Source organism: Mytilus trossulus, chromosome 10 (assembly GCF_036588685.1).
Source record: "Mytilus trossulus isolate FHL-02 chromosome 10, PNRI_Mtr1.1.1.hap1, whole genome shotgun sequence".
Taxonomy (NCBI): Eukaryota; Metazoa; Mollusca; class Bivalvia; order Mytilida; family Mytilidae; genus Mytilus; species Mytilus trossulus.
Window position 1 is genome coordinate 49,400,486 of NC_086382.1, and position 72,089 is coordinate 49,472,574.

General features: G+C 31.8%; 3 protein-coding genes and 1 long non-coding RNA gene across 6 annotated transcripts; 2 read left to right on the forward strand and 2 right to left on the reverse strand.

Annotated features, from left to right (window-relative positions):
• Positions 1 to 1,920: 1,920 nt before the first annotated feature.
• LOC134687977 (cell death protein 3-like) lies at positions 1,921 to 10,625 on the forward strand. The gene is made up of 7 exons (XM_063548443.1): positions 1,921 to 2,576; positions 2,948 to 3,039; positions 3,682 to 3,741; positions 4,572 to 4,646; positions 7,958 to 8,257; positions 8,931 to 9,117; positions 10,041 to 10,625. The coding sequence occupies exons 1-7, from the start codon at positions 1,921 to 1,923 to the stop codon at positions 10,174 to 10,176; spliced, it is 1,506 nt and encodes a 501-aa protein (XP_063404513.1). The 3' UTR covers positions 10,177 to 10,625.
• Positions 10,626 to 29,335: 18,710 nt separating this feature from the next.
• LOC134687553 (uncharacterized) lies at positions 29,336 to 35,219 on the forward strand. 3 transcript variants are annotated; one of them, XM_063547937.1, is made up of 2 exons: positions 29,336 to 29,550; positions 33,657 to 35,219. In XM_063547937.1, the coding sequence occupies exon 2, from the start codon at positions 33,660 to 33,662 to the stop codon at positions 35,184 to 35,186; it is 1,527 nt and encodes a 508-aa protein (XP_063404007.1). In that variant the 5' UTR covers positions 29,336 to 29,550; positions 33,657 to 33,659; the 3' UTR covers positions 35,187 to 35,219. The 3 variants fall into 3 exon arrangements, with proteins under 3 accessions (XP_063404007.1, XP_063404008.1, XP_063404006.1); XM_063547938.1 differs by lacking the exon at positions 29,336 to 29,550 and adding an exon at positions 29,566 to 30,143; XM_063547936.1 differs by lacking the exon at positions 29,336 to 29,550 and adding an exon at positions 29,566 to 30,086.
• A 3,747-nt stretch (positions 35,220 to 38,966) lies between these two features.
• On the reverse strand, positions 38,967 to 57,677 carry LOC134687554 (G2/M phase-specific E3 ubiquitin-protein ligase-like). Its single transcript, XM_063547939.1, has 11 exons — positions 57,287 to 57,677; positions 55,848 to 55,946; positions 53,144 to 53,206; positions 52,454 to 52,534; positions 51,571 to 51,674; positions 49,694 to 49,777; positions 48,088 to 48,392; positions 46,777 to 46,952; positions 45,579 to 45,751; positions 43,956 to 44,176; positions 38,967 to 39,916 (listed from the first exon to the last, which is right to left on the reverse strand). Exons 1-11 carry the CDS (start codon positions 57,611 to 57,613, stop codon positions 39,675 to 39,677), a joined length of 1,875 nt encoding a protein of 624 aa, XP_063404009.1. The 5' UTR covers positions 57,614 to 57,677; the 3' UTR covers positions 38,967 to 39,674.
• Positions 57,678 to 57,726: 49 nt separating this feature from the next.
• Positions 57,727 to 62,325, reverse strand: LOC134687555 (uncharacterized). The gene is made up of 3 exons (XR_010101775.1): positions 61,973 to 62,325; positions 58,404 to 58,656; positions 57,727 to 57,772 (listed from the first exon to the last, which is right to left on the reverse strand). It is a non-coding gene; the product is annotated as an uncharacterized LOC134687555 (long non-coding RNA).
• Positions 62,326 to 72,089: the final 9,764 nt, after the last annotated feature.

The following is a 72,089-nucleotide window of genomic DNA, read 5'->3' on the forward strand; positions in this document are numbered from 1 at the left end:
AAAATCAATTTGGAAAGTCCATAATCACATGGCAAAATCAAAAAACAAAACGCATCAAAAACGAATGGACAAGAATTGTCATATTCCTGACTTGGTACAGGCATTTTCAAATGTAGAAAATGGTGGATTAAACCTGGTTCTATAGCGCTAACCCTCTCACTTTAATAACAGTCTCATCAAATTCCGTTACATTTACATGATGCGTTGAATAAACAGTCACAATCAATAAAATAGTCAAAATATGGGAACATCAGTCATCATCGTATAACAATTTAACAGGACACAACAACATCTACTATCTACGAACACATGGATTGATTTGAGTGTCTGACGTCAGAAAAATTATATACGTCACATAAATTTGTCGTTCAATGTGCATACAATAGTTATCCAAAGTACCTTGATTATAAACAATTTTAAATTTTACATAGGCAATGAGCGCAGACAGGGTTAAAATAAAATAAAAATAAGTTGACTAATTCTATACACAAGCTTTTCATGCTTTTAGCATGGTGAGTTGCATAACAAAACAAAGAGGTTCTGAAAAGTTTTATTTAAAAAACAGACTAAAGTTAATATACAGTTATTCATTAATGTGCAAAATGCACATCTAGGAAGCAAACAATTAAGGGATATAAAAAAAGGTGTCTATAGCTAATAAATTCTGTCATAACTCATGTTCACTAACATAGCATATGACGGTAAACATATAAAACAATATTCATTTTCATATCCTTTGCATATAAAGTACTAGCTGTTTTACAAGTTTGTACTACATGTATATCTAATATTTTTTAAAACAGAAAATGTAAAATGCAGAATCCTATCATATATAGAACAATTTTTACAATCACGTGACATGAAATCTAATTGTGTTTGTTGTTAGTACAGGTCATCTTTATATTCAACTATACGAAGTCACATGGTACAAATAAACAAACTTTAAAAGCACATGTATGTTGTTTTTGTTTTGGTTGGAAGGCCATTACACTACTTATACTTACTCCATCAGGTAATCACCACTTCAAAAAATAAAATTAACATAGAGACCTAATGGGAAACTTTTTTATTTATTGACCAAAAATTATGAAATTAATAGTCAGAGTTCGTATATATCATATATTAACAAACATCAAGAAAAAAGTTTTAAATTTTTAAAAATGAATTTTTAAGAATTTTTTTCTGCAAATATATAGAAGTCAAATGGACAATAGTTGGTGTAATGAGTTTGTGTAATATTTATTTTAGGAAAGGGGTAAATGATAATTCTAATTCAAATAAATTCAGGCAATATTAGTTAACCGTTGTTCAAATCTACGAAATCTCACAAACAACTACCAAAGGAGCTAGACTGGGGTGTCTACAGGGTACATTAAACTATGAATTACCAGTCGACAAAGAGTATGATATACTTTAAGTAAACAATATAAATAGGGATAGCTTACATATAAAGTGACTATGCAATCCCTAGTGAAAGATGATATAAGTAAAAGTAAGCCAAACCAATCTTAAAGGTTGTCAAATTCAAATTCACTGATATGATTAATAACATATAAAATAAACAACTTACGATGCAAGTGCTCGCTAACATGTATCCGCATTTTGTGGGTATTTTAGTCTAGACGCCATCTAATTAAACATCGAGGTTCTACTACGAAAACTGCCGTCGGTCACATAGCCTGATATAAACATAAATATAGATATGCATGGATAGCGACTTGTTAACTTGGCCAAAATTGAGGATCGACTACTTATAGGTTATTGTCCTTTTTTGATGATTTTCCTCACTTTTTGGGAAAATATAGAAGATAAAAAAAAATTATAAACAGTAATGTCTCATTAGCAATCTTATCATATTTTCCTGTTTTAATATAAAGCAAAAAATTACTTTAAATTGAGAGGTTTGTTTTAGGTTATATCATGTTCAATGATGTGACCCAACTTACTGCCAAAGCAATGGATTTGAATGATGAACAACATGAATATAAAATTGTTAAAACCAAAGCGAAAGTCAGATGCCGTAAAACTCACAGTTTGCATCATCTTATGCGTATCAAGAAGTCAGAAAATCACATTGTTGAAAGTAAGAATTCTCAAGAAGCATATACAGAAACATCTTCAGACTGTACTGCTACTGATTCAGGTATCCATGTTAATGCATATGAAACATCTAGCAGAAATTCTTCAGTCACTGCATTTTACAACTGTAACGTGACCATCGAATCCACTGTAGAAAACATACCTGGGAATCACTGTAATTTTACATTATCAAAAGCAGAATCCTTTAAAAATGAAGAAAGTGGAAATTGTAATTTAGTGTTGTGTGCCAAAATTCCGGAGGAAGAACATATACTGTCTGTCGAAAGTGATTACGGACTAATGCTGAAATACGAGTTTATACGTTTAATCACATTCAAAGTAGTAAAAACTCCGGTTAGTGCTTTAAAACTTGCAAAAAATGGGTTTTTCTATACGCTAAATGTGACGAGGTGCTTTAGTTGCGGTGTGACCTACGAAGGATGGGAACTCTGTGATAATGTTTCTGATGTTCACAGTATGATATCACCTGGATGCAAGTAAGTAGAAATAGAAAACAATATTTTAATGTCATTGTGTAATACACCTCCTATTTCGTTTTCGATCCCTATTATTTCCTTAGTAAATCAAGAACTTTGTTACAAAGGGGAGGGGTCAATGTGTATTCTATGCTCGGGTCACATGTATTTATAGATGTGTTTTGGCTCTCAATCCTTTAATGTGTTAGTTTTCTAATTTGTTTTTGTTTCAAGTAATTCTCATAGAAACACGTTCCGGGCGCATTAAATAATCTGGCATCATACCCTTACTAGAAAATAAAGTTTAAAAAGCGTAAATACATGAACATTTGAAAAGAACAGCTTAAACATATTACTGACTTTACATATATGTTTTTGAATTTTATTTATAGAATGGTATTAGGCACAGAAATTATTAATAAAAGCGTAAATGTCAAAACTACAAAAGAGATGTTTAGAGAGTTGGAAATAAGTTCAGGATTAAGTAAGTATACTCAATTAAGTACACCAAAATGACAAACGATAGAAAGATTGTTCTATCAACTGATCATTTATGACTAACTAAATTTCCTTAATTATAATACTTGTTTAAAAGATTGCTTTGCAATTTTATTAAGATCGTAGCGTAAGGAAACAATACAAATCGTCCATTTGCGTATACCCAATATCTTACTAAGGAAAATATTTTATGATGTCTTATAGATGTATATGACAAACATAATACTATTCTATTCTTGCATATGAGAAATGTACTATTATAACAACAAAGTACTAGTTAATAAAAATCTTTGATAGAAAAGGACTGAATAAGCAAGGAATTAAACTTATATCTGGTTGAAAATCAAGTGACAAGTGATGTAATAGTGTTTGTATATTAGCTTTTTTTGTTGGTGTGTTGTATGTTTTTTTTTATATGCATGTGCGAATTACATTTTACAGCTTACGATTATAATAATTGCAATATTAGTATCACATCAAACGTCTGTTCGTCAAACAAATATTTTTTCAGGAACAAATAGGCATAATGACTTAATTTTTAGCCAGCGGATTTTAACACTATAGCTATCATTTCCAAACATCTTAAAGCTTTGTTGCAATATAAGTACTGTTCACCATGTATTTTTAGAAAACAATGTCATCCATGAAAGTCCAATGGCAAAATACAAAATGACTGCACAGCCGAGAGGTAATTTTTTTAGTATTTACATCTAAAAGCTAGCGCTGTTTATATATTTCCAAGTTAAGATAATAATAATATGCAATAAAGAATAAAGCCATTCTGTATGAGTCATATGAGAAAGTTATGTATATTGAATATTGATGAAATATCCTGTTATTATTGCGTTAGGTGATTGTATATTACATATTGTCAGCGGGTGTTGGTATTTGTGTAGTCCAAACACAATTTTCAGGTTTTAATACATTCTTAAGTCTGAAGATCAGTTTGCTGCAGCTCAACCATTCTCGAGCAATTATTCGATTCAACCTCATTGTACCTCAGATAGCTGTTTCTTGATGACAACTTCAAAATTAAATGCACGACACAAAACAACAGCAATAACTATAGCAATAAAAGGTCAAATATTGTTATTTTGATAGCGTATGCAATGTATTTACTAAATGTTACAAATTACTGGATCCACATTTTCTTTGAAATACAGCATTCCCAAATATATCGATCGTATCTTGCCACTTTATAACTCTTAATTAATAATTTAAAGTTGCCAATGTATCTTGAATTTTTATATACCATTACTTATGAAACAAAAAAGTTGACTTACCTAAAGTTGATTCACAACACTCCTTTTTATATATTTATTGTATTATGTTAGACAATGTTTGGACTAATGTGTTGCCTGTACGTTCGAGCACTTTCTACGTCCTTAAATGTTAAGATGGCAAGTGACTTGTTGGTAATCAGAGGCACATCTTCTTACTTTTGACTTAAAAAAAAATAGAAATGTGTTACCCAAAACGAAAGTCACCCTGTGAACAGTTTTTATTCAACTATAATAGGTATTGCAGTCATTATTAACAATGAGTTGTTTGATGGACAATTAGAAGATCGAGAGGGAACAAACAAAGACTCAGGTATGTTTATATAGTTTTAATTCAATAGATATACGGATAATTGAAACAACTGTAGTATAGGTACAAGCAACTAACCAACACGAAACTTAATTATTACTGATTTGAGGTTAATGAAAAAATGAATCAATTAACATTTACAATAGACATACTTTGAATTTAGAGATCCTCTTTGAAATGCAGACACACACTTTCAAATGTATTACAATACGGTTACTTGTATACAGATAATATATTCATCTGTGAACAAATTCAACACAACGAAATGTCCAAGCATTTTATTAAAGCGCTCTTACTCTGATGTATTTTGCTAATATTCATGTAGCATTAGCTTAGTCTGACACATATTAAATCGTTTATATAATGGAAGGTAGTAGCCAAGAAAATTGATAACTTCAAATTTGAACTGAAGTCAATCCTCTTAAACTTATACCTTTTATGTTATAGATAATGCATATTTTAAGGTTTTTCTTGTCGTAGAATACACCGAGGGGTTTCAGGGTTGATAAAATGAAAGACCGACCGTATATGATTTTTAAGTAAATGATAGATTGCATTTCAATCAATTAGAATAATGACCTTACACAGGTCATTATTTTATGCTTTGGTGTATATTTTATTGAAACAAACATGGTATCGTTCGGGTTAATTCTGAGAAAGAATGACCTATGGTTCTGAAATTGAATAACTCCATATAGGTATATAAGTTATTATAAACATAAAAGATCTATCTTTAAATTTAAAAGTCTACGACTTTTCTGGTAAAAGTGTCTACCCTCATTTAATCGTATCTATTATCATAACTTGAAAGTCATTTTATTAATCAGATAGTGGTTTATTCAAGCTTGCAAGTTTTAGCCGGATCCTGGACGAATTTACTTATTGTTTTCTTCGGGACTCAGTTTGCAGTAGCATCAGTGATGTAAAATAAGCCCATTTAAATACACCAATACTAAGTAAAGTTGATGTAACTGTTATTTTTTTATGAAATTTTTCTAAAAATTCATCAGCGATCTACTTGGGAGAAAATTGATATACAGGGTATATAATCATTATATATTGTAGAAATCTTTTGTATACAGAGTATTTTTTTTTCGATTTGTGTAAATTACTGACGATCCGATACCTTTTAAGCTTACTGGTTGGTTGTATTCTGAAGACACAAACTTGTATTTATAAACCAGACGACATTTAAAAATGTATATGGACATACAAACAGTTCAGTATTGAATTTAGTTTGTCCTATGAGGTATGAGACTAGTGCTTAAAATTCAAAATGACCTTTAAACAGAGTACAATGGAATCAACGGATTGTAAGTGTTTTAATTTTTTTTGAAAAAACTCTATTTGAATGTTCCTTAGGGAATATAATTTGAAAAAAATGTGTCAAGGAAGATGATCTTTCAATAACTATGTCTGTTTCTTAAATGAGGACATGAATGGTAAACTGCAAAGTTGGCTTATATCTAAAAAACGAAACATAAGGATCTGCAAATAAGCCATCACAGTCGTAAACAAAAATTGACCATAGCTGATGATATTTACCCCTTTTTGCATTATTTTGCAGAACCTGCAATCGTTAGAAAGAAAAAGATTGCTCTGCAGATTCTTTTATTTTCGTTGGTTTTTAATTTTCGTGGATTAAGAAAAACAACTTGTTTTCTTTCGTGTATTTTTTAAGTCTACAAATATGTACAAATGACCGCAATCATCTATACATCCCTTGTTTGAATAATTGCCTTCGTAAAAAAGTATTTTTACATTTGATTGTTGTTTTTTTGCAGTAATTATTTTCCATAAAGACATACTATAAGTATTAAGCATATTCAACTGACAAAGTTCTACAAATAAGTTAAAATGGAAGAAAATATCAATTGATCCCTTAAAGGAGTCAAATGCCCTTTGTACATTATATCAAAGCTATAATAAAAAGTTACAAAATATAAACAGGAAAATATAGACAGATAAGATAATCAGGTTCTAATGAGCCTCCTGTTGGTTTTACCAAAAATGTGTCTTTCAGTATGATATTACAACTTCTGCTTATTTTGATATGTCTTTTATTTGTATTGAGTACAGCCCCACTCAGTCACATTTATTAAAAAATAAAGATAAAATTTCAGCGAAAGTTATTCATACCTTTTTATGTTAGTTAATATGTTCTGTTCCATTTTTCTTTAATATTTGAATAGCTATGAACGCTATGTGTGACAGTGGATTTAAGGTTCATCTTAGGAAATGGACAAAAATTGCTGTGCAAAAAAAACCCAGAAAATTTATAAGGCCTGTTGTTTTCGCATTGTATATAGTTTTGTACTATATAATTTGCATTATCGTTTTAGTAATAGTTTAACTTCATCAGAAACACCATTTTCAATAAATTTTAGTAACTGCATTTTTTGTTTCAGAAAGATAAGTCTCTTTTGGATTTTGCTATTCCTTATTTTCTCGTTTGTGCAGAAGGTGTAAAAATAAACTAAGTTGGGATACAATTTTGCGATTCTCCCACTCAGGTGAAAAATAAAAATAAAATTATATATTGTATTGTATTGATTGTCCTTGATTGACATGGACAATAGACAGGGAATATATATCTACAAAACTATTGGCATGATTGGTGAGTTATAGGTAGTAAGCAACTCAGCTAGGTGTTTGTTTATATTTACAACTTCTGCAGGAACCAAAAAAGAAATGCCCATCAAAATAAAATAATAAAAATCTTTTCGAAACGCAAAATGCATTCCACTTTCATATATTTAGTGAATGCCAGGCCTTAGAACTTTTCTAACTGCACAGGTGAGTCGGTACTCAACGTAGTTTATACAAACATTTTTGTCAATTTTGTATGATGGACCTTCAAGATAAATAATTCTGAAGCATTATTTTGAATGATGATCATTGAGTTCAGCATTAAATTTCCATTTTCAATTGTGAATGAGGTCAACAAGTGTCTACACTAGAAAGGATCTGCGCATAACTAATTTCAAACTGAAAATTCTGTGTGTTATATACTCTAAATAAATGCACTCGATTAAAATCCATCGATTCGTTTCAACAAGTTTCAACAAGTTTCCTTTTTTTCATGTCTTTATGCTGAAATGATTTGCTGGCATGAACTATTTGATGTGTTCCTGAATCAATGTGTATTATATAATTCTGTCGTTTTGGTGAAGACATTACTAGGTTGTTATTTTGACCAATAAAAAATGTTTAAACTAACTAGTCTTAAACCTTCGTTTGATATACTGACTTGAAGGAAAAACAACTCTGATTGATGTTCAATATATTATATTCAGTATAATTTTTTTTTTAAGAACAACTAGCCAAACTGTTGACAGATCTGAAATTTAAAGTTGATAGTCATCATAACCTTACTGCTGAGCAGATGATAAATATAGCTCGTGCTTCTGCACAACTAAATCACACAGATTATGACTGTTTTGTTTTTTGTGTACTAACGCATGGAGCGAACGGAGTACTGTATGGAAAAGACGAGATTAGTGTGGAAATTCAACAAATTATTGATTTTTACCAGAGTAGCCGATGTCCGTCTTTGGCCGGAAAGCCAAAAATGTTCTTCATACAAGCTTGTCAAGGAATTAGTTCTCAAGCAGGTATTTGTAAAGCGACTACAAACACAAACGATAGCAAACGATACTTACCAATACTGGAACAATGAATTAGCGAATAGTTGTTTACCGCAAAAACAGCAACAGCACAATTTAAATCTTTTTCATGAAACGTATATCATGGTAATGTAATATGACTGTTGTTTCCATTCGTTTTTATCGGTTTCAGTTTTTGATTTTGCCATTTGATAAGGAATTTTCCAATTTGAATTTTACTTTGAATTCGGCATTTTTGTTATTGTACTTTTTAAACCAAAAATATAGATTGATTATTTGTAAAAATGCTGTCTTGATCAATTAATATACCGTGTAATGTTTCAAAGAAATAGTTTACCACAAATATATACAACCGATATCATTTGTTTTCTTTTCGAAATTCTAAGATATGTATTTTTCAATCATTTTAATAAGGAAAATGAAATAAAAATATGTACTTTTAAATGACCGAAGCAAAGAAAGAGAAGTAAAGCACAAAACGATTTTTTATCAACAATTACTTTATAATTTTCATATAAACCTAAAACTCAGGTTAAGAAAAAAGTTTAAATCTAGCAAGTTTTGGCTCTTCAGTAGTGTACATCCTTCAACAGATGTATCAGATTCATGTGGATTGGTACATATATGTAATAAGTTCTCATTGTTGGTGTTTTTATTTCAGGACAAACATTACCGACAGATACTATCAATATAGATCAAGACACTAGCCGGAAAGAGACCATTCCAAATGAAGCTGATATACTTGTCAACTTTTCAACCGTTACTGGTTGTGTTTCATTTCGTTGTCCTCAAAATGGAACCTGGTTTATTAATAGTTTGGTTGAGAATCTCAGGAAATATTCCAAATAGTAAGTATTAACTTAAATGTACATAGTTTAAACATTCAGAAAACGGTAGATTAACGACGTCCGAATGTCAAATAGTAATTAAAGCTACCAAGATTATAATGTTATACGCCAGACGTGCGTATCGTCTACATAAGACTCATCACTTACGCTCAGATCAAAATAATCTTAGAGCCAAACAAGTACACAGTTGAAGAGCATTGAAGACCAAAAAATATCCGAAAAGGTGTGCCAAATTTGGCTTATGTAATCTTTGCCTGAGATAAGAAAATCCTTAGCTTTCGAAAAATTCAGAGTTTTGTGAACAGGAATTTTTTAAAATGACCATATAACTAATATTCAGATCAACACTGAAGTGCTGACTACTGTGCTGGTGATACTCTTTGGAACGAAACGTCAACCAGCAGTACCATCGACCCATTGCAATACCAAATGTAGAAACGTGTGTATTGGTACTTACTATATATATCACAAAGTATAGTTGAAAGTATCATTGCTATTAACGTGATAACACCTTTTGGGAATAGAGATCTATTACAAAGGACTACTGATATTTGAAAAAAGGTATCATTTTAGATTTTAAAGTAAATACATCAGTATTATGATGGCCATTTGTAACATTTATTCACATTATCAAATTAATTAATACTTAGATGATTAAATGTATAGATTAAGAAACAAGTTTGAATCATAGGTTCCAACACCCTCAACTAATGCTGACCTGAGTCGATTTTAGATATTTTCAAATGTTCGGGTTTTAGGGTTTCTGATGAACGGAAATCCAGAAACGTGTTTCAGACGCACTAAATCTAGAAACAGTTTCTTTTATTCAATGCTATTTAATATGCTAATGGATACATTGTATAAAGGGTTTATAATTTTTGAATTACATGCACATTAACTGATATCTTATATTTTTTCTTCAGCCGTGATGTTATAACCATAATAACCAAAGTAAACGAAGATGTTGGGAGGAAATCATTACAAGAAGGCAGCAAAACTCACAAACAGATTCCCATATTCAAGTCCACATTATGTAAACATGTATTTCTGAATAGTTGATAATAAGAACTAAAAGTAGTTCGATTAAATTACCTCATTATTTTATCAATATTTATCAGAATGTATTAGAATTGCACAACAACAAATATGATAAAGTTCATTGATATGAATTCATATATATATCAAACTTTTTATAATAAGTCACAAATTGTTAGAGATCCTGTAGGTCCTAGTCGTTATGTGATTTTTTAATACTAACATTGTGTCACGCACTGGTCCATCAAATCATTAACCAAGTTTCTTAAAACTGATTGAAACCGTTTGTTTTCAAATATTTATAGTATTGTTTTTAATCGGTTAATTGCAACAAAAACCAGTAAAACAACAACAAACAGACAGAGGGTTTAATAGCACATTTATTTTTATTAAATCCTAGCATTCATTACAAAGTACATTGTATTTTTGTTATTGATATTCGTTCATTTTTTTAGTTATTAGCAGATTTTACAATATGCTTTCTTTGCACATATTGTACTTGGTTTGTTGCTGCTGAATTATCAGAATGTTTTCCATTATGTAAATCGGTAATTTATTGATAAATAAATGAACACAAACTATAAGGATGACAATGGTCAACAATTACTAATAATTGTATAGTTTACCGATGTTATGTGTTTTCACACCAAAGACGATAGTATAAGTATTATATTTTTATAATGGTTTTATTATGGTCCGGGCGTCACTGATGAGTCTTTTGTAGACGAAAAAAGCCTGTGAGGAAATACAAAATTTCAATCCTGCTATCTATGATGTGTTCATTACACAAGGAAGTTTGTAAACATTTTGTGTGTTGACCAAAGTGAACAAAATGTAAATCAAAGTCAACATTTAGTTTTAATTCACCTTACATTTTGTTTTATAATTTGGCAGCAAATATTGTCGCTAAGATATTGCCAAAAATTATCTGAATTAAAAATATTTTTTTTTTAAGGAAATCCACCTTTATATAATGTGTAACCCAGAATGTGTTCGTTAAATTCATTTTATGTGCCATGGTCTTTCAATTAATTTATTTATTCTTAGCGCAAAAAAGTTTTATGATATTTTTTAATTTGTCAATACTAACTAATCTGCTGTAGATCATCATTATATGCATTGTCTATAATAAAGGATTTAATTCTTATTCTGTTGTTGTTTTTTATTAGTAAATAAACATTTTCCTTTATAAAAAAAAATCAAATTTGAACAATTCTTTAAATCACAAAAAAAAGAATACATATGGTCAGGGATACCTAATATGAGCATAGGCTGATTTCCATACAACCTGAACTGAAACAAATTATATGTAATAAGGAACACAGACTCAGCTCCGTGATTCATACATATATATAAATTACAAGCACGTATCAATTTCTTTAAAAATACAAATATAAATTTTCTAGCAAGTTTTCGGCATTCCTATTGCCTTAGAACTTATTGTGTATTGTGTATTGTGTGTATTGCCTTATTGACTTTTTTTAAAAATATGAGTCGAAATTCCTTTAGACACTTGTAAGAGAGAAGATGACAAAATAAGCTTACTCATTTAATTACACATGCAGGCACATTAATAAATATCTCTCCATGAACCATCCAAGCCTTTTTGACTGGGTCCCATTAATATTTCCTCCTGAACAAAAATTCAAGAAACCACAAACGAAACTTCTTTCGTCTAATGTTTATTCATGTATCTCAAATTGGACTCCTGTGATCATGTCAGTACCAGAGTTTATGGGAGAATTTTAATTATTACATTATAAATGTTCCTCAATACAGCAGGTTATACGATAAATTCACTTATGCTAGGTCGAACATTCAATACATGGACATATTTAGTTTTTTTCTGTGCTAGACATATTGAACAATTCAATATGAGTTATTTCACATCTTGAAAATTTAAACTCTGAGCAGTATTGAATTGGAAACTTGTCATTAACTATTTGAAGGTGCTCCTATTCAATTGGTATTCCTCATGATTGGTAGCATCATGTTCTTTGCATGTAGTTTTCAGAATCGCACTAACCATTACAACCAATATTTCAATCTTCATTTTCAATGAAATTTCCTTTATACTTTCAAAGTGTGCTAAATTTAAATCCACTTTTTCTATAAATAGGTACCTTTTAGCGGATAAAACCAATGAACTTCTGTTGCTCTAACTCGTGTTTATTTGATCAATGATTTAGGCTTACTGAGCAACATGGGAAACCAAGTTTTAAAAAGCTTGTTTGTTTCGAAACAAGAAAGAATGGTGTCATTATTTTTTAATAGAACCAGAGATAACAGATACTACAGATACAGATAAGTCTGCTTCATATCTTGACTTACATCTAGATATTGACAATGAGAGTCGGTTAAAAACAAAACTTTACGACAAAAAAGATGATTTCAGCTTCCCAATTGTGAACTGTCCATTTCTATGTAGCAACATTCCATCAGCACCTGAATACGGAGTACATATCTCCCAATTGATACGATATTTCCTTGCTTGCATTTCTTATCATGATTTCCTTGATTGAGGATTGCTGCTCACAAGGATGCTATTAAACCAAGAGTTCCAAAAGGTATTTTTTTCAGACGCCATCACGAGTTCTTTGACCGTTATGGGGAAAATGTTTCACAGATGATATAGGATATATTTCTTATGTCTTAACTGCATACCATTCCTTTATTACGAATGTGACCTACTGAATTAGACTATTTACCTGATTTGTAAAAGCATAAGCAACACGACGGGTGCTACATGTGGATCATAATCTGTTTACCCTCCGGAGCACCTGAGATCACGGTGCGTTGTCAGTTTATTATCAATCTAAGAGTTTCATTGTCTCTCTGGTATCTATCGTCCCCCTTGGTTAAGCATCCCCTATTTAAACATAACAGGACACAAACCACAATTTAAGTCAACGTACGGTCGTTTTTATGTACAAGAACTCTTTTTAGAGATCACTTGATGTTTTCGGTTATATCATATATTTTTCAAAACATGTATTGCTGAAAATCCGGTTTGATATTAGTTTTCTATTCTGGTTTTCAAGATATTTGAAATAACTTGAATTGTATCGTTGTGTTTAATTTTATCCAAAATTTCATATTGGGTAGTCACGAACAAAAAATACATTTATAAAAATACCTATGTCCAAGGAAAATTTAGTTCGTAAAGTCACTTATCAAATGGCAAGATCAAAAGCTTATACACATCAAATGAATTGAAAAACAACTGTCGTTAAATCTTGACTTGGTACATTTATTTTTAACACAGTTGTTTTGGATATTGGTATTTTTTTGTCTTTTATGTTTTCTTGTCTTTTGCTTTCACGTTTTTCAGAGTTTAATTGCGCTTCATCTTGATCCTATATTGTGCATGTCCACGATAAGGAACCTCATCAGTGGTGGTCGTTTGTTATTTTCATTGTTAATAATTTATTGGTGATGGAAAATCCATGATAGCTAATGTTAGATTTATTGACAATTGTTTTATTTTCGGGTGATTAAGAGCATGTTGCAAAGCAAACAAAATCCAATTATAATAATTTTAGGAAAATGCTAAATTTGTTGAACAGACGAAACTGTTAAATCAATGTTATTTAAAAAATGATTTGTTTCCAATAAATAAATCCCCAATGCGTTCCAAATAATGAAATTGAAATCAACTTTTCGTAAATTTTACGGACGTCATAACGAGTTGGTTGACCGTTATGGATTGTCCATTTCACAGATGATAGCGGATATGTTCCTTATTCCGTAACTATAACCCCCTTCCCTTTCATGAATGTGTCCTACCGAATTATAATATTTAGCGGATTTGTTATAACATGAGCAACACGACGGGTGTATTACATTAATGTACCCCACCGAATAAGACTTATCACCGAGTTTGTACTAACAGGAGCAACACGGTGGGTGCTAACGTGGAGCAGGCCATCGTTTCACAAAGAATCGTACGACAATCTTAGATCGTACGTCGGTCGGACGTCCAATCGTAAGTTTTTGACCGTTTCATAAACAATCGTATCGTGTGAATGCACCTTAAGTCGAATTTTATCGCAAGTTTAATCGTAAACTTACGATTGCTTACAGGCAGTCGTAAGTCAAATCGTAGTGATTAAACCTGTCGACAATTTGTTAAAATCAACAACATTACATTTTATTAAAGAAAAATAAGTTTCATTGGATGGTAAGAATAGACATATTTATGTTATTTTGTCCCAATCATAAGTAATTGAAACTTTAAATTCCTGAAATAATCGTATTTCTCAGTACATTTCACTTATTAATAATTTTCCTTCAACTAAAAGCAGCATCTTACTTCCTAGAGTCTAAATATTTGACCTTAAAAACAAGTGATTGACTAGCACAGCACTGTTATATAGCGAGGGGGTCCGTACGTCGATCGTGCCACGGTGCATGAACCCATAGATGTAATACCATCTATGATGCACCTAACTGTGTACTACATACTCAGCATTTTTTTTTTTATAAAAGTTTATTTAATAGTTCTACAGCATTTATCACTCATGTTTCACACGGACTTTATCATGAAGATAACAATAAATACATATATGGGCGTTTTTCAATAAAAGCGTTCCTTTCAGACCTAAAAAAATCGAAAATCAACTTGTCTAAAATTTAATTTCAAGAGTTATTTTGAATACCTCTATGATAGACCTGTTTGTAAACAAAAAGTGCAATCTTAAATACCCTTTAAAATGATATTATTTTCATAATTTGTTTACTGTTTCGTAGGGGACTTTTGATCACCTTTGTCTCCTACGAAACTTCTTCTAAACACACAAAATTTTGCAATTTCAAATGTTTCCAATAGACATTCCAGTTTGTTTACTTTATATACTAGAACATTTTGATGCGTTTCGTGGGTGACAAAACAGTTTCGTAGTGGACCAAAAGTTTCGTAGTTGACATCAACCCTATTATATGTTAATAAAACCATAATAAAAATTACATGAAACTAACCCTTGTTACTTGTTTTGCACGAATATTATTGAAAACAGATTAAAAAAAGACTGCATGGTAGTGGAAGTGTCCACTACGCAACGTTTTTCTCCCATACTTGTTTCGTAGGGGACCGTTTCGTAAGGGACGTATTCGCATGTTTTATTTTTTTTCCCCACAATGCCTATATTGCAATAGTTACAAGACTGATTGTATTCATCAAATCATTTTTCAAGCTGTACACTGATATTTTTTTCATAATTTTAAACCGGATACTGAAGGAGATTTGACCCGTTTCGTAGTTGACATTTACAAAAATACGGTATCACTCAGGTTCATTTAATGTGCTCAATTTTTCTTATCAACAATTTAATTGCCGTTATCAAAGCATCACTTCTTTTGTAATACCCTAATGTTTATATTTCCTGCAAACAAAAATTACACTGATTTTATAAAACTGTTTATAAGCAAATTATAATGACTTCGTTTCGTAGTGGACATTATGTTAGGGACACACCTTCTGAAACTAAAATCTCATGTTAAAAGCTGTTTATTAAAATATATTGGCTCTAAACATACTTTTGAATAATTAAAGAACTTAAATTAAATAAAAATAATATTTATTTCTACACTTTTTAACGATATTTTTGAGTGTGAATGTTGAACAGGCGGTCTAAGGACATGCCGTTTTTGTTGTTTTGGACCATTCAGGAATCAATATCTTATCAATCTCTCTAAAAAATAAACTGTTTCTTTGCTGAAAAATGTTAAATCTAATTCAATGTACTGACTGCACAAAAAATTACTTGCAAAGATCAAACACATTTTTTTTAAAGTGGCTAGGACAAGAAAGTACGTTTTTTATTGAAAAACGCCCATATGTCAAGTTTTTAAATTACAATCCTAATTAAGACCCCCTTCCTTCTTTCCCATCTAATGCATGTCCTACGGTTATACACCACAGCGGAGGACGATGTTCATCATTAATATACATTCTTTGTATATACAATACGATTATTTTAAAACAAAGAACAGTTCAAAAATTGAGAAAACAATAATTTATATAAGTACATGAGTGTAATGGTATGAATCCATAGTTTCAATGTAATTAACTAATATAATTAAACCAATTGCCATGCGCTCTAGCAGGTTCGCGTTTTTGTTAGGTATAAAATTTATGCTTCAAACCCGTACTCAATACCTGCTCGGATCTTTCTAATAATTCTAGGTTCATTGAAAACTTTGATAATAATTCACTTTGCCCTTGTGGGATTGTTTATCATATGCTTATTAATATACTTATCAAATTCCATTTTCAAATTAAGAATATTGTAGGCATAAAAATCCTAAATTTTCCAATCCCAAGTACGATTTATTAATTTTCATTTGTTTTCAGGGGACGAGATTCTTAATTTCAAACAGTCAAGTGGATGGAAGGAAACATTAGAAATACTTTTTTTATTTCTTTATTTCAAGTTCCAACCTTGATGAGACAAAATAAAATCAACTCTCTTTCAAATACAAAAGAAAATACAAAAATATTATTATCATATGGTCTCATTGACATTTATGTTACCTTCACTCCATTTCAGCTTCAGATTAATATACTCTTCTCGAAGTCAAGATCTGGTTGACAGTTAGAATTTGGAAACAGAAGAAATGAACCAGAGCGAAAATATTTTCTCTGTGTCAAAATATTACAATTTTTTATTATATAGGCAGCGCACAGTAGGTTGTCTATCGATTATGCATCACCACGTCAAAAATAGTGTGTTATTGTATACAGAATTGCTAAATATTTTGAAAACATTACCCCCTTTTCCCCACCTTTGAAGTATTAAAAAGAAGTTTGATATTCCTCCCTTAAACTCTCAAAATTTTACATGGCTCAGTTTCTTCCAATCACTATTCGGTTACAGATCACGGGTGTCATTCGGTTTATCGAGAGAAAATATCGTGAAGGAATATTTAATGGTGGTCAAGAATTGCGATTGGATCGTGAAAGATCTGGTACTGAATTGTGAATGTTATTAATTGAAATTTTACTTTAAAATCTGTTTTTTTTTTTATCTAAAAGCGGAATTAATCAGAGAAAAAAATTATGTCTGTCAAAATGATTCAACTCAATGACACTGTGCTATTAGATAAATAAAATCAGCAGTACTTTAGGAGAAGACACAAAAGGCGTAACCCAAGTCTATGGGATTTATTAAAAAATGAAGACATCTTGAACCTATAACGAGTACATTCCAGTATATAATTATAAATTTGAAATTGAATCTTTGGTGTGACCAATTAAACAATATAATAAAGTTTTTTTCCCCGTTGAAACCGTTCATTTTGTTTTTAAAAAAACTGAATTTTATCATCTGGTCTCCTTGATAGCCCATCTGCATTGGTGTGTAATTTCCCGGCTCTATGTTGTATGACCATGTCATATTGAGACAATTTCTCTAACCATCTGGTTAGTTGTCCTTCGATCATTTTAAACGTTAGAAGCCATGTCAAACTGTTATGATCTGTCCTTATGATGAATTGTTGGCCTAATAAATAATTCCTGAATTGTCTGGTAAATACTACAATCGCTAGCAGTTCTTTTCGAGTGGTACAACATTTCCTTTGGGCTGGTGCCAATACCCTACTTGCATAACATATTACATACTCTTTTCCACCAATTACTTGTAATAATTCTGCTCCAACGGTGGTGTGGGAGGCATTAGTATCTAAAATGGACTTTTCCTTTGGATCTGGATATGCTAATGTAACTGAGTTGACAAGTGCCTGTTGTAATGATTCAAAAGCTATCTGGTGTTGCTCTTCCCATTGAAAAATTACTTTCTTCTTTGTCAGAGCATACAAAGGCTCAGCAAGGGTGACAAATCTTTTAATATGCTCCCTATGATAGTTGGTAAACCCAAGGAAAGATTAAACAGTTTTCTTCGTCAGAGGAACTGGCCAATTCAATATAACTTCTCTACTAGAGGGATTAACAGCTTTTCTTTTCTCATTTACCAGTTTACCTGTTTACTTCGTTTTGGAAAAATTTGCATTTTTGTCGTTTTAGTTTTAAATTATTTTCCCTGAATCTTTCTAGTACAGTTCTTAAATTTACAAGGTGATCTTCAAAATCTACCCAGAACAATAACATGATCAATGTATGCTAGGCATATTTTCCATGTCAAACCTGTTAAAATTAACTCTAGCATCCGCTGAAAGAATGCAGGACTATTACATAATCCAAAACTGAGTCTTATGTGTTCGAACAGTCCATATTTAGTTATGAATGCTGTCTTGTGCATATCGTCCTCATGTACATGTATCTCAGTCTTATGATATCCTGATGCCATGTCTAATCAGGACATACATTTACTACCTCTCAAACTTTCGATACAGGTCTCTATTCTTGGAATCGGAAATGCGTCTTTTCGAGTAATAGAGTTCAATTTTCTGTAATCAATACAGTACCTTATCTTCCCATCTTTCTTACGAACTAGTACTGGGGCTGCACTTCATTCTGATTATGATGTCTGTATGCCTACTCTATTTAATAAATCTTTGAGTTGTTTTTCTTATTCTTCCTCTAACCTAAGTGGTGTTCGTCGAATTCTTTCTCTTACAGGTGCTGAGTTTCCAGTGTCGATCCTATGCTTAACCTTGGTATAATATCCAATGTCGAGATCATGTTTTGAAAAGGTATCTTTAAAGTCCAGCAATAGTGACGCCAATCTCAGATTTTCGCTTAAATCCAAATTTTCCTTTGACGAATCTAGTAAAGTTTTTAATTGTACAGGAAAATTGGAATCCATTTTATCCCATTCATTTTTTTAAGTCTCTTAGTTCCCTCTCCACTGTGTAAACGGACCTTTCTGATGCTCTGTCCTCATAATCATCTATCGCTTCACATATTTCCATTGCTGTACCAACGAAGCGATTTTTTTTTCAGACTTATGGTCTTATCTGTCAAATTGTTAAGGACAATATGTACTCTTGAATCAGCTTTGGTCAAAATATTTGGCATAATCAGCCCATTCAAAGATTTACTTGGTTGAATAGCCACTGCATTTTCAAATTCTTCTGCCAATTTAACTGGTAGTCTGACAGTTGAATTAGGTGGAACAATAAGTGTCTTCCAACGTTATGCGGCAAATTTTGAAACTACTCTTTTCTGATTTAACTCCATTAATAAATTGGTTTTCACCTCTAATTGTTATTGATAAGTCAGTCAAATCTATCACGGCATCAAGATGTTTAAGAAAATCTAACCCTAGTATAACTTGATCATTGATTTTAGCTACTATAATTTTCACTTGGTATCAGTCTTTCCTACCTTAACTGTAACACATTATGTGTACCTTGCTGTAATGCTATTGTCTTTTTCAGCACCTTTCAACATTAACGAGCCTTTAAATAGTACCGGAGGCTTAAGTTTCTTTGCAAATTCTTCACTCATAAGTGTGACCTGGGCAGCTGTATCAATTACCGCATTTGCAATTACATCATTAATTGAAATACCTAACACAAGAGTATTGGATTCTTGATTTCGATAACTTGGATACAGTTGAACCTTACGTAATTGAGGATTATCAATACCATTCTTTTTATCTTCCTTTTAGCCACTATCGAAGTCTGTCAAGTTACAACGAACAGCACTGCTGTCACTAATTGTAACCTGTTTTTTTCCGAATACCTCTGGTTTCAATTCTCTAAGGGGAGATAATTGACCTATTTGAGATTTTTGGACTAATGCAGTTAATTTCCTGCCATATTCTGCATCCCTTTGCTTCATCTGCTTATATTGCTCCTTACTCCTTTCTCTTTCTTTATCCATCTTTTGAGCATGTTCCATGATTTTACCCCTTAATGTTTGACGTTCCCGTTGCATGCTCTCCATTCATCCTGAAAAATCACCTTCCTTTTCTGCCATTGTGCTCTCATTCTGATGTTGCAGCTCACTCATTTTCTGTTTAATTTGTGTATTTTCAAAACTCAATTCTTTTTGCCTTTTTTTCCTTTCCAGCTGATCCTTCTCCACTTCTTTTTGAAAACTATCTTTTGTTTGTTGGAGTACAGCAAGGTATTCCTCTATCTCTGCTTACTTACACCTCAGTTGCTTCTCAATATGGACTTTCCGAATTGATTTACCTCTAAGTTCAGTATTTTTGTGATTTTACTTTTTGCTTCTCAAATGTTACTCTTAAATCTTCAACTTCTTTCATATATTCCCTTTTTGAATGAACTTTGTCTTGTTCTGCAATTAACAACTTTGTCTTATACTGTTCTAATATTGTAGAAGTGTCGTCTTGTGCTGTTGGTTGCTTTTCCTGAGTTTCTTCCTCTGGACTACCTTCAACTGTGCCTTTCCTTATCAATGGGTCCCAAATCGTGTTTGGTACACCTTCTATCATCTTTAGATCTTCTAATGTCAAGGTAACTTTAATTTTTCTTGCTTTCATAATTAAATTGGCTCTGACCTCCCCTATGTCTCTAGTTCCCATTACCTATTCTTTTGTCGCAGTATTGATGTAAATTGTCGACATCTTCACTTGTATTTAATACACAATAATTACTTCTATATCAAATAAATTTTAAGACAATTTTTAATACAATTATAACCAATTTGTATATTTACTGCAACTGTTTTCCAATTCAACAACTCTTCACTACACTAGTACTCCCTAGTGGTAAAAAAATACAAATTATGAAACACTGCTAATCGAGGAAATTTATAAAAAAAAAAGAAATAAACAGAGCAAATAACATGAGTAAACTTTATTTTCGCCAAAACAAACCCAACAAATTTGTAGATACATAGTACTCTCCTGAAAATTAAAGGAATAACTTGCAATCCAAAGAAAAATGATACATAACATGTTCAAATCATACATGATTATTTAAGGTGATCTCATTCTTTACGGGGAGTTTCAAGGGAATCTTGTTGCCAAAAAAACGCAAGATTTTATAATAAGTCCAACATTCTAGATGACAAACTTTTTAATTTTACTATATCTAATGTAATTTTATCTCAATAAAGTGCACAGTATATCTGTTTAGCATTTCAAATTTGAAAAAGCATACCACTCAAAAGAGTTAACACTTTTATATATCCAATGATTTTGTTTTAAAGCATTATTAGTTCCATAGAATTTGTTCAGACAAGTTTAGAAATTTTCTGTATTTCATTTAACTCATTTGCTGTAACTGGAAATACATGTTCATTATGGCAATTTCTTATAGATCAGGATTTATAAATAAGCACTAGAATCGTATATATATTTATGTGCTCTACTCGTAGTTATTTATAGACGCGTAGTCCCTATTGTAAGAACCGGTTTGGATTTCGCGGGAAGTATATATTAAGTAAAGGAGCACGTTTTCAGTTATCAGGTTTAGGCGGTGACCACTACGTTGATTACTACTACAGTGTAGACATATTTACAGGAGTGAAGAATTGTTATGTAGTTCAGAGATCATTTGGATGATTGTGTACTAATTATGATGTTTGTTTATTTTTTACATATTCTGTAAGGCCAGTGTACCATGATTTTTTTTATTTACTGGACGTTACGTATTTGCATTTAGTGAATCCAATGTTTTGGTAGAAAATGCAAATTAATGATAATTTAGTTTGTACAAATACATGTTTAATAAAATGGACATGGTCACCGTGCTGGACAAACTCAGAAATGTGTTTCTTTATTTTATTACAAAATGATATAGTATACAGTTTGGGTTTGAAGAAGGTTTTATAAATTAAGAAGCGATGTGCACGTCATAAATACTTTATGTTCGTTTGAACAAGTGAATTAGAACATACATATATACTTTCCTGTGTTTTTGTAATAAATCAAATGACCCACAATGTTAAGGATACCTAGATGAACTTCTGATTTAAACACTAGATATACATTGTAATTTGAAAATGTTAATTGTTTTACAGTGTAGTCATTATAGATTAGTGCTTTTAACCCAGAGTATCATAGATGTAACATGGTCTATCAGAAAAATTGCAAGTAAGAGAACCTCCTTATTTCAGTTTGTTTTTAGCAAGCTGTACATTCACGTTACTACATTATCATATATTATTTTACATGTTTTACTGTCATTTCATAATATAAAATGTTTATATCAGAAATTATACATTTCAAACTGTTGTGTATGTGACAGAGAATAATATGAAGACCTCTACTGCATAAAATATAAAGCGCCCTTTAGATGCTCTTATTTCTGTTAGGTTCAAAAACGGATATTTCTTAATTAATGAATTTCAATATTGGCAAATGTTTCTAATTTGGGCTTTCAACCTTGATAATCTATAATTTTAATATAATGTAAAAACAGTACATTTGTAGCTCAACGATTGATACAAATGTTTAAGTTTTTAGTTTATGTAAACTGATATAAAAAAAAGATGATGTGATATTTTTTACTGCATCATATTACAACAAGATATGCAGGTATTTCCGTTATCGAAGTTCTATTGATATAACAATTCATGCTATAAAGACACCTTGCATTTATGCCAAATATGTTTTATATGTTCCTTCAATAGAAACCCTGCACATTGGACATTTCCTCATTGCAGGAGCACAGTCGATACAGCACGCAAGATGACCACATGGTAAGAAAGCAATAGATACATTCTTATCCATACATATTTTACACATAACTTGCTCCTTCAGTTGTGTGTTCTCCTCTTGTAAAGACCTTATTTCTACAAAAGAAAAAGAAATAATTAAAAATCAGCATTTTATAAGTTAATATTAATTCAAATACCAAATGACATGGTTGACCCACTGTAATACAGTTTTGTTTCAACATGGCAATACAAACTGAAGAAAAAAACGGCTGAATAAATAAAACTCAATCAAACATGTTTCTAGTGTTTAGAGGTGGTTTCTTTTGCATTTGGGAAAACACTGTGGGTCGACCAGTGTTCGTAGAATATTAATTTTAAATGTAAATCACAAGCCTAAAACATGTTCTGCCTTAAAAATGAGCAAACGGATTCATAATAAGAGTGTGCACACTGTACTGTCTAGCCTGATTGAATAACAATAATGAGGATGGCAAGGTCCAATGAACCCTGCAAGAAAGACATTTTAGTCTTGTTGTCACCAAGAACACAAAATCTTGTTGACCTACTACCTAAAATATCTGACAAAACAATGATATTAAAAATAAATATTGACCAAAGATCCATAAAAATGAAGTCAGGGTCAGATGAACCCTTTCAAGCATACTTTAACAACTTACAACCATTCCAAAACTAGTTGACCAATACATATTGTATCTGATAAACTGACACAGCCTAAACATTCGATATTCATTGAAGTACCATGAAAGATAAGGATACGGTTATATAAACTGCCAGACATGAGACCGTACGATAAATAAATAACCCAAATCTAGTGACATTACTGCTTATAGGTTTTGAGAAGTAAATAAAACCGCAAACACTTTACATTGTTCAATTAGCTATTGAATAAAGGCCAAGGTCTGATGAAACTGTCAGTCGGACATGCACACCTTACAATTACTCCATACACTTAAAATAGTTGTCATATTCCTTACAATATATGAGATACAGAATAGGCAACTTAATTTTCATCTATATCACTGATCCATGAAATGAGGTCGAGGTATTTAAAAGTAAAATGGGCATCTTACTGATGCAAGACACTCGTATATCCAACATCTTAATACAAGATTGCATACACTGAAGTAACCTTTTTAATTATCTTGAAAGTCAGTTATATGAAGGTTTTACTGCATGTATGAAATAAACGTAACATTAATCAATGTTCTTTTATAAAGAGGTAACATTCTAACGAACCATACAAGACAAGATATTTGTATTTACAATAATTCAATAAATAAAAAAAACAAATGAAATAACATAAAACTGAACTCCGTGGAAAATTTGTAATGGAAGGTCCCAAATAATGGTAAAATCAAAAGCTCGAAAACATCAAACGAATGGACAAAACGGTCATAATTCTGACTTTACAAATGTTGAGCAGTATTTGCTTACCCTTCTAGAGTACTTGAGATCACCCCAAGGTTTTGGTAGGGTTCGTGTTACTTAGTCTTTAGTTTTATATATTGTATCGTGTGTACATTTTTTTAGGCATTGTCAGCTTGTTTTCGATCAATGCGTTTGACTATCCCACTGGTATATGTTGTCCCTCTTTTGATACAGGCATTTTCTTATGTAAAACAAGGTGGATTAAACCTGATTGTATAGCTAGCGAGACCTCTCACTTGCATGACAGTCGTATAAAATTCCATTATATTGACAAAGATGTTAAAAAAAGCAAGCGTACAGTATAAGTATAATGTTAAAAATATGGATACAGCAGTCAACATTGTGGCATTATCTTAGTCGGATTAAAAAACCACAATGACAGGATGCAGAAGTACATAGCCACGTCAAATGCACAAAAGAAACACAAAAAGGCACAAAGAAAGGAATACAGAACTTAACATGAAACTCCTCTTACATATTAACGTGATTTAAAAGTACAAAGCTACGTCATTAAGCGGTACAATCGATGACAGTAAATGAGAAAAAGAACAAATAAAAAATAGAAATAAAAATTGCCAAGACATAAGCTACGCACATACAAGATAAGTTTTCAAATTAATCGTTGTAAACATAACAAAAAATATAGAACTGAAATTGTAAAATGAGATTTAAATAATTGAACCATGACAAACAGAAACAGAAACTTCAATACGAAAGCCATATATGATCAAAGTATGAAACATCCAGGTCTTCTACCTTCTGTAATATTAAACTATTAAGCAATTATTTAACGCCACGGAAGACAGCGTATGGTCTTTGCTCAAACTTTAATCGATATAAAAAAAAATAGAAACGAGAAACACTTATAAACCACATTAAAAAACGACGACAACTGAGCATAACGTGTTTGACTTAGAACAGATGCTAACAAATCGGCGGATTTACCCGTTCAAATAAGCAACAACCATCATCCTTATCTGAAATAATAGTGTAACGTCACAACATATAAAGCCACACTATAAGATATCAATTTAATTTTGGAGAAAATCTTGTCCATAAATTAAAGCATTAATAAATCCAGAAAGGAAAAAAATGTCACTTTCAAACTTGAAAATGATATTTTACATTTTGAAAGTAATATAAATCATTCTTCAAATGATGAGGTTAAAAAACATTTTTTTTTAAGAAAACCGTAACATAACTGATAGATGATAAAGGTCAGCATATTTAAGAGCAATCAAAAATTCTGATGGAACAACAAAATTTTTACAAAAATTTGTACTCAAGCAAAAACTATATTGCAATGATACATCATTTTTTAATCATAACATTAAGCTTACAGAAGAACAAAATGATCTTTGTGAAGGATTTAGCTTTTAAAGTATGTGCTGAATCTTTAAAATTTATGACAAATGGTAAAAGACCTGGTTCTGATGGGTATTCTATAGATTTTTATAAATGTTTTGGGAAAGATATTGGGCCTTTTGTCTTTCGATCTCTTCACTTTGGATATGCAGGGGGTAAATTTTCTGATTTTCAGTATCAAAGTAAAATAACTTGCATTCCTAAGAAGGGAAACGACAGACAGTGTATAAGTAACTGGCGTCCTATTAGTCTTTCGAATACTAATATGAGGGGAATTACTATCAATGATAAAGAATAACTTTTAAGCATTGTACGCATACTTTTGGGAATTGAATTTTCTTAAGATTAAAGCTGTATCACAGAAATTAATTTTGCTAAGAAAATTAAAGAGGTCGCTGCAATTCTAAAGAGCTGGCAACATCGAAAACTCACATTATTGGGAAAAAATACAGTAATTTAATCACTTGCTCTTTCAAAGTTGGTCCATTTATTGACAGCATTACCAAACCTATCACACTGCAGGTTAACAGAGCTCACTTCATTATTTTATGATTTAATATGGAGTTAAGCGAAACACACTTATTGTTGACAAGGTGGACTTAATATGGTACATCTTCATTTCTATATTATTTTTTTGAAAATAAGTTGGATAAAAAGACTGCTGGCAAACCCTAGCAGTAGCTGGTAGCAGTTGTTACAGGCAGACCTTTTGAAGTATAGGGTGAAAGGGTTTTACATCTTTAGAAAGAAAAACTGATTGAGATTTCTAAAAGATTTAAAAATTCTATTTGAAAGGATGTTTTACTTTGCTTTTCCGCTGTAAAACCTATTACTGAGATTTTTGTCAGTGACATTTTATTCTAAGTTATTTTGAACCGTTCTCCTTTGAATGATTTCCCATATTACATTCAATGGGGAAATGTGGTAGTGAGTTAGTGATCTTATTAATCGTGAGTAATTTCTAGAACAAGTACAAACCAACAATTTTATTTAATATTATGGTCTGATATCAAAAATCCCGGACACTAGGAAAAAATATTCTAAAGAGAACTATCAAAATCAAGATTTAGATAGGACTAACACTGGTGATACTTTCTTAACCATTATCAGGTGTAATGTGAAAGCCAAATTCGTATATAAAACTTAGTAGATAAAGTTATATAAATTACAAAAATCCAACTAATACCGAATTAAAAGATACCAAGTTATGTACACTTGGTAAACTTGGAGAAGAAACCATTGAATACCTGTTATTTGAATGTCCAAATTTTGTTCAATTGTGGCAGTCTTTTTCCAATATTGTGAAACTTTTTTTTTGTAAACTTTGATCTCAACAAAGAGAATGTGTTTCTTAGTTGCAAACATGAATGTTTATTATTGAATCTGCTAATCATAATTACATAGAACTATTTTTTTATAAATGTAAATTAAATGAAACAAAACCGAATATGGTTGAGTTAAAGAATAAAACAAAAACCAACCAATTTCTTGAAAATCATATTGCAAGGAAAAATTATAAAGTCCAAGTTTGTGATTAAATTTGTTCTCCTTTACATGTAATATATAACTAAGTTTTGTTTTCATATTATCTATGTTTAGATAAGAAAAAAGAAATGATTTATAAACTAAATGAGAAAATTTATTTCTTTTAATAAATTGTATTAAAAAGTAAGTCATGATACATATTTTAGCAACACAGATGAGTGAAAGTATTAGTTTTGTATGTGAGTAAGTCAGAGAGAGGAAGAAGAGATAAATCAAATACAATTTATATGTAACCTAAAATATTCTTATTGTTAAAAATTAATTAGACAGAGATTCATTTTGTATACTTCTTTTTTCTTCTTTTTTCTTTGCCCCTTGATACCATTGTCAGGTGGTAGTGTAATGGGGTCTGTTAAATGATAACTATTTACAAATAAATACAAGATGAAAAAAAAAAGTTGCGAAGGAAATCTCAAAGCATTTTTTTTATGTAGTTAATTCAAAAGGCCTTGCGATTTAAGTTAAACAGGATGTTGCGATTTTGAATGAAGTTTATTTAGAATTTAATACTCTTTGACCAGGTATGATCTTTTTAATGAGTTTGCCCGAAGCAGGAGGTATTACTTTATACTTCACCACTAATCAGAAGAACAACTTTATTATTTGTATCTTTTTTTTTATCCCTTAAGATATATTTTAATATATCCCAAATTATTATAATTTCTGATGTAATGTTAAACAATTTCAGTAATTTTGTTGTGGCGGTTGTTATCCCAATAAAAAGATAAATATATCATTATCGTATGTTACTATGATACCTATGATATCTATGTAGATTTTAGTTACAAATTTAGCAAAATTTAAAAAAACCCATGCCAAACAAGAAGCACCTTAGTAAGATTTAATTACCCTCAGTATATGTGCAGTTTTAAGATAAAAGAACATCTCTTTTAACAATAGTCTAAAACTTGTATTATATGCATTGGCTGCTTTTCTGCAGGAACGAACAGAACAACCATCGCTTTACGAGTACTTGAGGTTTATTTTGTATACTAGAAGTTAGCATTCATAAAGGCTATAATTAATTTCAGACTTGATCATGAATGAGACTTACGAACATCAATAGTATCTTTTAAACTTTTATTCAAGTCCTTTGTAGAACTTTTTATTATACTTTTCACGTTTACACCAATTTTGACAGTTAGCAGACGAAACGTCTTTATTAACCTAATGACACTGTTTCCAATCTTTCATAGATGGAGAATGATATTTAGGTCCAATCTTTATAATTTCTTTACCTCACGGTCTTCGACGATGTTGAGGTTTCTTGTAATGACACCACCATATGGAACATATCATAAACTAGATGTTCCACAGTATCGAAGGAATGGAACATGGCTTTTTATGTTGACGTCTGATTCAACTGTCGTATATTTAAAGATAATTCTTCGAAATTATTTTTTCTTTGTACTTGTTTGACTTTATAAATCTTTTGATATGAGCGTCACTGATGAGTCTTATGTAGACGAAACGCGCGTTTGATCATGCTTATTATGTTATACTATTGATTTTTTTTAGGTATTCGGAAGTAGTAAAGGTGCACTTGATTTCCTTTATAATTTTCTCGTCCCGTCTGTCCACATATTGAATACCACATTTACATTTGTAGGCTGGGTTCAAGTTACCACATATATAAGGTTTGGGTCTTTTTTTTCCAGGTAATGTCACAGGAACAGAAGACTGAAAAAGCTCTACCATATATTGTTGATTTTTTTAAAAAGTTAATCTAAACAAGAACGTCATATTGTGGTAGTGTACAGAATTGGTATATATTGACAATCTTTACAAAAACGATTGTTTCAACACGCAGATATTCTTAAAGTTGGGTTGTTATTCAATTAATTTCATCTATGTTCTCCTTTTTATAAACTATAAGTTATATTAAAGCAAGAATGCATTTATACATTCATGTATGGCATGGTATTGGTTGCAAAAATTTGATATTTTTCATTCAAATGCAATATTTTTCATTTAATTGGTATATTTTTTCATTTATATGCAATATTTTTTCATTTATATGCAATATTTTTTCATTTGTATGGTATATTTTTTCATTTATATGCAATATTTTTTCATTTATATGCAATATTTTTTCATTTATATGCAATATTTTTCATTTGTATGGTATATTTTTTCATTTAAATGGTATAATTTTTCATTTATATGCAATATTTTTTATTTTAATGGTATAATTTTTCATTCAAATGGTATAATTTGTCATTCAAATGCAATATTTTTTATTCAATTTGTATAACTTGTCATTGTAATGCAATATTTTTCATTCAATTGGTATAATTGTCGTTTTTTTATTTATATGCAATAATTTTTATTTATATGCAATAATTGCATTATGGGAAATTGTTTGACGTCACAAGGTCAAATTTGCAACAACGTTTGTGATTGGTCGATATAGTCGGGCAGCCCCTGCTTGACTCACATGTTGAAGTTGGCACGTTCTCTATGAACTCCCCTGGTTTGATTAGCTGTTGATATCTATATATGAGAAGGTAACGTTTTGTATAACTGTTTGCATTCCCCCTTTCTTTCTCAACACGAATGCATGACCAAGAATTAAAAAAACGCGTCGCCCCACTAACTAAATCTTGCGTTCATGCGAGTCCGGCATTGCAGGCTGATACTGTTAGTGTTACTGTTAGGATTATGTACCCTTGTGTTGATTCAATACTAAACATATGGAAAGTTTATAGAAAATCCATAGTCCAAATAATTATGACGTCTGGCAAGGCTATTTTGATTTTTTTTCTTGGACGCCTTCCTGCGACCAAAATAGCCTTGCCAGACGTCATAATTATTTAGACTAGAACATGGATCCACAGCCTTTTCTTTTTAATCTTGTTCCCTCAAATAAGGCAATTTAATAACTGATAGATATCGGAGTATTGCTCGAAATTTCCTCAAAACAAGTTTATTACTGTAGTTATAATAATGGTTAAAACAAATAAAAAATGAGCTCAAATTAAGTACACCTTTTAGGGTGCACTTGACTGGCTCAGCACCACTCCAGATGTTTGGGAATTTACAGGTTGCTTATATTTTTTTGTAAACAATTAATAAACACAAGCAAATTTTCGAAAAGCAAGTGAGTAATCTATGTTTGAAATTTTATAACAAAAATCTCTGTATTGAAGGCTGTGGATTTTCTATAAAATCTTGGTTTATTTGCCACAAAGTACTCGCTTTGTTTATAAAAAATCCGTAAACCAGAACTGGAAGTTGACAGCAGGTTCATCAGATGGAAACACTTGTTGGAAACAGTTGGGGTACATCTAATAACCAATGTAAAAAAGTGCCGAAATATGCACCACAATGGCCGTTTATGGAAAAATTGGAATGTGTTCTAGTTCCCATCTCTGAATCCCCGAATTAGATTTTTTTTCAACGTCCCACTGTAGTTAATAATTACTATATGTCTTTGCATATTTCAAAACATATTTTTCTTCAGGAATTGTTAGCTCTCTAGAACTTTTATTTGTCAGCATATTTTGTTCATATTTATACACATAATGCAAGCTATATATATTCATAGCCTCTCATACACCTTGTATCATCTTACAGCGAATATAGGTACTATCCAAGCAGGCGTGAGCGATTTTGATCTTACACGGTAACGACAAATCTTTCTTTTGTTCACATAATATCAATGTGACTACTTCAATCTAAACATAATTGCTGTTTTAAGAAATGATTTGATCGTAGCTTGACTAATTAGAGATGTCTCATTATTTTCCCAAAACAAGAGGGATTACTAAAAGCATGTGCAAATACTTGTAAAAGAAGTTGGCCCTCGTCTCATCCGATAGAATGTCAATGTGTGTGTATAATAAGTATAGCTGTTTCAATAATTGGCACTGAAATCTTTTCGATATTTTATCCCTGAAGAAGCCTTGTGTATGGTGTTTGGCTGACCACATACATCCTTATGTACGGTGCATAGTTAAGTTGTTGTACACCGTACACAAAAACTTTATTTTCATACTCGTTTATTACCCAAACAGTTTCAAAGAATGAGTAATCACAGGTAGCTTTATGATTGGTAACCATTACTGTTACCCTGTAATAGGTTTCTTTCAGATAAAACATGTAAATGTCTCAACAACTGTATCGAAATTGAAAGTGGGTGTTGACTTTCACAACTATTTGCGCATGTTATTTGTTCTTATTTGAATATCAAAGTTTTTTTATGAATAGGAAAAAATCGATGCAAAAATTATTTGGGAGCAGGAATTTCAAATGTTGAGAAATGTACATTGAATAATGAAAAAGCAAAACAAAGATTTCCGTTACCTTGTAAGGTCAAAATTGATCATGCCCGCTTGGTTAGTACCTATTTCCAGTGTACTGATGATACACGGTGTCATAGGACAATTTCGAATTTCGGCCAGATTCACTTTTATTTCAAGGAGAAATTGCCCTTTAATTATATGAATGGAAATTTGTTGTTTCCAACTTGTTAGCACTGACTAGAATAATGCTAAGTAACATAAAACTAAGATTAAGTTCAAATTCAGGTGGTGTCACTTTGACTGTTTCTGAGTTATGTCTTTTCCAATTTGCACTTGTTCACCACCTATTTAAGCATGACAATCAATCCATTTTGCCAGTGGAGGATCCATGTCATCAGACACAATCTTGTTTTATTATGCGACCACAAAAATATATTTAGGATCATAATAATGGTATGATGAAGTAATTGTTGTCCATGTTGTCTGCGTCGTTGTCCTTAGACACATTACGTTTCTAGACAATAACCATGATAACTTTAGTTTAAGTGTGGATCTAGATATGATTTTTTTTTAGAAGGTTCAATACCACAAGGTTGGGATTAATTTTGGATGATGGTCCCAACGGTTTTGGAATTCAGACTCAAAGGGGGCCAAAATAAGCATTTTTCTTTAAGTTATTACCATGAACTTAGAAAAATGCATAATATATATAAGATAAACACATAACAAATCAAAAACAAACAAACTGTGCGCATCAATGAATACATTTTATGATTTATAATCACCAGAGCATGAAATGAAGTACTATGCAAGCTTCCAAGTCATGCAAGTAATTCCAAAGTGTCCCATGTAAAAAGCATTATCGCTATTTTAGGAAATTTTCCTTTGATCTTGCTGACTGGTGATTTCCTTTCTCAGCAGGAGTCAAGACAAGTGATATGAACAATGATGGCAAGAAACTAAATTAAATGAGGCACATGGATCCTAATGAAACTGACAATGTCGTCATAGTTACAAATAGCGATCAACAAATTATCATTGCAATTGGTCATCTCAACTGGATTGCTTTTCTCATTTTAGCCATATCATCTCAGGCGAGAAAATCAATCTTGTTGAGATGATCAATGATAATCTGTAAGAACATGTATCTAAATTATATGCCTTTTAAAGCTAACTAAAGCCTTTTCCTATTGATTTAGTATGGTTCATCAAAAATGATTTACTTTAATTAGAAAATGAGTTATTCAGTCCATGTATTCAGTTTCTGCGCAAAGTTTCAAAAATTCTCAAGTGCCTAATTAATATAAAAAGTAAAATATTAAATATTTGGTCAACAAATAACAAACATGTGTTACTAAACTATTAGGAATAAAAAGAGAGGAGACAACTCGCGAAAGCATGTGTAATCACACTGTGTGAGAAATTAACTAAGTTTCCACATCCCATGTCAGAATCTTTCATAATAAAGGTTGCAGTCTTGAAATTGACTGCTCCATAGGCTAACATGCAAAACAGCTGATCTTTGAAAACAAAAAAATAAAAAAATAAAAAATGCTAGCCTAATTTTGCTATATATAAAAAAAAATTCATGTTCATATCATGTATGTACTAATGTGAAATTGTGATTTAATCGAAAAAAAGGGGGTTCTTGCCACGAAGAATAAAAAGTGACGCAATCCTGAAGTCAAAACATTTTTTTCCTACTTTCTGTTTGCTATTTTTACTAGGCCGCACCACTTCCAGTAAACATGATATCCTTCCACTTTCATGGATTGATATCCCCAAAAGATGCAAGTCTATATATATGTTTCAATTCAGCATAAACCTACATGTATAATCAAACAGAAAAAATTGAGTTCAGAAAAAAATTCAGAAAAAAATGCACTATTTTGTTCCCCTCCATGTTTTGACATGCACCCGAAACTGGAGTTGTAATACAAGACTGCTACCTAAAGGTTAATACAGTCAAAAATTAAATACAATACTGACTGCCAATCCTGCCTAAAGTTTTTAAAATCTGACAAAGTCAAAGATGAAGCTTAGTAAGTTACAAAAATTACATCCTTGGTCCCTTGCTATTACACATTGGTGGGTTTTCATATAGCGCTCAAAAGTGACTAAAGCCCTCAAAATCCTAGCTTAGATCCAGATTCACACATGCATGTTTATTTCTCTGAAATGAAAATATTTAAGTTATACCCTTGACTGTTCAGAGTGTAAAATATCACTGATTTATACATAGAAATCTGATAAATTGCAGAATACTATACATGCTGTAGCTACAAATGCAACACCATGGATATTAGCTGTGAAATATTGGCTCATGTGATAGGTTTGATGGCTTAATGACATTCTTCTTTTTTTTGCAGAAGATGGCAACATACCCAGATCATGAACATGATGAAGAGCAAGAAGAGTCTATTTTTGAAATTTTTTTCCAAGACTTGGACGAAACGTTATCATATTGTGAAAATATCCCAGATAACCCTCCAAATTGTGACATAGAATACTTTCGCAACAGATTGAAAAGTGCAGTGGATGGCTTAAATTGTTTAGAATTTAATTTAGTTATAAATAGAGCTGATCAGAGCTTAATTGAGAAAATTCAAACCCTATTATCTTGTCTTCAGCCCCTGAGAGAACATTGGAGCACGATAGATTTTTCTATGCCATCTAGTTTCTTGAGCATTGTTGATGGAGCAGGATGTATTTCAGCGACTGATAGGCTGGGAAGGCCTCCTGCTTTTATATGCACCGACCAAGTGGAATATTTGTTTAAAATTGGTTTTAAGATATGTGAAATAGCCAGAATGTTCTTAGTGCACAGAACAACACTATGGAGACGACTTAAATATGAGGAGAAGAATCTGGTTAGACATACTATGATAAATGATTCAGAATTGATGTCAGTGATGCGAGAAATCGTTAACAGTCAACCACATACTGGTGTGAGTATGATGATTGGCCACTTAAAAGCAAAAGGTATAAGTGTGCAACAGTCACGTGTAAGGAGAACTCTGCGTGATATTGATCCAGGAAGCACCTTGATACGATGGGGCTTAACTGCAGTTCGCAGGAAATACTCAGTTGCAGGGCCTAATGACCTATGGCATATTGATGGACACCATGCGCTGATCCGCTGGAAATTAGTAACACATGGAGGTATTGATGGTTTTTCGCGATTAATAGTGTTCTTAAAATGCTCGAACAACAACTTGGCGGTCACTGTTTTGAACTCGTTTTTGAAAGCAGTTGAATCGTACTCATTACCATCTCGAGTCAGAGGTGATCAAGGAAGTGAAAATGTTTTAGTTGCTAGATATATGGAAGAAAGGCGAGGCTCTGATCGTGGTAGTTTTATAGCAGGAAAATCTGTGCACAATAGCAGAATTGAAAGGCTTTGGAGAGATGTTTATTATGCTGTAATTCAAACATTCTATTCATTGTTTTACTATCTAGAAGGAAATGATCTGCTAGATGTTGATAATCAAAAGGATCTGCTGTGTTTACATTATGTGTTTATACCTCGTATCAACGAAGCACTCTCTCAATTCGTAGTGGCATATAATAGTCATGGGTTAAGAACAGAACGTTGTTGGTCACCACAAAAGATCTGGGTGAACAGCATGATTCAAAAAAACATTCATTCAGCTGAACTGAATAGTGAAAATATTTTAATTGATGGAATTGAGCAGTATGGAATAGACCCTCAAGTTAATGATGTTCAAACACATGGTGAAGATATTGGCTCATTGGACATGCTGAATATGCAACCAGATCATGTAATTGTAGATGTGGATAACTTGTTGAGTCAGGTTGACCCTCTTATTCCAAGTAATGAACATGGAGTTGATGTTTATCTTGCTGCAAGAGAGATTGTACGACATGATGATGTGTAGAATTAGATAAAAATAAAACTCTGTTTTTTTTTATTTTCACTGGTACATGTAGATTATTGTACACTGACCCTGTACTTGCCCATGTTAAGATGATGTTATTCATGTTAAATTATATTTGTGAAGTCAAAATTACTTTAAATGTATAACATACATGTACATTTGAATACATTGTATGAGACAACAAACCTTTACAAAATGTGAAATAAAAAGATAAATACAAAACATAAAATGTACAACAAGAGAGTACACACTGAAACGTCTCACCTGCTTTACTTTTCACTGATATTATGTTGAAAGTCCTAAATATAAAGCTTAACTATAACTATCACACATGATCCAAGAAAATGAGGTCATATAAACCAATCAAGAAATACAGCTGAAGGATGTCTCCGGCTGTGGGAATTTCTCTCTACATTGAAGACCTGTTGGTGACCTGCTGTTGTTTTTTCTATGGTCGGGTTGTTGTCTCTTTGACACATTCCCCATTTCCATTCTCATTTTTAGCTCACCTTTCCTGAAAGGAAATGTGAGCTTTTGCCATTACTTGGCGTCCGTCGTCGTTGTCCGTCGTCGTCCGTTGTCCGTTGTCCGTCATCGTCGTAAACTATTTCAAAGATCTTCTTCTCTGAAACTACTGAACCAATTCCAACCGATCCTTAGGGTATCTAGAATAAAATTTGTGTTTTATTTTCCATTTCTTCAAAAAACATGGCCGCTATGGCTAAAAATAGAACATAGGGGTAAAATGCAGTTTTTGGCTTATATCTCAAAAACTAAAGCATTTAGAGCAAATCTGACATGGGGTAAAATTGTTCATCAGGTCAAGATTTATCAGCCCTGAAATTTTCAGAGGAATCAAAAAACCCATTGTTGGGTTGCTGCCACTTAATTGGTAATTTTAAGGAAATTTTGCAGTTTTTGGTCATTATCTTGAATATTATTATAGATAAAGAGAAACTGTAAACAGTAAAAATGTTCAGCAAAGTAAGATCTACAAATAAGTCAATTTGACCAAAATTGTCAATTGACCCCTTAAGGAGTTATTGTCCTTTAAAGAAAATTTTACACAATTTGTTCATCATATTTGCTAACTTTAAAAAATCTTCTCCTCTGAAACTACTGAACCAATTTCAACCAAACTTAAGGTAAATGATCATTAGGGTGTCTAGAATAAAGTTTGTGTTTTATTTTCTGTTTCCTCAAAAAAGATGGCCGTCATGGCTAAAAATAGAACATAGGGTAAAATGCAGTTTTTGGCTTATATCTCAAAAACTAAAGCATAAAGAGCAAATCTGACATTGGGTGAATTTGTTCATTAGGTCAAGATCTATCAGCCCTGAAATGTTCAGAGGAATCAAACAACCTATTGTTGGGTTGATGCCACTTAATAGGTAATTTTAAGGAAATTTTGCAGTTTTTGCTCATTATCTTGAATATTATTATAGATAAAGAGAAACTGTAAACAGCAAAACTGTTAAGCAAAGTAAGATCTACAAATAAGTCAATATGACCAAAATTGTCAATTGACCTTTAAAGGACTTATTGCCCTTTAAAGACATTTTACTTAATTTGTTTTACTTGTTAGCTTACTTTAAAAAATCTTCTCCTTTGAAACTGCTGAATCAATTTCACCAAACTTAGGCTGAATGAGTTTCAGAGTATCAAGTATAAATTTTATATTTTATTTCCTTGTACGTCAAGAAAGCCTGTATGGCTAAAATAGAACATAGGGGTAAAATGCATTTTTTTGCTTTTGAAGAAGATATGACCAGATTCAAGAATATTTATATAAATTGAAAAGCCAAAATAATCATTGATGAAAGATTTAAGCAAATAATTTAAGGTGAGCGATTCAGGCTCTTGAGAGCCTCTTGTTATGTCGTGTACATGTTACAATCATTCTATACACTAAATATAGTAAGTTGACCTATTGCTTATAAATAGCTTCAAAGAAACAGACTGAACTATGGAAACTAAACAATGAACGATGAAAATGAGGTCAAGGTCACATGAACGATACTTGGCAGACAATTACAGCCTACTATACTTCCATACAACAGACATATTTGACCTATTGCTTATAGTTTTACACCAAAACACCTAGCAATGAACAGTGAAAATGAGGTAAAGGTCAAATAAAACCTGTGAGACCGACACATAGATCATAAAATATTTCTATGCATCAAATATAGTTGACCTATTGCATATACAATTAAATATTACAAAAAGACTAAAACTAAAAAATAATAATTTTTTTTATCTCTGAGCCATGAAAATGAGGTAAAAGTCAGATGACACCTTACAATCATTCCATATAGTAAAAGAAAAAAGACAACAAAAAAATAACAACTGAACCATGAAAATAAGGTCAAGATCAGATTGTCAGTTTTCCTATCGAAGGTCGGTGGTTTTCTCCAGGCACTCCGGCTTCCTCCACCAATAAAAACTGACCGCCACGAAATAGTCCAAAAGGGGTGCTTAAAAAAGGCGTAAAAACACCCAAAAAAAATTAAAAAAAAAAGGACAGATGACACTTGCCAGTTGTACATTTTCACCTTTACAGTACTTCCGTACCAGAGAAAAACGAAGACCATTTGTTCAGGACATGTCATAGATCATGACTCTTAAGTTTCAAGATTTTTGAAAATCGGAGGCTCACAATGACCCTGCATGTGTAGCCCTTTTGGCAATCCTTTTTTGGTCTATCTTAAGAGCTTTATAATATTCAAATATATGTATGGTTTAATTTGTTCATATATCAGCTACTTTGTACTTGAGAAATTGGAAAAATATGATTTCCCGTAGGGTTTCTATGTAAACTTTGAACCCTGGCTGTGGCCATTTTTCGTCAGACCAGAACAAAATAAGGATTTATGTAAAGTTTCAAACCATTTTGTCTAGTAGTTTCAGAGACAATCTTTGAAAATTGGCCAAACAGAATCTAAGATTTGCTCTAGCGGACATGTTTTTCATTGGACTAGAACAAAGTAGGGTCATTTGTTAAGGACCTTGCACTGACCATTCATGCGATTTTTACTTAAAATCTGTCAAGAGGTTTCAGAGAATGAAAATGTGAAAACTTTATGACAAATGATGGTCATAACTTGATGGCAATTGGACTTTTACTTAGCTAGGTGAGCTAAAAAGTGTTTATAAAAAATCTTCAAAATTTATTATAAATTTCCAAAAACATACATGTAAGAATGTGGGTTTTTGCACTTGGACCTATATATACACATAACACATACTTTAATAAAACATTTTAATGAAAATAAACCTGACAGTTATGTTCTCCATAAATTGCAAAACAAAAGTTCATAGTATTATGATAACATTAGATCTAAATATTTTATTTTCAACAACTCATCAGTTTCCCTAACTGTTATACATGTTTTACAAAATAATCAAACTCAGATGTCTGTGCAGTTTGAGTCAAACAACAATTTAACATATAAAGCACCCAAGTTTCTTTTTGGAACTTGTTCAAAACTATAACATAATAAAATGTTTGGCAGGGCACAGCTTGACACGACCGCAGAAGTGGAACCCTGAAAATGGGGAGCAAATATGGACACAACATTCGAGTTTCATACAGCTCTGAATTTGGATTGTGATTAAAAAGTTGACACTGCATAGGTTTCTGACACAGAATGAATGGGGTCTAAAAGCTGAAAAGTTTTAAATTGGACATTCACTTTTTATGGTCCATTTTCCAAAATTTAAATACATGGTTAGATTCAGCGTATCAAAGAACCACAAGAACTCAATTTTTGATGACCATAATGTGGACCAATTTGATAATGGGGACCAAATATCAAAAATCTAAATACATGGTTAGATTGAGCATGTCAAAGAACGAACCCCTTATATTCAATTTTGGTTGAAATCAAACAAAAGTTTAATTTGAACCCCTATTTGGACCAACTTGAAAACTGGGCCCATAATAAAAATTCATACATTTTCAGATTCAGCATATCAAACAACCCCAAGAATTATTTTTTTGTTAAAATCAACTAAGTTTAATTTTGGACCCTTTGGATCTTAATGTAGACCAATTTGAAAACAGGACCAAAAATTAAGAATCCAAATACACGATTAGAATAGACATATCAAAGAACCCAAATAATTCAATTTTTGATGAAATCAATAAAAAAAAAAAAAAAGAGTTAACATTTTACCCTTTTGGCCTCTTCCTCCTAAACTGTTAGGACCAAACTCCAAATATCAATCCCAACCTTCCTTTTGTGGTAAAAAAAACATGTGTTTAAATTTCATAGACTTTTATTTACTTATACTTAAGTTATTGTGTGAAAACCAAATGTCTATGGACAACGACAACATGATACCATTTGTATAAGAATTTATATAATCAATATATTTATACAGAAATATTCAAATTTGTATTTGTAACAACCTTTGTACCAGGCAAGACAAAAAATGAAGATGAAGTATGGAAGAGTATTAAAATTAAAGACTCCCATGAATGGTTTATGCCAGTCCAAAGCCTGGTGAGTTTGCAATTCCAAAAGTCATGTTTTTTTTGAATGTATTAAAATCTTCTGAAACTGGAAGCTTCAACTCCATTGAGCATGTGTTTGCTTTTGGAAACAATCCTGAGTCATGAAGAAAAGTAATAGATGGTGATGGATCAAATCCTAATGGAGGTACACAGTCTGCTCCAGTTGCAAATGATAAAACATCACCTAAGGTAATTTCACCATCCTCATCTTCTGAAATAAGACAAATATTAAAACTTTATACAAAATGTTGACTTCAGTTGAGGTTTACTCATGTTTATACAAACCAGGTAAGTAATTGATCGACCAAAACCAACAGCCAAGCTGGTAGTAGATTGATCACAGGGAATGTCCATATAGTCATAATTATACAAAAATCAAAGAGGATAACTGATTCATTAAATGTTATGTAACAAAGTTGAACTTTAGTTGGCTATAAAAGCTAAACAACCTCACTCAATAAACTTTCATATTACTACATGAACAATATTTTTTATGCTTCACATCTCAATGAGGTCCCAATATGAAATCAAAGCCTTAAAGGCTGTAAAAGCAATTGCTGTATACTAGTAGTAGTTAACATTTTTTTAAACATCTTATTGACAGTTTCCTTGTTTTAGCAGTGGCGGATCCAGAATTTTTCATAAAGGGGGGAGCTCCAGTCATGCTTCAGTGATTCCCTATATAATCAACCAAATGTTTCCCACGAAAGGGGGGCCGGACCCCCAGGGTCCCTCCCTGGATCCGCCTATGTTTAGCTAATTGTTTACGTCCACGTACGACTTCGGACCGTGCGTCAAAGTTACTGTGACAGAGTTTTGAACGTGCCCCGATCGCAACTTCTCCTTTCTCGTGAAGAAATTGCAATGTTCTTTTATGCATAGAAAAAAAACACATTAAGCTCCAACTGTCTGTGTCAACTACATTTCACATTCCGTTGTCGGCTAAGTTTTGCAAAGGCATAATTGAGGGTTTGGATGGGGTTAAATGATTATAGAATAATGCCCTTAAAAAATGAAGATTAGAGAATAACGGGCAAAAAAATGAAGATTAGAGAAATTTGTGGTCTAAAAATATAATGAATATTGAATAATTAATAAAAGAAAACGCTAAAAGTTAAGTGTTTACAGAATTTTCCCTTCTTAAAATTTAAAGAAATTTGTAAAAATATAAAAGTGAAAACAAACTCTGTAAACTTTTTTTGGTTTCGTGATAACAGACTATAGGATTCAGTCAATGTGAACTGGTTTCCGATACTTCTATCAAAGAAAACTGGGGAAAAAATTAGAGAATAATGCGTAAAAAAATCACTTTTGAAGAATAGACTAATTTTTTGAAGATTAGAGAAAAAAAGGGTAAAAATTAAATGTTTACAGAATAACAGACCCCCCCCCCCCCCCCCATCAAGACCCTCATAATTGACGAAATCGTTTTTCCTCAAAAGTTTCATTTCAAAATCTCGGCAAATCGGTGATTCACAGATCTATGATGAAAGCGGTCTCACTAATTAGAAACAAAAAGCGTCAACAAGCGACTAAAAAGGCGATTTTTGAAATTAAAAAAATGGCGACAAGGAAATTAAATTAGCGATACCAAAGGGGAAAATAAGCAACAAGAAATCAAATCAAGGGTCAATCGAGTTGAAAATATGTTTGCAATCTTGTAACTTATTTCCATTTTCTTGTCGCCAATTTCATTTCATTGTTGCTTATTTGCCCTTCCTAGTCGCTTGTTGACGCTTCTTGTCTCTAATTAGTGAGACCGTGTTAATCTATTTATATTTTCGTGGGAGTTGATTTGAACAAAATCGTGTTTTGGGGCTATTTTAACGACCCCTAAGATGAAATTGAACAATTAGGTTAGTAAATTCAGTGTCAATGTAATCAAAACGGGAACATTGTGCTTCTTTAACAGTGAATAACCATCGGTTTCTTTACTATAACGTGCGTAATAATTTAAAACAATTTTATGAATGAACCATAGTTTTATGAATGAAAAAGAGAAAATTTACTACATGCAAATAAAAACACGAAACAATCAAAATAAAATCGTATAAGGAATAATTCATTGAAATAATCAATATTAACTCAACAACAAAAATGATTTAAAATTTATATGAAACATAATGAGAACGAAATATCAGGGGTAAAAAACGCACTTTTTCCATGCGGACTTTCAAAATAATTAGAGAAAACAAATGGCAACTTAAATGTTAAAATGCATCTTCATGAAAATATTTTGTAACTTCACAAAACAACGGTTGTTTGTCTATGTTTGTCTTTATGTATGTAAGAAGAAGACAAGTAGGATTTTGTCAGAATATTTAATGAAAAATCTGTTTAAAATTTGGCTTGATCTTGATCTTGATAGGCTTGATTATACGGGATTATACTATGTAATGTAGGTCAAAATGGCTATGTCCCATAAGAATAAAGCAACTTGCCTGGCAATTGCTTTAAAAAAACAAAGTCTGTCTTTACATGGTTTATTATATCACTGGTCCCTAATTTTTTTAAAGATAAAAACAATGACAAGAATGTGTCCTAAGTACAGGGATGCCCTACTCGCATTATCATTTTCCATGTTCAATGGACTGTGAAATTGGTGAAGTTTCAAAGTTGAAGGCACATAATTTCAGTCAAATCAGCAGAGCAGAAAGAATGGTATACTTTTATCTGCAAATTTTTGAAAAAAAGTTGGGATTGACTGTGGACAAGTCAAAAACATCATTTCCTTCGCAACTTGGTTGCCTTCGGTATATTAACATGCATTGTGAGATAGAGGCTGAATTTGGATTTTAATTAAATATTTGACACATAATAGTTTTCTGTCACAGAATAAATGTAGTCAAAGAACTTAAAATTGGTTAAATGATTTGAATTTATTTTCAATTGAAGATTTCATGCTGTTGCGCAATACAATTTGCTGTTGCGCAATACACTGCTGTTGTGCAATACCTGTGTTTAGACTATAGACAAAAAAAAAGCAAAATAAATTGTGAGAAATCCTAAAATTAAAAAAAAAAAATTGCCCACCCCCCCCCCAAATTTTTTTTCCAAAAAAAGGGTAATTTCGTTAATCTTGAAGAAAAAAAAATCCCCCCCCCCCCAAATATTTTTTTTTTACCCCCCCCCCACAAAAAAAAAATGTTAAGAAATTTTATTTTTGTAAAATGTGGTACAATTTCAGAGATATCCATAAACTTTAACACAAGTTAGTCTGAAAACTAGAAAAATACTTGATTTGGGCCCCTTTTTGGCCCTTCATTCCTAAACGGTTTTGGCAAATACCCCAAAAATCAATCCCAACCTTCTACTTGTGGTATTGAACCTTGTGGTACAATTTCAGAGCAATCAAAAATTTATTCACAAGTTATTGTCCGGAAACTAGAAAAATGCTTGTTTTTGGCCCATAATTCCTGAACGGTTGGGATCATTACCCCCAAAAACAATCCCAACCTTCCTTTTGTGGTATTGAACCTTTTGGTTAAGTTTCACAGAGATCCATTCACTTAAACTGAAGTTATTGTCCGGAAACCAATCTGTCTACGGACGACGACAACGACGACGAAGACGTGATAGCAATATACGAACGCAAATTTTTTGCAGTCGTATAAAAATCAAAAGGGAGCACATGTGAATAGAATTAAACAGTTTCTAGTAAGTTGGTGATTTTTTTTTCAAGTTCTTGTCCAAAAACTGGAAAATCACCCCTTTAGTAAAACTCCCAATACTTGGAAAACGTAAATTTGAAATTTGTAAAAAAACAAAAGGGAGCTCAAATCAAAAGATATAACAATTCAATACAGTTTTATGCATAGTGGTTAAAGCGTATTTGAGATAATGTCGGAAATGTTGAAGACGGACGGTAAACGTTATACCATAAGTCTTGTAAAAGGGCATACATGTATAGAAAATATAAGAATGCTATTCAGTCCTTTTGGGTAGTTTTACCCTATATATCCAAACAAACAATATTTACTTTCTTCTGTTTCTGATAATGCTTGGTTTCATAAGTTTCTTTCTAATGACTGTCCCTTACAATATTGCAATGCAGGAAACTCTAATTTTGGTTAAGAATTAAAATATACATGTATTAAAGATCAAGAGCATTCTTATGTTTTAAATTAAGCCTTCATATAGAAAAATTAAAATTCCAGATCAGAATATGTGCTTCCAGAAGTGGTGGTGTTGAATCAAATTTTATGTTTATATAATAAAAAGAAGATGTGAGGCATATATTTTACAAGTACCTTGCAAGTCAATTAAAAAATCTCTCCAATATCCAACAATGTTCTCCTCGTCCCGTCTTCTGTTGCTGCCTGGAACTGACATTTTGATATCCATAAACACCACCTCCATCATTTCAGCGGTCAATTTTTCATTTCCTTGACAGACAAACAAATCCTTAAATGCTTTATAATGCTCTTGAATGTACGTTAATACATCAAGTGTCTGTAACCCATCACGCAACCTGTAATTGTATACCAGTTTATTAAACACCAACATATCAACCATGTAAACATATTTAAGATATGCATTGTATTCAGCTGAATTAAACAAAAATAGAACCTATTAGAAGAATAATATTTGTGATAATCTTTAAATGGCAATCTTGAGAATGATAAGTGAAAGACACGACAGACAATTCACCTCATCTCACTATTTGTTTGGTGGAAGAAAATGCATATATCCCTTTTGTGTTGCACTTGAAGATGTTGGGGACATAAATAGACTTCATTTAATTATTTGACCTTAAAGTCAAAGGTCAAGGTCACTAATTTTTTTAAATTAGGTGATATATACTCACATACAAAATACCAAAAGCCTATAGCCTAGACAAATTTTTGAATGTATTTGACTTCGAGGTCAAAGGTTACTGTGATTCGTTACTGACTCTAGTTAGCAACACATGTCCTCGACATGATGCACCCATGTACCAAATTATAGATATCTACTTCAAAAGAGAAACAAGAATGTGTCCCCAGTACACGGATGCCCCATCCGCACTATCATTTTCTATGTTCAGTGTACCGTTAAAATGGGGGATAATTGCTAATTTTGCATTAAAATTAGAAAGATCATATCATAAGGACTTCAACTTCATCAAAAACTACCTCGACCAAAAACTTTAACCAAAACTTTAACCTGAAGTGGGACAAACGGACGGATGCACAAACGAACGAATGAACAAATGCACAGACCAGAAAACATGGGGCATAAAAAGTCATGACATGGATAAAATTTTGTATGAGGAATTCACACTTAAATAATATGTCTTCATTCTTTGAAAGAGAGACATCTATATTAACTGTTCACAAAAGAATTACACATTATATCCTGCAACAAGACTTTAATGTTGTTGAAAAAACCTAAGTTAAAAGTTTCATAATAGCTATATAGTTTACAAACATCTTCAGGTCACCATTTCCATTTTCAGCAGGGTCTTTTAGATGAAACAGGTTATCAGGTTAAGGATGCTTTGTAATACATTCAAGTTCAACAGAAATGATTGCATGTGAAAAACTTCTCATTGATGACTTTTAAAAAGAGTTTATACTTAATACCCTCCACTTTTCATGTCATTGCATGTATTGATGACATTTTCCTTTAAGGAGATATTAATCTATAATTTACCCACTCAGTCCAGAGTATTTCATTTTCTGTTGAATGGAAGTGTCAGTCCTGTCTCTCTAATACCATACAATACTTAGGAAGATGATGTATGAGTGCCAATGACATAACCAACTGATAACTCTTCATCCAAATAACAATTTAAAAAAGTAAACCGTTAGAGGTCAATGTACACCCTTCAACACGGAACAATAACCTATAAAGGGCCCCAGTTTTCCAATCAAAAATAAAATATTACTCACTGGTGAAGAGGAGTACTGGTTCTTTCCAGGACCAAAAATCTGACAATATCCATGATTAATTTATCTTTTTGTTGCATGTTCAATATAGGCCTGAAACATCCCGCTGTTATCAACAGAGTTGACATTGCATTCATTTGTTTGTTCAAGTCTTGCAAACTTGATGCATCTTTTAACTAAAAAAGAAAAACAGGTTATTAAAACTCTATCAACAATCTAAGTGTCAGGTGACATTTAGCACATAGGTATATAGCCAGCAAGAACTACATATATATATATTTAGAAAATAGAATTATCTGCTAATTTGTTTAAATTGGGTTAAAACAGGCATTCTGTGAGTATTGCATGACATTATACAGTCAGTTAAAAATTCATTTTATTGGAACAATATGCGATCATGATCTATAACTTGTAACAGTGTAAAGTATATAACAAGCATCAAGTCAAATTCTTCAAGCTTGAAGAATAAAAAAGTTTAAACTATCCAACGACCATAACTGTGCTCAACATCTCATCAAACCAGAACAACATTTGATCTTGATCTGTAACCAATAATCAAATCAATATCTTCAAGCTAATTAACAAAACAAGAGGCTCTAATGAGCCTGTGTCGCTCACCTTGGTCTATGTGAATATTAAACAAAGGAAGCAGATGAATTCATGGCAAAATTGCATTTTGGTGATGGTGATGTGTTTGTACATCTTACTTTACTGAACATTCTTGCTGCTTACAATTATCTCTATCTATAATGAACTTGGCCCAAGTAGTTTCAGTGGAAAATGTTATTAAAAATTTACAAATTTTATGAAAATTGTTAAAAATTGACTATAAAGGACAGTAAGTCCTTATGGGGTCAATTGACCATGTTGGTCAAATGTTGCCTTATTTCTAGCCTTCGAGGTCTTACTTAGCTGTACATTATTGCTGTTTACAGTTTATCTCTATCTATAATAATATTCAAGATTATAACAAAAAACGGCAAAATTTCCTTAAATGACCAATTCAGGGGCAGCAACCCAACAACCGGTTGTCCGATCCATCTGAAAATTTCAGGGAGATAGATCTTAACCTAATTAACAATTTAATCTCGTCAGATTTGCTCTAAATGCTTTGGTTTTTGAGTTATAAGCCAAAAACTGCATTCTACCCCTATTTTCTATAACAATTCTTATTATCAATCCAATACTTTCTAAATACTACCTTTTGAACTTCTCCTCTCAAGTCACCATCTGCTATATCTTCAATATTCCTTTCTCCAGCTTGTCCTACCAACGCATTGTACATAACTGGAGAAAGGAATTTTGGTGATGGTCCTCCGTGTACAATGGATAGGGAAAAGAATAATCCAACATCTCTGTACAGATTGTCTTCTAGGGCTACAATAAAACAAAACTAAATATTTTGCTAAAATGTGATAAAAGATTTAAGATATATTAAATTTAACATTTAGAGGCCTTAATAGACATGATAGATGTCAAAGAATAAATTTTACTATTCATAACTATATATTATCAATCCCTGATTCAGTGATATAATATATATCATGTTTGTTTTGTGTTTCACAGACCTTCCAGAAATCAGAACCAAAATGAGGGAAACAAGAATGTGTCCCTAATACATGGATGCACCATCTGCATTATAATTTTCTGTCTAGTGGACCGTGAAAATGGGGTAAAAACTCTTATTTGGCATTAACATTTGAAAGATAATATCATAAGGTACAAGTATACTAAGTTTCCTCAACTTCATCAAAAACTAACTCAACCAAAAACTTTAACCTGAAGCCGGACAGACAGACGGAAGAACAAATGAACGAACAGACCAGAAAACATAATGCCCATAAATGAGGCATAAAAATGGTCCTTCCCTTTAAAACCGTAACAAGTGTCTAGATCCCCAAAGTGTCCCCTATTGTAAATGGTGTGAGGGTTATTGTGAGAGATGGGTCAAGATCCCTAATGCACCAGCTCTAGATGAGGAACCCCAAGTAATGTGTACAAGAAATCTCTGTGTATTGATATTGGACATGTTTCTATTTTTTACAAATGATTGAGCTTAACCATTTGTGGTGATAAGGAAAGTAGAGGGACATAGAATAAATGTGTAAAAACTATGGAGCTATTAAAAGTTCAAAGAACTTATTGTGTTAAAACAGGGATTTTTGACCACAAGGAGCCGCATCACAAAAGAATACTCTGGGTTTGCTAATTTACAGAAAAAGTAATCTCACTTCGTACCCTGAAAATTTAACCACAAATAAGAAATTCTCAGCTTCAAAACGAGCCATCATATATATCCAAGTTAACGATATGGACTGAGCAACAGAAGAAAACGTTACCATTACGGCCTATGGAGAAACAATTGCAAACCTTCACCCAGATGACTGATAATTAAACATGACAAAATACCTCTCCATCCCTATAAAGTGGGAGACATAAAAATGTAACTGTATAGAGAATACATGAAATTCCTTTTTTAATCTTTCACCAAGATGAGACAATATAAATTCACCTGATGTACTATAGGCCAAAATTCTTCTGTTTTCAGGACCTTCAAAAATGTGCAGGTATTGGATCTTTTTCATCAGCATTCTCAAGAACTCTCTTTTTGGTCCACCTTCATCTACGGCACCTTCTGCGATTCCTACATCGTCCGTAAACTTCACACTTATCTTGCTTTTAGCACAGAAGGATTTCCTTTTGATGGCTCTCCGAGCACCATCTAAAACAAGGTTTCTGTTGATATTGAATTTCGTTATCTTCTCCAGGTCAACCTGTGACTGTAACTTTATTAATAACTCTGGCAAACTGATATCACTAAAATGAACAAAAAAGTATCACCAATGAAAGGGATAACCAGATGCTCCGCAGGGCGCAGCTTTATACGACTGCACAGTTCGAACCCTGAACATTGGGGCAAGTATGGACACAACATTCAAGCTTGATACAGCTCTGAATTTGGATTCTGATTAAATAGTTGACACAACAGAGGTTTCTGACACATAATGAATGTGGTCTAAGAACTTAAACTTAAAAACTTTAAATTGGACATTACCTATTATGGTCCAATATCCAAAATCAAAATACATGGTTAGATTCAGCATATCAAAGGACCCCAAGAATTCAATTTTTCACGAAATCAAATAAAGTTCAATTTTGGACCCTTTAGACCTCAATGTGGACCAGTTTGATAACCGGGCCCAAACATCAAAAATCTAAATACATGGTTAGATTAAGCATATATCAAAGAACCCCATATATACAGTTTTTGTTGAAATCAAACAAAGATTAATTTTGGACCCCAATTTGGACCAACTTGAAAATTTGGCCTAAAATCAAAAATTTAATACATGTTTAGGTTCAGCATATCAAAGAACCCCAGGGATTCAATTTTTGTTGATATCAAACAAAGTTAAATTTTGGACCACAATTTGAACCAACTTGAAAACTGGGCCCATAATAGAAAATCTAAGTACATTTTTAGATTCAGCATATATCAAATAACCCCAAGGATTCATTTTTTGTTAAAATCAAACTTAGTTTAATTTTGGACCCGTTGGACCTTAATGTAGACCAATTTGAAAACAGGACCAAAAATTAAGAATCTACATACACAGTTAGATTAGGCATATCAAAGAACACCAATTATTTAATTTTTGATGAAATCAAACAAAGTTTAATTTTGGACCCTTTGGGCCCTTTATTCCTAAACTGTTGGGACCAAAACTCCCAAAGTCAATCCCAACCTTCCTTTTGTGGTCATAAACCTTGTGTTTAAATTTCATAGATTTCTATTTACTTATACTAAAGTTATTGTGCGAAAACCAAGATAAATGCTTATTTGGGCCCCTTTTTGGCCCCTAATTCCTAAACTGTTGGGACCAAAACTCCCAAACTCATCCCAACCTTTCTTTTGTGGTCATAAACCTTGTATCAAAATTTCATAGATTTCTATTTACTTAAACTTAAATTATAGTGCGAAAATAAAAAAATATGCTTATTTGGGCCCTTTTTAGCCCCCAATTCCTAAACTGTTGGGACCAAAACTCCCAAAATCAATCCCAATTTTAGTGCAATTTAAGTATACATAAATAAACATGAAATCTTCAAATACGTACCCATCCATTGGTATGGTTTTGTCACCTTCATCATCGGAGTCATCAACTGTTACTATTTCAGTTTCAAACAGCTGGACATATGACCTAAGTAATAAATAAATCTTGGTTTGATTAACCTATTATTCATTCTGTTTTCCTTTTTACTCAATGCTATTTTTTATGTCTGTAATGTTTATATGAAGTTAGACATTTATGACACAACTTACGTTGAAACCTCCAGGTTAGGTACTTGTCACCAATACGGATATTCAATTGAAAAAATACATATAAAGTATGCTGGATTTTTGTATCAAATCTTTGACAAAAATATAAATAATCAACTATCACTTAGTTTGTCTTGTTCTTAATATTGTCTGAGTGTTCAACTGCGAAACACATGACTTTGCCTAGATGATAATCTACTATCTAGGATGCATGCAAATTAATACAAGGTTAGATGAATCTACCATGTATAGTTATAACACTTCACATACACAAATTTTTCTTACGATTGCTTACGAATCTCAAAACTTTACCAGATTCATAAAACTTTCACAAGCTGCTGATAGGGCATTAAACCTTAACCAATCAATCAAACCTAAATCTTAAATCAATATCAAATACATTTGCAAAGTACTCGAATATATCCCAAAACAATCGGAAATGTATATTCATATACATCAAGAAAGTATTTAAATTTATTCCTAAACTTGTGGCCAACCAATTATAAACTATACTCAATCATTTGTAATTGATTCATAAAGCAATCGTATTCAATTACACACAAAAGACTTTTCACCATTCTTTAAGAATAGTGTTTGTGTTGTTACATTAAGTTAACAATGCTTTACAAATGACTAAGACTGGATGGCGAGCTATTTACGAATGAAGTTATCTAAAAACAATCAGCCATTTGTTGAAAATTATTTGACATGTCAAATCAGGGATCAGCAGAATGTATAAGAGTTGTTTTAAGAGTTAAATTCCAATGCTTGCTGTGAATGACAAAAAATTTGTAGATTTGTGAGCATTTATAAGAAAAAAATTCTGTATGTGAATTGGTATTACTAAGAAAGATGTGAACTTTGAAGTAAACTTAAATGTAAGTCAGTCAACAGTCAGGGGTATGACTCAAACAAGTGATTTCATTATCGCTTATTTCAGTGATTTTCAAATTTCAGTAATCACTTATTTAAGTGATTTTGGTGTTTTCTTTGATCTTCAAATGCTGATTTCACTAATTTTCCATAAAATGGCAATTTTTTCTGTAATTTGTCTACATAGATCAAATATCTTAATCTTGATATATCAATTTCATCAGTGCGCTGGGGCAGTAAGTTAGTGTGCTGAAGCTTTTAAAAGAACCCTTGGGAATTTTTCTGTAATCAAATTTTCATTAACTACTCTATCAATAACATAAAAGTCAACACATTTATGTAACCTGATTTGTTTTCTTTATAATTAGAATGATTTACTTCAAGGTTTTGACCTTATCTACAGATTATTCCAGTTTAAGCATAATCCAAATAAATTGTTAAAACTAACATACTAATTTAGCAAAAGAGCATTTTTGTATGTATTCAGTTGTTTTTTCAATAGAATAGTTGTTTTTTAAACCCAATGTAGATCTAGCTTGTGGATAAATTATCAAGAAAATGTTATAATCACTTTCATAAGTGATTTAATGTTTACATCTCAAATCACTTATTTCAGTGATTTTAAAAAGTCTGTTTCTAATTTTGTAAACATTTTTCATTTTTCAATAGCGAAATCACTTTTAAAGGTGATCCTGAAATCACTTGTTTAAGAAGTAGCCCTGACTGGTCAAGTAAAAAATATAGGTAACAGTGATTCATTATATCAAGAAATTGTGTCCAGATTATCTACAAATAAAATACCTGTAAGTTGAAGGACATGCCAGAGCATCATTACCAGTAGATGACCGCAAGCTTAATCGAGATCTACGCTCTCTACGTTCTAAGCACGATGGATGAAATGTTATCTATAAAACAGGGTAATCCGTCTTAAAATTAACCAATTTCAAATTGTAAAACAATTGCAGAGTATTCTTGGTCAGCACATATAGCATTTCAACGTATCATACATGCATGTTATTTTAATTCATTTTGATTTTTTAACAAATGTATACTGCTTGTCATCTAAATCAGGTTTCACTTTCTAAGACCTACTGCTCACTATTTACAGATTCAGTTAATACTGCCATTTTTCTGAAATGAAATCTCCCTAGCCACTTTTGTTTTCTTTTTGACATTTCTTTAATTATAGTTTCGGCAGGCATTGAAATATCTGAATTGTCCATTACTAAAGATTACAGAAACTCAGTTCAGAACTGATACTGGTAGATTTAAATCAAAATTGATCACCTGTGGCGTAAAGAGCTATTTAGAACAAGAGATTGAAATAAATTTGGGGCCTTTCTTTTAATGCAATAACAAATTTTCAGTACTTGTTGTATGTAAAATGCAAATTTTGTAATAGTGCCTCCTAGAACATGTAGAATACTCTGTAACTAGTTTAATCAAAGTCCATTGAAATATATTAAATCCACAGTGCTCACAAGGATGAAACAAACTGAAAATTTTGAAGTTCTGTTTGCATATGACAATCAATCTAGGATCTTAAAAAAGCAATAACATTTGAGGTCATGATAAAGACTTATAATGTAATGAGTTTGTTAAAAAGATGCATGACACACATTTCATAATAAAACCTTTTCACATCCATTCTAATGGAATAGCTAAGTTACATGTAAATACTAACTGTCGGTGTGCCTGTATCTTCCGGATCACCTTCCACTATATCTTGACTTTGCACAGTTTTGGTGATGTCTGTTTGTGGTTTCTACAATATTCATAAAACTATATTATCCTAGTTCAATAAATTCCTTCAGGATTATTATCCTACAGGAGTGTGTCAAAAATACACACCAGAAACATACACTTCAAAATATTGAAGTAATATTTAGCACTAAATTCATAGAATACTGCATATAATAATTTATTAGTTTAAACATATTTAATTATACTGGATTGGGAAACAAGTTTTTCATCTTATATTAATCCCTTTCCACTTGCAGGTGCTAGTGCTGCTTGTAGCGGCATTACCCTGCTCTTTTTTTCGAAATCTACAAGGGTGTCTTTTACGTGCAAGAGATATGACTCTCTCTGAACACTAATTCAATTTATTGCATACAACATGTACAAAGAGCTGTTCGGGAAGTAGTTTCATACTGTACACTTAAAACTTATAGCACATCATGGAATGCTGTTTGCAATTGGATTTACATTAAACATAAACACTGTCATTGAAGCAAATGCCATTTTTTTTTTAAATAAAGCATATGTTGTGGAGCCCAACAATAACCATATTGTATATTTCCATGAGTGTTTATTCATTTCATCACAAAAAAACAACAACAAAAAGTCTAAAACTTAAATCATAAATACTAACTGCGGATGAGCCTGTATTTTCCTGGTCACTGTTCATACTTGCATTTGTGTCTGCTTGGGGTATCTGCATATTAACACATGAAAAAAGAAGTGTACATTTAATTGCAATTCAACTCGGAATATCATGTTTACCATTAAAATAGCTTTCATATGCTTTTGACTTTGATACAATAGTTTACATGCAAAAATAAGCAAATAAATGCATATTGACCCCTTTATTTTGTTCTGTACCCCACTGCTAAGACCTATTGTTTGTTATTTTTTCATTTTTTGTTGTGAGGACTTTTTAAAGCTCTAGTAGATGAGCTCAACATTAATTTAGTGCTTATAAAACTGTGTAATGGTTTTCAAGATACAAGCAAAAACATGTGAAATTCTGACAGTTTTGCCCCTGATGATTTCATTGTAGCCCTAAATCAACTGAACAATTTGCAATTTTTTGGATCTAGCTAATGTACCGTTTTCCAGAGTCATAAGCAAAAATATGCGAAGAATACAAAACTTGAAGTATTTAAAGTGAGATACATCATGTACATCATGTACATGTACAATAAAACTGACAATTTTGCCCCTGATAACTTTTTTGTAGATCTTAATGAGCTGAACAATTTGCAATTTTCATTTTGCAGTTTTCAAGTGCACAAAAGAGAAAAATTAAATAAAAGGCCATACCACCTGGACTGGTTAATATCAGATTGACTTTAAAATGTCTGTATGGGTAGATCTTATTATGTACTTATCAATTTAATCTTATACTAGAATTTTGATATCTGTAACAGTTTTTAAGTAAATACATGCAAAACCCAGGTGTTGGATGCCATGGTCTATTTTTAGCCATGGCAGTCATGTTTTTGACGAATCAAAATTTTCCTTACAATTTTAAATAGAAACCCTGATAATGTTTTTGCCAAGTTTGGTCCCAATCTGTTCAGTTATTATCAGAGTGGGAGAAGATTTTTATTTAAATTTATGACAAGGACGGACGCTCAGTGACAACAATAGCTCACATGGCCCTATGTTGTTTGCTCATTTTCAGACAATTTGGATACTCAATATTTTTTCTTTCCCTTTCCTAGACATCCCCCCTCATAATTTTAATGCAAAGGTGTCATTTTTCTTCTGAAAAGTGTTAATATGGTAAATGTCACAACCATAAACAAACTAAAAAATCATTTTTAAAAATGCATGAATTTAGCTAACAAAGTGTGGTCATGAAAATATGTTTTATAAAAGAATGAACGTCAGCGAGTCAATCGATCTATATAAAAAAAAATTGTTGTAGGGGCAAAAGATATAAAATTTATTTCATGAAAAGCTTAACGTTAACATCATCATGATGGTCCATTTATCTGAATGTGTCACAAGATTGCTATTTAGTGTTACATGCACAATTGTTAATTACAAACTAGACTGTACTGTCTTCAAGGGAACCTGTATGTCGCCTGCATTTTATTGATAGCATTGCACACATTATTTATGTCCGCAGTCCACCATGTGTAATTTCAAAGTTTTTGATAAACAGGATGTAGTTGAGTGACAGTGCAATGAAAAACAATTCTAAAGGATAAAGCATAGAGATGCAAAATATCAAATGTCTGTACTGCATGTAGTTGTAAAGAAAACTGCAATGAAATTTTGCATACATATTTGACCAGCATGCCTTAAATATCAAAGTTTTTGGTATTAAATAGGAATTAAGCAAAGCCATGAAAATGCTTTACGCGTCATAGTACTTCCAGATAAAGCATTCTCCAAAATATTAAAAGTCTGCTGCATGTAGTTAAGAAAACTGCAATGAAAATGTGTGACAACATTGCGGTGCATGCGGCAAAGGTTTTGGAAAGATGGATTTTGTCAAAGTGACCCCTATATAAAAAACAGGCGACATAAAAATATATTATATGTATCAGTATATACATGAAGTGCACTTGGATAAGAATATTAATCTATAGGTACATAGAGTGAGTATGATAGGATTACCAAGCATTTCATACCTGTTGTGTGTCGAGTACGAATACAATTTTCTGCCACTGTACAAATATTGTTTTTATCCTGTATTTATAAAATGTACAAATTATTTTTTCATACAAAACAGAATTACAGAAAGACATTCTTAAAAAAAATGATTCCATATGAACAGTGAACACATCATATAGGAAAGCATGAATCATGTAAAATTGAAATGGGTCAAAGACAGAAAGGGCCAGTTTTTGTTAAAACAAGAAGAAGAGCTACAAACCTCACTCTGAAATCACATCTCATTGATGTGAGAGCCCATACAGAAGCTGCATACCAAATATGAAGAGCCTGCGATTTTTAGTTCCTGAGATAAATATTAAAAATACAGTATTTCCCTGCGACCAACATTCACATATTATAATTCAGCTGATTTTTCAACTCGCAAAATCCAGCCAAAAATCATTAATCTAACTTGAAGGTAAAAGACCATCATCCTACATGTAGCAAGAGCAGATCGATTTTATCACCTTCATGTGATCTATCCACATGCAAAATAATAAAAGCCTAAATCACAAATTTTAGGTACATGCTAGACATGATTTTGTTTTGAGTGGCAGCTGTAGACTGATTACTATAGTGCGACCACCACTAAGAAACGTTTGATTTATTGTCGATTAAAACTACATGTGTTATATCCTGTGTTCTATGGTTTTGAGCTCTAAAATGTTATGATGCTGCATAATTACCTGTAAAGAGTGTGTCTTGCCGAATACTGGAAGTTCCTCGTCTGTCATGTCTGTGTCATCTAATTTGTTTTGATCCATCATGTCCTTATCATTTTCAAACTAAAAATGAATTCATACTTGTAAAACAACTAGCTATCAATATTTTTGCAGTAATATACTATGTCACTAATTAGAAAACTTTTTATGTGTGTTAACGAACATTGTAAAAATCTGCACCTAAAATAAGAACATTACATTAAATTATATTTCTTTCCTTTAAATGGATATTGCAACTCCCTCAAGACTCATAATACATTTTGATGAGGGGGGGCAAGGGGTATAACTGTTATGCTGTTATGGGCCAATTTGAATCTTTGTTATCTGTTATTCTGAAGAAAAAAAATGCTGTTATCTGTTATTGACTATTTCTGTTGCTGTTATAGGACTTTTACTTTTTTTGTTATCTGTTATTGTGAGAATGTATTTTTTGTTAACTTTTATTGGACCCCCTCTTGCCCCCCCCCCCCCCCCTCTTTGATGTTATTAATTCTTTAATAAATATTTTGCGGCCCATATTTTGTCATACAACTATAAGTAGGTGTTTTACTGTTTACTTTCTCAGGTAACAGTTAACTTTGTGATCAATGCTTATGTGTAGTTGTCCTTCATGTATAGTTATACAATATTAAACTGTATTTGTCATATAACATGTATAAGTAACATTATACTTTTAACATAAACAAAAATAACAACAACAATAAAATAACTGAGTGGAACACACACATATCTAAATATACACAAGTAAAACTAACTAAGAGTTCCCTGTCCTCAGTTCTTAAAAGACTGTTGTTAAAAACATAATAAAGGAACCTGTTTTTTCTGACACTTGGTTTATATTTGACGGATTTAGTAGGACTACTAGTTTTTCAGTATCAGATAGATTTGGAAACATAGCATTATCTATTGCCATGGCATTAAAAGGTTTTATATGTAAAGCATTATTGATTTGACAGTGGAGGAGAAAGTGATTTTCATCTAAGGTTTTACAAGTTGGACACGACGTAACGTTCTATTGTTTTGAGGTATGTTTAGATTATCTGCCCTTCAATGATCAAATTATGGTAACTAATTCTAACTTTTTGTAAATAAATGTCTAGTTTGTTTCAAAAATTTGGATGAAGATAAAATTTTTGGTCTTGTTTGACTTTAATATTTTTGTATAAAAGAAAGAGTTTGTTATTTTCCTTTAAACTGTTCATGTTATTTTCCAGTAATTCTGAATTAAAGTTGCATGTAATATTCTTAATCAAAGTCTGTAGTTTTTCACTTGTTCCATATTTTCACAGGACACTATTTTTTGTATATCAATATTCATTTCTTGTGTTGAATCTACCAGAATTTTTCTAATTCCATTTTTTTGGAAATATTGTACAATGAATGATAAAATACAATGTACAAACCTCAGGGCCCTCGACGAGAACATAAAGCTTCCCTTGACCAATCAGAGCCTTCAGCCCTATTCCATCAAATTTGAATGTTGATGGTACATTTGGTTTGGATAATTTTTTGTGTGAGCACGATAAAAAAATGATCTTGGTGGGATCTTTGTCAGTGCTGTCAAATATGTCAAGTAGTTTGTTTTTAATAGTGTCCTCTGTATCCTCCGAACTTATGTTAATTAATCCTTCTTCTAGGATAATATCTGCACACAGAATGCCTGGCAATTTTATATTTCCAATAAAAACAACTTTATATGACTTTTCAAATAACTTCTTCTTCTTTTTCATTTGTTGTCTAATGTCTTTTCTGGAGGCAGCTCCCTGTATTGGTGAGAAATGTGTCCTTGGGTGTGAAGTGCCTTTTGACGACTTAAACACAGAAGTAATCTGCTGAGCCAATTAATCCACTTGTACTTGGCCTGTTGCCAATGATATCTCTTGCTTGTCCTATATTAAGTAAATATTATCATAGTAAAATTAAAAAGATAAAATTAAAGCAGTTGGCGATTATCATGACAAAATTTTAAACTAAACAATTATTTGGAAAGATATTACTTCAGGTACATGTATCCCAACTTAAAGACACAGATGAAGACGGTATCATACCATAATTTTTCAACACATTTTTTGGCCGTCATGTACTCAACTAAAAGTACTGAAGTTTAAATAAGGTATCAAAAATCCTTTCACCCTTTTTATCATCTGTTTCAACCCTTATTTTCCAAAACAGTAGAAAGCTCAAAATCACTCACAGTCGTCGTAATATAGTACTCAGATATCTTATTTTCAAAGTTCCTAAAGAACAATCAACTAATACTTTTAAATCCTTCGATAGTATTGCAAAAAAAATTCATGAGAATTTGCTCAAAATATATAGGTTTAAAAAGAGCCTGTTCGAGACATAATTCATTGAACTTTTTTTTCATCAATCTGCAACAAAAGTGGGCAACTGATCTTTGCCAAGCTATTAGGTTTTTTGTTGAGTTTCATCAATACAAAGAGCTCAGCACCTGTACATCCTGTAGTTCTGTTGTACAAAAAAATAATTGATTTTTCTACCAACCATGAATGTACATACCAGCACATTCTGCTGTTGTTACAACAATATATCTTCTTGTTCCCCAACCTCCATCTGGAGAAGAAAACCCTCTTGTATCAGCTGCAACAGCTTTCAACACCCCTCCTACATGGTACCTCAAACCCACTGCTGAAGGAAACTGTGATTTGAGTGTCTCCCTCTCCAAAACATCTTCTTTAAGTGGCAATAAGACCTCAGCATCATAACAAAGTTCACTATGTGAAACCTTTATATGACCTGACATCATATAAACCTAAAAACAGAAATATGGAAACCAATTATTGATCAGAGCCTGAATCGTTCACCTAAAATATCATGACAATTGCCACCAAATATTTGAAATTTGGGAACACAACTGGACTATTTTAACTCACTTGTGCATATAATACTGGTTTCCATTGGCATTGATTTTGAATATTTTTTCTAATACATGTATATCCCTATCCTCTCCTCTCTATTTATATTTCACAGGCACTTGGGTTCCCAGCCAGATATACAGGGAAGTAAGAATAGTCCATTTTTATAAAAATTAGCAACCACGGGCCTGTGTTACAATGTATCTGAGTGCCCAAGAAACCCATAATGGCATTTATAACAAGAAGTAATTGTAACAAGATGCTGTTACGAACTTACGAAGTCTCCCAAACAAAGCTCCCTTAATTTGCAATTCCTATGGTCACATATTCATTTGATTTGTTTTATTGTCCCATACAAGAACATATATATGGTCTAGGTACAAAGATCTTGATCGTTTACAATTTATCAAACATGAGGGGGCGGGGGTGACCCTCACAGACTTTACCTATATTTCATTTGAATTGCATTGTTATCCCATGCAAGAATATGGTTAAGGGGTGGGGATCTTGACCATTTACAATTTAACAAACATAAGGGGATGGGGGTGCTCCCCATAGACATCCCCTACATGTAATATTTCGTTTTATTTGTTTTATTGTCACATACAAGAATAAATGGTTTAGGGGTGGGGATCTCAACCATTTAAAATATGTTCAAACATGATGGGGTAGGGGTGACCCCGATGGCAATCTCCAATTTTTAATGTATTATCAATTGAATATTCAATTAATAAATTAAGATGAAAGTTGTAGTGCAAGATGACTGAATTCAGTCATGACTTTGGTATACAGATAACTGGGACAAATAGATTTTCATCAAAAATTAGTCACAATTTAACAGTTTGAATAAAACGTAAATTCTCATTTATTTTGTTTTTGAACATGCTAAATAAAATATTGTTGTACTGTTTTCTCTGGCTTCTTGCATATATGTTACTGCATGGTCCTATTTAAAAAAAAAATAGTATATCCAGCTTCAGATTACACAAATGGAAGCAAGTACCCATTGTGCCTTATATATTAAAAAAGGGACTGAAATCCTCAGACTAAAAAAATAGTATATGTACATTTGCAATCGTGTACTTCTCACAAAATAGCTGAAAATACTTAAAGACAACGATTTGCATCAACAGGAGTCAAATTCTTCTAAGATATGGGGAGAAACCTCAGTTATCTAAATTTTAAGGAGGTGTTATTAAGCAGATTCTTGCATACTCTCCCTATTTGACAAAATCAGAATATTGACAAGTTGAAACAGAATGTGTTATAAACAATTCACCAATTGAAAGTTACAGACAATGGTATACAATAAAATGTCCAGTATTAGACAGGCGTTAAAAATGACACTTTTCTGTCAAACAAAGAGCCATAAATCCTGTTCTTGGGCTTATGCATTTTAAGCAAAAGTATCCATACCGAGGTGCCATAAAGAGAGAAAATCAATGGATGGAGAACAAAACACCAACAAGATGGTGACACATTCAACATACAATTTGGAATATTTACTTGTATATTAAAGGACTAATTCCCCCCTCCCCTTCCCCATTTTCCTAATGTAAATATAAATTTAATCCATTCAAAATATAAAACAAGTGAAACTACAAGCTACTGCTCACTGATGATACCCCCGCCGCAAGTGGATAATATTAATAGTGTAAAAATATGCAAGTGTTCGGTAAACAGGAAGTTGTTGAGTGATGAATCTGAAAACACATCACACAGTATAGCTGACTTATATAAACCCTGAAACCAAATTTCAGAAATCATTGTATTGTAGTTCCTGAAAAAATGTGATGAAAATTTTCAACTTGGCTATCAAAGACATGTGTAAAATCATACAAGTATTCGGTAAACAGGAAGTTGTTGAGTGATGAATCTGAAAACACATCAAACGGTATAGCTGTATTACATAAACCCTGAAACAGAATTTCAGAAATCATTGTATTGTAGTTCCTGAGTAAAAATGCAAAAATATTCATGGGACGGACTGATGGATGGACAGACAGAGTTAAAACAGTATACCCCCCCCCCTTTTTTAAAGCGGGGTATAATCCTTATCAGTGCTAACAAGTTGGAAACGACAAATTTTCAATCATATAAAGGGCAATTTCTCCTTGAAATAAAAGTGAATCTGGCTGAAATTCAAAATTGTCCTATGAGAGGCTATGAATAATATATAGCTCGTGTATAAATATGAACAAAATATGCTGACAAATAAAAGTTCTAGAGAGCTAACAATTCCTGAAGAAAAATATGTTTTGAAATATGCAAAGACATATAGTAATTATTAACCACAGTGGGGCGTTGAAAAAAAATCTACTTCGGGGATTCAGAGATGGGAACTAGAACACATTCCAATTTTTCCATAAACGGCCATTGTGGTGCATATTTCGGCACTTTTTTACATTGGTTATTAGATGTACCCCAACTGTTTCCAACAAGTGTTTCCATCTGATGAACCTGCTGTCAACTTCCAGTTCTGGTTTGCGGATTTTTTATAAACAAAGCGAGCACTTTGTGGCAAATAAACCAAGATTTCTATAGAAAATCCACAAAATTTCAAACATAGATTACTCACTTGCTTTTCTAAAATGTGCTTGTGTTTATCAAGGATTTATATAGTAGGACTACTATATAAATCCTTGTGTTTATTAATTGTTTACAAAAAAATATAAGCAACCTATAAATTCCCAAACATCTGGTGCTGAGCCAGTCAAGTGCACCCTAAAAGGTGCACTACTTAATTTGAGCTAAATTTTTATTTGTTTTAACCATTATTATAACTACAGTAATAAACTTGTTTTGAGGAAATTTCGAGCAATACTCCGATATCTATCAGTCATTAAATTGCCTTATTTGAGGGAACAAGATTAAAAAGAAAAGGCTGTGGATCCATGTTCTAGTCTAAATAATTATGACGTCTGGCAAGGCTATTTTGGTCGCAGGAAGGCGTCCAAGAAAAAAATCAAAATAGCCTTGCCAGACGTCATAATTATTTGGACTATGGATTTTCTATAAACTTTCCATATGTTTAGTATTGAATCAACACAAGGGTACATAATCCTAACAGTAACACTAACAGTATCAGCCTGCAATGCCGGACTCGCATGAACGCAAGATTTAGTTAGTGGGGCGACGCGTTTTTTTAATTCTTGGTCATGCATTCGTGTTGAGAAAGAAAGGGGGAATGCAAACAGTTATACAAAACGTTACCTTCTCATATATAGATATCAACAGCTAATCAAACCAGGGGAGTTCATAGAGAACGTGCCAACTTCAACATGTGAGTCAAGCAGGGGCTGCCCGACTATATCGACCAATCACAAACGTTGTTGCAAATTTGACCTTGTGACGTCAAACAATTTCCCATAATGCAATTATTGCATATAAATAAAAATTATTGCATATAAATAAAAAAACGACAATTATACCAATTGAATGAAAAATATTGCATTACAATGACAAGTTATACAAATTGAATAAAAAATATTGCATTTGAATGACAAATTATACCATTTGAATGAAAAATTATACCATTAAAATAAAAAATATTGCATATAAATGAAAAATTATACCATTTAAATGAAAAAATATACCATACAAATGAAAAATATTGCATATAAATGAAAAAATATTGCATATAAATGAAAAAATATTGCATATAAATGAAAAAATATACCATACAAATGAAAAAATATTGCATATAAATGAAAAAATATTGCATATAAATGAAAAAATATACCAATTAAATGAAAAATATTGCATTTGAATGAAAAATATCAAATTTTTGCAACCAATACCATGCCATAGATTAAGACTCCATGTTTATGTATGTGCCTTTTTATATGTATTCCCATAAAGATAGAACAAAACAGAACAACATGAACACACGTTAGATCAAAAGCATCAATAAAAGACTGGCATTTGTAACATATTGAGACCATTTAAAAATTTATTTTTCGAGGAAATATAAAAAGAAGTTAGAATTCATTGACAGATTATGATGGAGGTTAGCTCTTCGATAACCTGGCCATATCTTGTTGTTCTTTCTAATTATGGCTTGCTGCTTTCTGACCGACTTAAAGCAAAATGGGTTGTGTTACCTGATACAAAAGCTGTATTAGCCTGTTGGGTAACATCATTATCAGTAATTGTGAAAATCATTTCTACAATTTCTGTTGCCTCCATTTTTTCTTTGCCTAAAACAAGACAAAAGTCGGTTGATATGAGAAAAGAACAATATAATTGCATCTTGATAATTTTCGTTTTGAATTTGCATACATTTTCATGTGGCAAGACACCGACATATGCTACTTGATAACCACATATTCGTTTTTTTTTGGGCATCCTGATGAACTTTTAACCATCAACATGCTTTGGAAGCATGATATTTATAATGTGGTGTATCCCTTTTAAAGATATTTAAAAAAAAAACAACCCCAAAATAAACATGATATGTAAGTAATCGTAATATTCATATCTGTTTGTTGTTTTAAAAGAATAATGTCAGACTTACCTGGATTATTTTGTTTAATATTGTCAATAGCTCTTTTTATCATCTCGTCTGTATATCCCATGTCTCTAACATTTTCAATAGCAGGGTCTCTGTTGGAAGTGGCTGTTGCTACAGTTTTAAAAATAGGACTTTTTAATACTTACTTAAAGGTCATAATTATCATGTTGAGCCTGAATTATATATTTTGCTTCTCACCAACTGTTTTAAATAGCATTGAAAAGAAAATTATGTTGATTGGTTAACACCTATATTTTACAAATACTGATCTATAAGTGCTGCATTTCATTGAAATGGCAATAGCTTATTACAGATTTTATTCGTCAGTTCACTTATGATTTCTTATATAAAATCAGTTAAATAAATTTATTTCTAAATTGTATTCTTACCAGATAGAGTTGTTAAATTTTCTGATGTCCCTTGTATTACAACTTCACTCTGTGTAATAGTCTCTACTGTCTGCTTATTGAAACTGCCGGATGCACATGAAGCTTGCTGTATTGTAAAATTAATGATTTATTCACGAGTTTTAAATGTTAATTTCTTAAAGTATTACAGGTCAATAAAGAACGTGGGTCTTTTTTTATAACGAACCACACAAAATAGACTTTAGAAGTCAACAATAGAAGTAAGAATATATAGGAAAACATTAAATAGGAATTAAAATTGCAAAGTTTAGAAAACTCGATTATTCATGGTTGACATATATTTTGTATAAATTTTCGCAGCTATTGTATTAATAGATGATACGTCTCTGAAAAATAGTTTAAAGTTAGTTATCTTTAGTAAGATTTTTTATCTATTTTTGTCACTAGCTAGAACATAAACTGTCTGCAGTAAGGTTGATTTCCGCTGGCACTGTATATTTACTTAAAATCAATGAGGTTCATTTCATTTCCTTTCATCCGGTTTGTAAGAATGTAAGAACATGAGCAACCGACAGGTGCCACATGTGGAGATGATCTGCTAACCATCCGGAGAACATGCGATCACTCCAAGTTTTGGTAAGGTTCGTGGTGCTTATATATTAAAAAGTAAGTTTTTACACTGTAATTATTGGTGCTTGCTGTTCGGTGTAAGCCAAGGTTCCGTGTTGAAGACCGTAATTTGACCTATAATGTTTTACTTTTATAAATTGTGACTTTGATGAAGAGTTGTCTCATTGGCACTCATACCACATCTTCATATATCTATTAACTTTTTTTTGGGGACTTTGGACAGAAACTTAGATATGTTGAAATCAAAATTTTAAGACAGATTCTTTTTCTCTATATATTCAAAATGTATAACCCTTTCTTTGCAAGGGGGAACTTATATATAATATTGGGGTCATTAATTGATACCCACACATTTGACACTGATGGAAGAAAATTTTGATGGAAAAATAAAAGACTATATGCTTCTGAAAAGAGTGTTTAAGTAACTTTACAAGTAACTGGTAAATAAGTGTTTCATTATACATTATATATAATACAAAGTCTGAGTAGCAGCTGCAAACTCTTGAAAGCAAAATGAGTTAGGAGAATATATCCTATATGCAGATGAAGTTGTTACATTACAAGTAATGTTAAGAAAATAGGCAACAGTGGTATACCGGTTTCAAAAGTTATAACACTATTAAAAGAAAACTAATAGGGTTTAAAACTAAAACCGATGGAAACACAAAACTTCTGACGATCTATTATAGATTGGATTAGAAATTATGAAATCTTCATGTCATTTTAGGTGTGTCTGAGGATTTTGTCCACAGTAAAACAGTTAATAATATCTTGTTGTTTTTTAAATACTATATATACAAATGTAGATGTAAGAGCATATTGCTAACAAAATATGGTGGGATAGAATATTTAAAGTATTGAATCAAAATAGAAAAATACTCTGCATGTTTCTTAACCCCTACACAAAAAATAAAAATGGATCAGAAGTGGTATTTGTTAGAAGCAGCATTTAATTAACAAAATCAATTGTTATCTTCATATCTTATTATACCATTATGATTAAATCGATCTAACAAATATTAATTATCTTTTTATACTTTGTGTCTAATACTGTATTATGTAATTTCACATGTTTCATCTTGAAATATAAAATAATTACAAAATAAGTATCTGTACAAGTAACTGGGAAATAAGTGTTTCATTTTATATTAACTGGTGTTACAGCTTCAATTCAATGTTTGTATCATTGTATCAAAACCCCTTTAAAACACTTTGAATGCCTGTATATTATCTTACCATTTCAGCTTGTTCCTTTACAACAACTTCAACAAACCTATCTACAGGTTTTCTTATTGCCTGTTGCACTGCATATGGTTGTTGTCGAGATGTAGATTCTTCCACATTGTTATTAGATATCTTATCTCTTGTCTGTATGCCACTTTTATCTAAAACAATATTTGGCATTTAAAAAAAATATATTTCCATCATTTCTGTTTACATATATAAATAGTTGTTAGCGTTAAAATGTTCGTACTACTTTTTCTATCATCTCTTTGTAATCATTAAGTGTAGCACGATTGGTGCGTTTAGTAGAACAATTAAATTCAAAATGGAAAATTTCGATTCAAATTGCAAAATCAAAAGCTCAAAAAAGGAATACTACAGTCAATGTTGTATTTAAATCGTTCTCACAATGAAATCATGCACTATTAAATTGTCTATCCTATTTACTAGTACTCTTAGTACAATCAAAACCCTAATAATAAATTGTTTAAATAAGGCTTTTAAAGATAGGGGAATTAACTACTTTTGGAGTATAAAAATTTTGTTGGAAGTTCTTGATATATTGCATGCATATATTGATGATTTGTGTCTGTTCAAAGTTTTGACTTTTTTACCCTATATACCACTTAACCTCACATTCTTATTAAGAAACCAGCCATACACCTAATTAAATGGGCATTTAAAAAGATAGAATGCGAATACATATGTTAAAACTCTTTAAAGTCATTTTTAATAACAACAAATACATGAATTATGTCAATTGGACATGCTTTGATGCTATAACTACCCTCGATTTTTTATTAGTTAGTATTTTCGTTCGCTTTGGAGTTTCTATATATCTTCAAGTTATCGGAATTTCAATAGGGACTAACTGTGCACCACTTATTGCAGACCTGTTTTTGTATTGTTATGAATTACAATTTATAACGAAAATCAAAAAGACATGTGAAGACAACATCTGATACAAATATTTAACAATACCTTCAGATATTTGAATGATATATTGGCTCTCAATAATGACGACTTTAGTATGTATACATGGCATTTTTCATATCAAACTCTTTATCGGCCCAAGGTTGTGATATCAGCACAAGAGCCGCAGGCTCGAGGGCTGATATCATGAACGAGGGCCAATAAAGGGTCTGATATAAAAAATGACATGTAATTATCTTTTTATCATATACTTCAGCAGGAGATATACAGACAAGAACTATTAAAATTTAATTTTGTTTGTCTTTGCACTTTCAGAAAATATTTACAGACAACCAAAACAAACTCTTTACTTTAATTGTTCTTTTGATATAGTAAGATTTTTATTTGTTTTGTTATGTTCTTTATTAATATAGTGACGTCATTAATGTCTTTCAAAACAAATATAACTTAATTCATATTTGCTCCTCAACTATTTTATTAAAAGTCTTATTACTTGCCGTTTTCCGCGTTCTGTTGTCGTTTTCAATGAAATTTCCGGAAATGCACGAAGTTGCATGTGATAAACGTCACGGAAATTAACGGAAAGGCATGTGATAACATTACGGAAGCAGTCAATAAAGGTACCTTTATCAGCCCGCTATGGAAATTTTTAAGTATCTGATCAATAAACCTAGTAATCCTTCCATAGCCTTTTGATATTTTGGAATGTTATTGAACTGTAAAATAAATTTATCCAAACTATCTTTAATTAAAGCTAATATTAATGATATACACTGCCCTCTCCTCGATATTGATATCTCCATCAGTAACGGGAATACCGCTCAATACCTAAATAATGATAGAAGATATGATTTTTTTTATTTCCTGTCGTTTATTATCCAATTTTGGATTCTTGATACCATCTTATGGTGTTTACAGATCTCAACTGATTAGATTTGCTCGTGTATATTATACTTCAGCGAGAGAAATGTGTGTACTACTGAAAATTTATTATACCAGGGTTTTCGATATCATAAACTATTGAAAACATTTACTAAATTTTATTATCGGTATAAGGACGTCATATATTTTAACAAGCAGACATCTTATACGTTAAGGTATTTCACATCCAATTTTTTATGGCAATATTCTGTAAAAAGCACAAAAATGCAAGCATTTACGACAACAGGTAACAAAACCTTAAAATAGACTTATTAAAAAGTGATATAGTTATGATACTGTTGTCAGGTCACTAAAGATTGCATATTTTTGCTTTAATATTGATTCCTATAGAGTCTTTCCATCGTAAATTAACAAATTTATTATAAAATCAGTTGTTTGCATAATACGGATTATGTTCTTTTCATATATCTTTTGATGGTATAATACTAAACATCATAACGAGAGGGATTTTACTTGAAATTCATATGATGAAGACATCATCTTTCAATCAGTTTAATTGAGGTCTGTAGATTGCATGTCAGTAATTGTTAGTAGTTATCAAAGGTACCAGGACTATAATTTACTACGCCAGACGCACGTTTCATCTACATAAGACCCATCAGTGACGCTCATATCAAAATATTTATAAAGCTAAACATGTACAAAATTGAAGAACATTGAGGATCCAAAATCCAAAATGTTGTGTCAAACATGGCTATGCCTAAGACAAGAAAATCCTTAGTTGTTCGATAAATTCAAAGTTTTGTAAACAGGAAATTTATAAAAAAAATACCAAATCAATGTTATTAATGTCAACAACGAAGTGTTGACTTCTGGGCTGGTGATACCATCGGGAACGAAACGAACACCAGCAGTGACAAAGACCCAGTGGTGTACTTAGTTATTAAAGGTACCAGGATTATAAGTAAGTTTTGTCTACATAAAACTCATCAGTGACTCTCATATCAAATTATTTATAAAGCCAAACAAGTACGAAGTTGAACAGCATTGAGGATCCAAAATTCCAAAATGTTGTGCCAAATACGGCTAAGGTAATGTAGTCCTTTGATAATTTATGTATCATTGTCAATGTTTTAATCAAAATTATTAGACAAATTCTTTTTCTCTATATATTCAAAATGTATAACCTTTTCTTTGCAAGGGGAACATTAATATAATCTTTGGGTCATTAATTGACACCACACATTTGACATTGATGGAAAAACATTTTGATATACGGACAAATTTAAGACAATATGCTTTTGAAAAGAGTGTTTAAGGAACTTAACGAGTAACTGGTAAATAAGTGCGCATGTAAGATGAGAAACGTACAGATAAGGTAATAAGTAACAGGTGAATATAATATTGGTATCGGTATTGAATTCGACCTGGAATTTGTTAATTATTGGCAATATTAATTATGTGGAAAACAAAAGGGTCTGTAGTGTTGTAATTTTTAATCAAACCATGGTCCTATGTAAGCTATATATTAAGTTGGATTCTTTGATTTGTAGTTTTTACCCCATGATGACTGACAAATTGGACCTCAATATTTTAGTATTATAGATATAATTCAAAGTGTGAGTAGCAGCTGCGAGCTCTTGAATACAAAATGAGTTAGGAGAATATATCGTGTATGCAGATGAAGTTGTTACATTACAAGTAATGTTGAGAAAAAGAGGCAACAGTAGTATATACACTCATCATAGATATCAGGACTACATTTTGTAAATACGCCAGACGCGCGTTTCGTCTACAAAAGACTTATCAGTGACGCTCGAATCCCGAAAAGTTAAAAAGGCCAAATAAAGTACGAAGTTGAAGAGCATTGAGGACCAAAATTCCTAAACGTTTTGCCAAATCAAGCTACGGTAATCTACGCCTGAGAATAGAAAGGCCTTAGTACTTCAAAAATTCAAAATTTTGTAAACAGTTTATTTAAAAATATAACCATATCAATGATAATTCATGTCAGCACAAGTGCTGACGACTGGGCTGGTGATACCCTCGGGGAAATAAATCTCCATCAGCAGTGGCATCGACCCAGTGGTTGTTAATAAACTCATCATAGATATCAGAACTAAACTTTGTATATACGCCAGACGCGCGTTTCGTCTACAAAAGACTTATCAGTGACGCTCGAATCCAAAAAGGTTAAAAGGGCCAAATAAAGTACGAAGTTGAAGAGCATTGAGGACCAACATTCCTAAAAGTTTTGCCAAATCCAGCTAAGGTAATTTATGCCTGAGATATAAAAGCCTTAGTATTTTAAAAATTCAAAATTTTGTTAAAAGTTAATTTTATTAATATAACCATATCAATGATAATTCATGTCAGCACAAGTGCTGACTACTGGGCTAGTGATACCATCGGGAAAATAAACCTCTACCAGCAGTGGCATTGACCCAGTGGTTGTAATCATAGTGATCATAGATATCAGGACTACATTTTGTAGATACGCCAGACGCGCGTTTCGTCTACAAAAGACTGATCAGTGATACCGTTGTTCAATAGTTATAAGACTATTAAAAGAAAACAAGTAGGGTTTCAAACTAAAACCGAGGGAAACACGTCAAATATAAGAGACAAAACAAAGGAACAACAGTAACAGTGAAGTGCAACAAAAAATCCCAAACCCGCCAACAAACATAGTAAAGAAATGTTTGATAACAACTGACCTAATCCTGTCTTAATACAAACATTTAGGGAAAATGGTGGGTTGAACCTGGTTTTATGGCTAGCAAATCCTCCCGCTTTATGACATTGTTAAAAAAACATCGCTAATATTGAAATGCAACGTGATAGAAATACAACACGAACACATTTAAGATAATTCAACACTGAGTAACAAAAAAAGAAATATCATAAAAGTCGACACAACATACAAACCACTGAAAAAAAACAGAACATATTTTATCAACGACAGACACGTGATATCAGAAACAATGACATAATTTATAAATCGATTGATAGAAAACAAATCCAGGTTACAATTGATTATCTAAAAATTAAAATCGTCCCGTCTGTAATAGATTCTTGTACTAAGATAACCGCTTATGTCAAATTCGAGGCATAAGTCATGAGACAGAGGAATGCATGTCTGTTGTTTACTAAAGTTTTCGTTCTAGAAGATATATTGATATAAGCTAATCAGATATGTTTGAATTGTTAATGAAAAGAACATTATCAATATGTCTGTATGTGAAACTAAATATTCTGGCTTCTTTGATCGTCTTGTTTTTGTAAAGAATCTAACGGAACTCATTTATCGCATGACAATAAGAAAAAAGGTAGACAAAGAGAGGCTCACGGTTCATTCCTATAGGAATGCCGACAATTTGTTGAAAAGTCTACCCCCAAAATTCATCAAATTTGTTGTCAATAAGACACTCCAGCATACTGATCTCTCGTTTAATATAGAAATGCCTTTATTCATTTTTGTCACAGACAAAATCAAGTCTCTGTTAACAGAGTAATACATCATTATTTTTAGAGTCAACATACCATTAGTGGTTGATAAAATTCCAAGTGTTTTGTGATTTCCAGAGTACATACATCCATTTTGTTGAAGACTTACTGGGACCTTCCTTGATTCTTTACCAATCACCATACTAGAAAAAAGCATAGTTTTGTTTCCTGCTATGATTTGAAAATCAATGCAAATGTTACATACATATATATATAAATATCATTTTGGCGGCATGGTAATTAACATTATCATCCTTTCAAGACACAGAAAATAGCTGATCAGAATAGCAAATCTTCTTCTTGCTACTATGCACCAGGTACGTGATACAATCAAAGATAAAACGCGACACGGAAACGCATTACATCGACCACTGAAAGCTATATTTATATGTCACCTGTATGGTCGAATGGTCGAGGCCGATGAACACAGTGCAAGCAGTGTTGCCGCGATGTCACTGAAACAAGGGTTCAACCCCGAGGAAAGAGCAAAAATTTCCTGACGCAAATTTGAAGATTTTTCATTGCTGGGCTAAATTTTGAGACAAATTATATATATGTTAATGTGGTCAGGAACCTTATACATCATTAAAAACAACAGCGTGGCCTGTTAATGTTAATTCTTGTGGTATAAGATTCATGACCAAATTTGATCATGCTTTTTTATGAATTCAAGTTGCTGTTTAAATATGATATACAATCCAGATCTCCTTCCTCTACATTCTATTCTCACACAAGTTTTACTTACCTCTGGATGATTCAAATTATTTTGGAAGAGCTCACAATAAATGTCCTAAATTTTGACAATAAAGGTGTCCACCCCTTTTTGTACTTAGCTTGTTTGCCTCTCTGATCCCCTGGTTGATTAAGGTTCAAGTTCATATACATATTTTGAGTTTTTGTTCTTCATTTATTTCAACCTTATGATTTAGTTCTTGGTATATGATCATAAATCATTCTGTATGCAAATTTCAAATACTTTTGAATTTAATGTGCCTACATGTATCAACATTTTACTTCATTCATTATATCACTATAATTACTTTTGATAAATATAGATTCTTACATTGATACCAGTTGATTATCAGATATATATTGTTATGATATTGTATAATGATTATGTTTATTTATGTTGGCCTAATTTGTGTTGAATGGCCTGATAGTTGTTTACCAAATAATCTTATAACTGTGCAGTTTAGGAATCACTGGAACAATCACAGAATGATTGGAACTTTCTAGAATGATCCTTATAAAAGATGCGTAATTTAAACTTCTA

Excerpts from the sequence above, each read along its gene's own strand:
- LOC134687977 (XM_063548443.1), top strand. The coding sequence starts at position 1,921 with ATGTTCAATGATGTGACCCAACTTACTGCCAAAGCAATGGATTTGAAT. Across the intron at positions 2,577-2,947 it reads ATGATATCACCTGGATGCAA|AATGGTATTAGGCACAGAAA; the intron begins GTAAGTAGAAAT and ends TTTTATTTATAG. Across the intron at positions 3,742-4,571 it reads AATGACTGCACAGCCGAGAG|GTATTGCAGTCATTATTAAC; the intron begins GTAATTTTTTTA and ends CAACTATAATAG.
- LOC134687554 (XM_063547939.1), bottom strand. The coding sequence starts at position 57,613 with ATGAAAAAGAAGAAGAAGTTATTTGAAAAGTCATATAAAGTTGTTTTT. Across the intron at positions 53,207-55,847 it reads GCAAGACACACTCTTTACAG|ATACCCCAAGCAGACACAAA; the intron begins GTAATTATGCAG and ends GTTAATATGCAG. Across the intron at positions 48,393-49,693 it reads AAAACCATACCAATGGATGG|TGATATCAGTTTGCCAGAGT; the intron begins GTACGTATTTGA and ends TGTTCATTTTAG.